The 72,089-nt window shown below is 33.4% G+C and overlaps 1 protein-coding gene and 2 long non-coding RNA genes across 3 annotated transcripts; all 3 read left to right on the plus strand.

Annotated features, from left to right (window-relative positions):
* Window positions 1-26,031: 26,031 nt before the first annotated feature.
* On the plus strand, window positions 26,032-32,707 carry LOC143043340 (uncharacterized). The gene is made up of 2 exons (XM_076215699.1): window positions 26,032-26,417; window positions 30,185-32,707. Exons 1-2 carry the CDS (start codon window positions 26,126-26,128, stop codon window positions 32,107-32,109), a joined length of 2,217 nt encoding a protein of 738 aa, XP_076071814.1. The 5' UTR covers window positions 26,032-26,125; the 3' UTR covers window positions 32,110-32,707.
* Window positions 32,708-35,430: 2,723 nt separating this feature from the next.
* On the plus strand, window positions 35,431-37,369 carry LOC143043341 (uncharacterized). The gene is made up of 2 exons (XR_012968323.1): window positions 35,431-35,680; window positions 36,952-37,369. It is a non-coding gene; the product is annotated as an uncharacterized LOC143043341 (long non-coding RNA).
* A 17,160-nt stretch (window positions 37,370-54,529) lies between these two features.
* Window positions 54,530-56,468, plus strand: LOC143043342 (uncharacterized). The gene is made up of 2 exons (XR_012968324.1): window positions 54,530-54,779; window positions 56,051-56,468. It is a non-coding gene; the product is annotated as an uncharacterized LOC143043342 (long non-coding RNA).
* Window positions 56,469-72,089: the final 15,621 nt, after the last annotated feature.

Below are 72,089 nucleotides of genomic sequence, written 5' to 3' on the forward strand. Positions count from 1 at the left end.
TGAAGTATGAAAACTACTGATATTTGTTTACGATTCAATACTTTGAATAAAAAGAGGACATGCTGGCACTATAAATTCATGCGAACAAAATTTTGAGGTCTTTGTTATCCAATATTGCTATAACTTGTATATATTACAGTCCCTCTTGACCTAGAATTATAACTGAATTACTGTACAGCTATATAGATTTGCAGAAAGAAAGAGCAAATAAGTTCAGTTTAGATTGATGCGGTCAAAAGATTTTATTACACGACTCAGTCTGAAGTATGAAAACTACTGATATTTGTTTATGATTCAATACTTTGAATAAAAAGAGGACATGCTGGCACTATAAATTCATGCGAACAAAATTTTGAGGTCATTGTTTTCCAATATTGCTGTAACTTGTATATTACAGTCCCTCTTGACCTAAAATTATAACTGAATTGCTGTACAGCTATATAGATTTGCAGAAAGAAAGAGCAAATAAGGTCAGTTTAGATTGATGCGGTCAAAAGATTTTATGACACGACTCAGTCTGAAGTTTAAAAACTAATGATATTTGTTTTCGATTCAATACTTTGAATAAAAAGAGGACAAGCTGGCACTATAAATTCATGCGTACAAAATTTTGAGGTCATTGTTTTCCAATATTGCTATAACTTGTATATATTACATTGAATTTCCCTCTTGACCTAAAATTATAACTGAATTGCTGTACAGCTATATAGATTTGCAGAAAGAAAGAGCAAATAAGGTCAGTTTAGATTGATGCGGTCAAAAGATTTTATGACACGACTCAGTCTGAAGTTTAAAAACTAATGATATTTGTTTACGATTCAATACTTTGAATAAAAAGAGGATATGCTGGCACTATAAATTCATGCGAACAAAATTTTGAGGTCATTGTTTTCCAATATTGCTATAACTTGTATATATTACAGTCCCTCTTGACCTAAAATTATAACTGAATTACTGTACAGCACCCTTTTTATGGAAGATCAATGCATTTGAATGAGGACAATAAATTTTAGTTGGACCCCCCCCCCCCCCCTTTTTTTTTAAATTGCTGGATCCGTCCCTGGTGGTTTGGGCCGGAATAACGTATTACATTAAGGTCAGATAATTTTGTTATGTAAAACGAGTCATCCTGACTCCCCGAATGACAAATGTAAAATAAATGAAATAATAATGCCCCCCCCCCCCCCCCCCCAATATTGACGGCTTAATTTATGTTCAAAAAATGAAAGAAAAACAAATAATTTATGTAACACATCAACAAAGAAAATCACTGAATAACAGGCTCCTGACTTGGAACAGGCACATACATGCAGAATATGGCGAGGTTAAACATGTTCTCTTGCCGATTATAAATCTGAAATAAAACCGGCAAAATAGCAAAACTCTATATAATATTAATCGCTATTTTGCCGAAGCCTTTATATTATGACAAATATTTCTTCAAACTTATAAATCAATTCTAGCCGTAGAATTTATAAATTAATTCTGGCCGTAGAATTTATAAATCAATTCTAGCCGTAGAATTTGAAATCAATTCTAACCGTAGAACTGTTCTAGAAGTCAAATATCTGGTCAGTTCTAGCTAGAACTGTCAGGATCAGTTCTAGGGAAGAACTGTCAGGATCAGTTCTAGCTAGAACTGTCCAAATCAGTTCTAGGTAGAACTGACCAAATCAGTTCTAGCTAGAACAGTTCTAACCTAGAACTGACTAAAAGGTGTCAGGCTGACAGTTCTACATACTGTTCTAGAACAGTTCTCCTGACAGATTCTGACAGAATTTATGAGAGGTTAGAACTGATCTCCACTGTAGCTTGTGAACTACTGTTGTTTGATATTATCATGCTAGATATTCTACTCCCTCTGTTCATAACAACGTGTCAACTTTATGATCAACGGGATGCTGATTTTGTTTTATATTTTTTGAAAAAAATTTACCAAACAGTTTGACTAAAATTAATTTTATATTTATCGTTGATAAGCTTTATATTTCCTTAACAATAGAATGCGTTCAAAACGTTCAGCTGATTATACAGAGTTATCTCCTTATAGTGTGTTGTACCACTTTAAACATTTACTATCTGCTTACGGTTTACGCAAAATATATTTTAAGAATTTGGTGGATTTTGAATCTGCCACTTTGACATTATTAAGTTTATCTCGCTTGTATGCTTAACCTTTTCGAATGAAATAACCTTGCACCGATATTTCAATTAATAAGAACTGTGACATTATTCACTTATAGTAATCGTTAGTTTTGTAAAAGAAACCATGAAATTGTTTATGCATTTTATTTTTTTATCATGTTTACAAACTGTGTTGGCTAACAATAAGGCTGAGCGTCTGTTACTGAATGACCCAGCGCTGATCATGGAGCGACTAACTCAACTAGAAAATACCGTCCAACAACAGGCAGCAACTATCCAGACTCAAGCGCGGGAAATCCTTCAACTTCAAACAGCAGTTAACAGTACTGGAGGTGAATATTGATATTTTAAATAATTTAGAATAAAAGTATTGTATATGAGTTAACAGTATTACACAAAAACATAATGTTAATATTTAGTACAGAAAATGATTAAATTGACACTTGATTACGTTATACTACATATGAGCTCATATGTAGTATAATACGTAATCAGAGATCAATATTTTAATTAGATTGGTAATTTTTATTCACTTTGATGGTGTTCAGTACAACTAATTTTTAGTTTTTAAGTGCCTGCGCCAACGTGACCCTGGACGTTTTTATACCCCCGCTTTAAAAAAAGGGGGGGGGGGTATACTGTTTTACCTCTGTCTGTCAGTCCGTCCGTCAGTCCGTCCATCAGTCCGTCCGTCCGTCCATCAGTCCGTCAGTCAGTCCGTCCCATGAAACTTTCGTCACATTTTTCTCAGGAACTACACATCCACCCTTTCTGTAATTTGGTATCAACATTTATATATGTCAGCCATACCGTGTGATGCGTTTTCAGATTCATCACTTGACAACTTCCTGTTTACCGAACACTTGTCTGATTTTACACATGATAGCCAAGTTGAAAATTTTCGTCACATTTTTCTCAGGAACTACAATACAAGGATTTCTGAAATTTGGTTTCAGGATTTATATAAGTCAGCTATACCGTGTGATGCGTTTTCAGATTCATCACTCGACAACTTCCTGTTTACCGAACACTTGTATGATTTTACACATGATAGCCAAGTTGAAAATTTTCGTCACATTTTTCTCAGGAACTACAATACAAGGATTTCTGAAATTTGGTTTCAGGATTTATATAAGTCAGCTATACCGTGTGATGCGTTTTCAGATTCATCACTCGACAACTACCTGTTTACTGAACACTTGCATAGTTTTACACTATAAATATTATCCACTTGCGGCGGGGGTATCATCAGTGAGCAGTAGCTCGCAGTTTCACTTGTTTATTCCAATGTCATGAGAACTGTTTTTGCTGTCTAAATCGCCATAATTTTCTCCGGGTCACGTAGGCGCACACTATCAAATTTTAAGTAACAATGGCCAAACATTGTAATTTTCCCTTTTTTTGACGCTTTTGATGCCATTTTACCCCCTAACCTCACCCATTTTCTGAAATTCATGGTTTTGAAGTTTATCCAAACAAACTTCAAACCTAAGGGAATATTTTAACGTGATACGTAGCTTTCCAAAACAAATTTTGAAAAATGAGAAAATAAGGGGACAAAAAACCTTGACCACGAAAACTTGGTGTTCTTTTCATTTAATAATGTTGATGTATGAAATCTACTTGCAAGTATAACGACTGATTTTTTAGTGTAAATAATATGCAAATGACTTTTCTAACCAGCAGAGCTAATTGTTGTTTTATAAACTGATTCATACTGGGTTTTTTTTAGGTGAATTATCGAGATAAAACTAGGAAAAGAGCCGGAAGATACCAAAGGGACAATCATTATTGTACTGTATATAAATGTCCTTGTTCAATTATTTCCATTAAAACAATATAAAACGCATTTGTTCATGTTGTTATGCATTTGATTCCGGATTTTGGAAAAAATAATGGGCTGTCCCGGGTAACATTTGACGACGAAAACTGAAGTATGAGCCTTCTTTTCAACTTTTTTTCGCCCATTTTCATTATTTTTTTTTGTTGCCGCGAATTGCCATGAAATGACAACCCACTATGATATATTTTTTTGACGGCTAATGGCGTCTTATTCTGTTACGCCATGCAAATCTGCAAAGTTTCATTATGTCCCATCTCCATTTTCGAAACTTCTTTAACGAAAACAGTTAAAAAATACGGATAAATGATGTCATCAGGTGAGAAAATGATATAGCTAGTATAATGTTGTTTATCTATAATTAATTAATTTCAAAGGCAAAATCGGTCAAACAGAAAAACAAAAAAGATCCTAAATTTTTAAATTTGGTGAATAAAATGTCATGCGTTCATTTTTTGAAAACGTTGCGTACAGTCGAAATAAACGAAAACGATGATTAGTTTTGCACTTGATTGTCGACAATCAAAGTCTTATATAGACATGTTATTTTTCTAATATTTTCAAAATATCTATATTGATTTCCATTGCATTCGTACTTTCCGAGAAAACAATGTTTGAAAATTGGTGACTAGATGTCGCACGCACTAAATTTCTTACGGCGACAACCTGACGTCGTTTTGAATAGCCAAAACAACTAAAAACGCAGTGCCATAAAAACACACAGAACAAGCGCACAACTTAGTCGATTGTCGGTGCACATATTGTTCAACTACATATATAGGGAGATACTTTTTAAACTACGATTTGATTTATCTATATGTTACTGATTTTTCCGATTCTTTTTATTATTCTATGATATTGATAAGTGTTGCCCTCAACCCGGAACAGATTGAATGTTTTATTTTTACTCGCAAATTTTAAATTAAGTGCAGCACTTGCAAGTTTAAACGAGTAAAACTTGGGTGCGTAATTGTACGAGCATTTTTTTTTTGCGTTTCTATCTTATAGCACTAAAGAGTCTTCTTTAAAATTTACGGACGAAGAATGTTTCGGATGATGCTTCCAATGTATCTTTGAAACGATACGAATATATTACTATGAAAACTAAGAAAAAACTTACACTTGTCACAAAATACACTAGACCGGGTAACATGTTGAATTACTTTAGAGAACTTTAAGACAAATTCGCTGGACTACAGTTCCGTGCGTAGTGGCAAAATACACAACTTAAATGTTTGAAAGAAAACTTATTATCTATACAATATAAGCACTGTAATATAATTCATGACTATTCCGAAAAGTACGGTTGCAAAGAAAAGTTTGAACTTCAACAAACTTATCTTCAGCGCAACGAAATATTTATCTATATGTCCGTTATTAATCGACAAAGAGGTAGACGGAGTAGAAAGTTTGCCGGATATTTCATGTATTATCACTTTATATTATCGGTTCAGTATAAGTCACGAAATTGTTTTTGAATGTTACTAAACCGACATGTGTTTCAAACACGGATATGAAATTTTTATTCGAAATTATACTTCGAAACTTCGTGAAAGGGACCTTAGAACGCAGCCGGGGGCTTTTTAAACAATCAAGTAGACATGGATTTTTTTCGCGGGAACGAAATAATACAATCTGCGGAAGATTTTTTTAAATATTGCGGAGAACATTTGAACGACACTAAGTTAGTGTATTGTAAGCGCCGAATCGGAAGTATAGATCGTGAAACAATATCTTTTAAATCGTTCCTAATATTGATAGTCTCTATCAAGTTTTTTTTCTTCTTTAAATGATGCTTATTTGACAGTTACGTACCTGTCATGTTATTCTTGTGAAAACTATTTGTTTGGTACTTACAAAGACTGCATAAATAATTCCATTTGAAGTATAAGGCCACCATACCGACAATTGTCGAGAACAACTGAAGCCGCAATTGGGGTCCCACAGAAGATGTGGTATGACTGCCAATGAGACAATTAACTCTCCACAAGAGACCAAAATAACACAGACATTAACAATTATAGGTCATCGTACGGCCTTCAACAATGAGTAAAACCCATGATCCATAGTCAGCTATAAAAGACCCCACAATGACAACGTAAAACAATTCAAACGGTAAAACTAAGAGCCGTATTTTATCTAAAATGAACGAAATACAAATATGTAACACATAAACAACCGACAACCACTGAATTACAGGCTCCTGACTTGGGACAGGCACATACATACATAGTGTGGCGAGGTTAAACATGTTAGCGGGATCCCAACCCTCCCCCTAACCAGAGAGATACATTAACTTTACTTATTCTAGAAGTATTTTTGTAGTGTCTAAACCATGAAAAACGTCCGAATTTAGCGATAACGTCTGTTACGATTATAAGCATGAACATCGCGCGTAACGTCAAAAGCAAAAAAAAACGATGACATACACGATTCTTAAAAAAAAACTTAGATAACGAAAGACTGAGCAAAAATAACCCCAATGGGATATGATCTTGTTTATTTTAGAAAGGTCAGCACATCCTGCTCCTCATGCAACATCCGTCGTGTTGCTCATGTTTAGTTCGTACAAATTCGGAGATAAGACTTATACGGTGGGGGCAATATCGAAGAAAAGAGGAAGGCATTGCGGCTACAATTTGAACACTCCTTGGTCATCTATGAGACAGATATTTCATAATGGTCAGCCAACTAAAGTCCGTAACACATTTCCACATGATGCCCTTTGGTTTATTGAATATCTTCCATGTAAGCAGTAATCATCTATCTATGAAATCATGGTACTAGGAAAATCAAAATATTGAGGCTTTGAATCATATACGTTGTTATGCATGCGCTGCTGAAATATGCCAAAGTACGAGGTCATTGAAACTTAAAATGTATTTGTGATATCCACTATTTCAAGTTCGATAAAGATCGATGCATTCGACATACTCATGAAACTTTGATTTATTTAGTAAGCGAAATAATCCATATGGCGATACGTCAAATTAAAGTATAAACATTCTACTGTAACATGTACATTGTAGCTTTTTTTCTTTCTGCCTGAGAAAACTTTAAGCTCTAATAAAACAGTGCAATATTGAAAGTTATAACAAAGTGTGACCCCTACATATTGATACATGTACATATGTATCTGCTTAAAGTCTGGTACTTATTGTTTTTGTATTTTGTGTTGAAGGAAGACCTGTGGTTAGCCTCGGTTTTATGCATCCACAACTACATGTAGCATACATGTACTAGATTCATTTTCGATTTGTACAGTGTGGTATTAACAATTTATAGTATTTATAGTTTTTAGACGTTGTCTGGTATTTCATTGTTAGGTTCATATTAATTGCATCTATATATTCTAACACATCTTAACATTGACAGTGAACAAAAAAATTGGTTTGGTATTTTTGTCAATTCATTTTAAAACTGTAATCACTGAAAAAATACACAATTCATACATTTTTCAGTTATGACTCCAGCTTTCTTTGCTATTCTGACGACAAGTACATCTATAGGGAATGCCGAAATCCTCAAATTTGACCATGTAAAAACGAACACCGGAGGCGGATATGACGTGGTTACTGGTGTGTTTATAGCTCCGAAACCTGGCACGTATCATTTCACGAGTGTTGTTTATACAAGTGGTAATGATGACGCCTTCGTGCAGTTGAATAAGACCCAAAATCTACTTTTAAGGGGATATTCCGTTGGTACGACCCACGCAGAGTCTCACACCATGAATGATATTGTTGCTCTACAAAAGGGTGATCATATTTATGTACAACATAGAGGTGGTTCTTCAGATGCAGTACTAGGTTACTTTCATTCATCCTTCTCCGGGTTTTTCATTTCCGAATAAAATTGACAATTGATTTAGTGTTAAATTTGAGCCAAAAATGAAATGACGATTGAACGTCAATTTGAACTTCAATTTGACGCAAATATACAGGTATCGTCTACAAATATTGCTTTTTAAAATAGTGTACACACTGCCTACATATATCGTTCATTAAATGTTTTATACACTTTTGTATGTTTTTATGCGCAGTCTATAACATCAAATATATTTAGGAATCTGAGCTATTTTTACAGAATTGTTTCAATGTACACAAGATCGGTTTTGCAGAGAAGACTTATGTCTCGAACAATGAACAAATTAACACTTTATTTATTTATTTATGAAATGCACATTAATACCCCGAGGATTAACTCTTCTAATGACTTCATACGCATGATAGTACTTGAGATTGTAAACAGAAAAAAATTAAGATATGAATTCAATTTTCCAATATTGTTGGGTGTATAACATATAAGTAATTTTGGAATGTATAAATACATTTCCCATAGATTCATGTTTATACAACTAAGGTACATGTATATATGAAGCCAAACATAATTAATATGTATAATTAAGTCCAGCGTTGAGATATATTTGTTTTATGATATTCACAATGTTATGTCTGTTTGTTTTGTTCCCACATCGATGTCAATATAATTGAATTTGATGCGACTGTCATACAAGTGAGAGATCTAGCTATAAAACAGGTTTAATCCACCATTTTCTACAAGGATGACTGTGTTTGAGCTTTTGATTTTGCTATTTGATTACGGACTTTCCGTTTTGAATTTTCCTCGGAGTTCAACATTTTTGTAGTTTTACTTTTTCATGATCATCACAAAAAAGCGGCTCCAGGGATGCGTTTATATCAATGGCGAATTCAAAGAGATAAAGGGTGGAAACAAATGCGAATTTTTCCAATTTTATTTTGGATAGAATACATAGCAACCTTTAAAAAAAATCTTGCTCCCGCAGGGACACATGAGAAGATAAATCTAGCCTGAACATTTTTTTTGACAAATTGAACATAAAAACTTATGGTCTTTATTTCATAAAAATTGGTCATATAATAATTCAGCAATATTTCTTTTTAGTATGATTTTAGTTGAAACGGTTTTTTTTATAGATTGAACTCACTTTTGTTCAATATCTGTATGTCTATGCGAATTTTCAGACTATTTCTCTATCTTTTTAGCACTGATGGTTTTATTTTACAAATACATATTTATAAAATTGTTTAAAATTTATAAGACCATTCGGATTCCATACCTCGGATTCTAATCGGTTTCTAATCTATAGAGGTGTTTTAGATTTGCGCGAAAGCATTTGTCCATAAGAAATTATCCCTCCGGCCTCGGCCTATCCCTCATCTCCCCATTGTCTATAAAGGGTTTATTCCATATGTGTGTGTGTTTTACTTATCTGAGTGTTATTTTGATTCAGCAGACCATATTGAATGAACATGTCCCGGCATCATTTTAACTGCCTAAACAGTTCGTAAAAAGTGTGTATTTGTATAAAAGACGCCAATGTGCAGAACGTCAAAATGACGCCCTTGGACATATTCGCTAGACATAGGGAATGCTTTCCGAAAAAAAATTCAAAGGTCATGATGTTTGTGAAAACACCCGACTCATTTAGCCATTTGTATGAACTTATAGTTTGTATCTTATAAATATGTTAGTTTTGCATTATAAATACGCATTTTGTATTTATACAACATGTTTCTCCTAAGGAATGGACAAAAATTACGTTTGGACATAGTGGCTAGACATTCGGTTTTTTTAAATTCTGCTTCAAGAAAAAAGTTTTTTTTACATATTTTAATAAACTTTCCTCATAACACATTAAGACAGGTTCCTCTCCTGAATATTTCGTTGAAGGTTTGCTTCAAATTTCAGCCAAAACAAAAAACGGGTATGATTTAATAATATAAATCTAGTAGGAAGCTGATATACTAAATTTCGCAGATTTTATGTGCAAAATTACAACGGAACGTAGAAAAATACACTTGAAATGTTACGCCGGACATGCAATTTTTAACGCAAAAGTAAGATTTGTGAGATCAATAAAATAAATGTATATGGTGCACAAATTTATAGAATTAACTTAAAATACGAAAAACATGTCCGGGCCTTTCTGTAGATATATGGATGTTGGTGATTTTATTTTGTATAGGCAAATGGTTGCTGTTCTAAAATTATATAATAACGTAATTTTAATCCGAACGCATTACCGTGCGTAACGTCTTTAAAAAGTCGTCAAAATTTTTTTTTTTTTTAAATTGACAATTTTCTTATCTCGAGGAAAGTGAAAATATGTATTGATTCAGCGAGATTCCGACAATATGTTAAGGAGAAGCAATTCGCATTGATCAATTGTCCTGAATTTGGAATGGAAAACGAACTCTGCATTCCAGCAAATGAGGTGAGGTTTAAGAGTAATCTTTATTTAGTATGCCTTACATATAATATTATCAACTTCTTGTGTTTTCTCCTATCATCCTAATATCAACTTTCGTTCAGTGGTGAAATGGTTACTTAGCGTGCCGAATATGAATCCGACCTATCAACCATCCATTATCACCAATAACCATCATAATCATTATCATTATCAGCATCATCATCATCACCATCCAATTTGGCACCGATATCTATCGTTTAAACTTGTTTTAATCAAAAGGGGGAACACACTACTATTCCTTTTTTTTGTTTTTTAAAACTTTATCTCTTTTGATATGAGTATCATAATACTTTTTTATATAATTTAAGATTTTCTTTTGTTTCCCTTTTAAAATTGAGTTTTTTTTCTGTAGGAATCTAGAAGAATGGGAATTCTTGCCAATTGGAAAAAAGTTGTTACAGTTGATAAGATATTTGAAGTACTTAAGTCTGTACACGAGGGAGCTAGGGCTCATACAGGATATTAGTACCATAAATTGTACAAGGACGTTGAACAAACGTATTATGGGATTCCCAGAAAAGCTTGCATGGAATTCATCAAAGGATGTGTTCAGTGTGCATGGAAAAAGCCACAAAGAAACGTTGCTCCACTGACGCCTATCACATCCAAATATTTTATGCACAGGGGGCAGTTAGACTTAGTTGACAAGCGTTCTGACCCAGACGGGCAATACTGTTGGATCGGTCACTACATTGACCATTATACAAAATTTAATTTCTTCTGGCCTCAGATGAATAAGTCTGCAGATGAAGTAGCACACAATTTATCAGTGCATGTGTTTTCTGTTGTTGGTCTTCCGTCTATTCTACAGCATGACAACGGGAGAGAGTTTTGCAACGCAGTAATAAGAGAAACTTTAAAACTGTGGCCCGGCGACGGAGATGTTAAGATAATAACAGGAAGACCTAGACATCCAAGAACACAGGGTTTAGTGGAACAGGTTCATGACTCACTTCATAAACTGTTGGCATCAAAACGAGCAGACAAACCTGGCTCAGGATGGCTTGAGTTTTTTTATGAGATACAGTATTCACTGAACACACAGTGTCATTCTAGTATTAAAATGACGCCTTTTGAAGCTGTATTTGGTCAAAAAGCTAATGATGGTATTTGTGTAGGTTCGCAAGAGACTGATGAGTTCATTGACGAAGAGAATATTGAGTACATGATTGAAGCAGAAGGAGACGTAATAACTGACGGACAGACGGAAAACGAGACTGACTCACAGACAGAAAACGAGACTGACTCACAGACGGAAAACAAGACTGACTCACAGACGGAAAATGAGACCGACTCACAGACTGAAGCTGAGACCGACTCACAGACAGATGATGAGACCGACTCACAGCCGGATGCTGAGACCGACTTACAGACAGAAACTGTTCAACCTGCCCGAAAACGACGACGAACTGAAACGTCAGAAATATCTACAGAGAAATACGATGGTACAGACTACAGACCAACACAGGACGAACTCATGGCAGTTGATGATTTTATGTTTTTGAATGACATTATAACTGACCCTCCTGAGGAAAACAACTGTACCGGCATAGCAACGGACGACGGAAAATTACTACTCACGACAGAATACGAAAGATACTTGACAAAAATTATAAAAAATCTGTCGAAAATACAATGAGAAAATATAATAAAAAAGTGTCAAAAACTAATGCAAAAATTGAAAAAGGTAGCTTTGTCACTGTGCGAATACCAGTTGTTGATAGGGCATCGGGAGATCTTCCCAGATTATTATGTAGGGTTGATGATATCATCGGTAAAGATGAAAGTTTGTACAAGCTATCATGTGAATTTGGTATACTGAACTCATGTTATGATATGGGTGATATTGAACTTTTGACAAGGAAAATTGAAACTGAACATTGGAGTACAAACGGAATTTCCTTGCATGCGGCCGCAAAACAAGCAAGTTTTTCTCTTGCAAGTAAGAGATGCAAATGTAAAGGAACATGCACGAACAAGACATGCAAATGTAAGAAATCAGACGTTCCTTGTGGTAGCAAGTGTCACCCGGGCCGAGAGTGCCAAAACAGGATTTCGATAGACAATTAATTTCAGAACTATTCAATTCAATTTAATGTTCACTTATTCACTTTATTTATCTAATTGTAATAAATTAATGTTAATTTGTAAAACTCAATTAAAGTTTTTTGATAAATGTTTGTCTAAAATAAACCGATACGGTCCAAATACCGGTATGGTCCAGCTCGTACTAGACCGTATGAGTATACTCGTACGGTCCGACCGTACGCGTATGGTCGGACCGTACGAGTATACGCATACGGTCCGGACCGTACGCGTACGGTCCAAATACTCGTATGGTCTGGAACATATATATATTATCAAAACAAAATAATAAATGACTAGTTCTGTGCCTCAGGCAGAGTTTCTAGCTGGTGACAGGACTATCGTGACAATGACGTTAAAATTGTTTGTTTGAAATTGCTTGACGATTAATCTATCTTAAACAACCATAAGACTTTGGGGCGGGGTTTGCTTTACGCAAACAACAAAATTGACAAAAACAAGAGTTTTGAGGAAACCATGTCTTAGGCAAAATGAATTCAATACATTAAGTTACGTTTTGATTCATATTTCAGTATTCATCGTGCAAATATTTAATAGCTCATTATAAAATATCTCAAAATGAGCCTAAAGAAATCGAACGATTTCCAAATAATTAAAAGATGACTTAAACTCATTAAATGTTAGTTGTAAACTAAAATGATAAATTAAAACGGATTCCTAATTATGGAAATTTCATTTCTTATGCATGGTTTTATTATTATTTAGGGAGATATCCCGGCGAACATATAATAAAATTGATAAAATTGAGAAAGGAAATGGGGAATGTGTCAAAGCGACAACAAACCGACCATAGAACAGACAACAGCCGAAGGCCACCGATGGGTCTTCAATGCAGCGAGGAACTCCTGCTCCCAGAGGCGTCCTTCAGCTGGCCCCTAAACAAATATGTATACTAGTTCAGTGATGATGGACGTCATACTAAACTACGAATTATACACAAGAAACTAAAATTAAAAATCATACAAGACTAGCAAAGGTCAGAGGCTCCTGACTTGGGACAGGCGCACAATTACGGCGGTGTTAAACATATTTTGTTAAGATCTCAACCCTCCCCCTATACATCTAGCCAATGTAGAAAAAACAAACACACAACAATACGCACAGTAAAACTCAATTTCTGAGAAATCCGAGTCCGATGTCAGAATATGAAACAAAAGTAAATGACAATAATACATAAACAACAACAGACTACTAGCTGACATGCAAGCTCAAGACCTCAATTAAACTGATTGACTTATTTATTATGTCTTCTTCATATGAATATCAGGCACAATCCCTCCTGATCTAATGATCAGCTTGCTGCATTCATCTTACCAAAATATATACAGTCTACCAAAAGTTAAGCACCACCGACATATAATTGGCAACTATTGCGAAAAAAATATTAATGTTTGGTGTTATAAATTACCTTTAACATACACTAAGAAAATTCATTACGACCAAAAAGATTAAACTCTGACAAAGCAGTCAAGCAACCTTTTATCAAAGGTCATCTGCGCGTTTACAAATACACTGTTTCTCCAGGTGGTCGTGTTAGTGTTCGTACATTGGTCCGTCGACTTCATAGAGGCAACCGAAGAGCAAGTCGTGGTGTATAGAGACCTGTACTTACAGGCAGGCACTCTACCGTCAGGTTTCAATGGGATAATGACTATCTATGCTTGAACATAAGAAGCTGACAAAATACTCATTGGTCAGATGGGAGTCAGTTTCTTTTACTGCCAGTAGACGCCATAATACGAATTTCGCGGAAAAAAAACGGCCTATGACCTAAACAATTTTTGCACAAGGACTTCATTCAGTGCTGGTGGTGTTCCAGTACGGGGTTGCTTCTTATACCGTTATAAGCTGGGTATGCATATTCTGCAGAGTAACATAAACGGGCAGACATACAGAAATTTGGTGCCTTAAAACAGTGTAGTCCCTCATTTTAATAATCCCCCCACTTGCATCAACATTGACGAGACCCTTGTACATGGACGACATCGCTAGACCACACAGAGCAAGGATTTTATCCGCATCCAAAGAGCAACAAGCCATTTGCACTATTTTTTGGCCTTCCATGTCTCAATACATAAACCCTACTAAACATGTCTGAGATGCCATTGGCGGAAATTTCAATCGCAGATATCCACCTTCACAATATTTTGTCGATTTAAAAGTGGCATTTGTTGTTTAATGCAACATATTTCCTCAACTAAAGTTTTGAAGGCTTGTACCGAGAATGATACGTCGTGTTATGAAACTGTACCGGAAGAGAGGTTGTTACACATGCTATTGACTCAAACATTGTCATTAAATTTGCCGAACATACCAAAGATTATGTGTAGAAACTTATAATGATATTGCTTGATCAATTGTTGTAAAAAAATAAAATCACAGTGAAACTTAAATTCCTTCTCTGAATTGTGTAATTTACACTACTTCTATGAACGAAAAACCTGCATGCATAGAACTTTCATAAGTGACAAAAATTATACTTGTGGTTTGTTTATGATATACATTAGCAAAATTGCATCGATTTTTTTTTCTCAAATATGAATATATAGGATTAGATCAAGGTGAAAATAACGCTGAACAAGGGAGATTTTTTTATGAAGATTAATTAATTAAAAGGAGTAGGTCCAGTAAGACCCCTTTTTGGCCCCAAAATATAGCAGTTTTACAAAATTGTTAAAATGTAAACTTTTATTTATTTATTGGACAGTAGAATGCTTCTGCTACATAAATATGGGCTGTTTTTGATAATACAATGCACATATATCGGGTACTAGCACCATTAAGTCATGCTAAATTACTGAAATCTTCACAATTCTAGCATTTTAGTTGAATTTTGGACGGTTTTCGTGTAAAACGAAAGTGGCCGCATTCGTGTTCATCCTTAATATTGAAATGTAAGTTGTACTTTATGATTATACATAACATATATAAAGGTTGAGGATGAACACGGATGCGGCCACTTTCATTTTTGACGAAAACCATCTGAAAAGTGACATTTTTTGGCATATTTGGTAGATTTTTCATATTTAGGCTTGAATCGGATTGTTTTTAATGACTAAATAAGTTAAAATCTTTCACATAACCTAATCGAATCAAATGAAATAGACACTTAAGTGTTTAAAAAGTGGTCAAAATCTTTCATCAGATGAACCTGAAATTTGAGGCCAAAATCGGTCCTTACCGGACCTACTCCTTTGCTAGGTGTTTTTGGTACTCTTTTTTTGTATAATCGCGTCAACTATGAACATACATTGAAGGTAAAAGTAGGTTTGATTGCCGTCAGTTTATTTTCAATCTATGAGTTTGACTTTCCCTCTGGTATCTTTCGTCCCTCTTTAATAAATGTTAAGTACGCCAAAATTAAAATGATTGAAATGCAAAAATTAAAAAGACATTATGCATATGGTAGTATAAATGAGAACCATACTACTCAGGATACTAATAAATCAAGTTTACCCTCCTTCATGCAAAGAAGTAAAATTGATGAAGTGTTATGTTATTATTGCGTTCATACATCTGCTGGTGGAATGTTAGTTCTCCAGGGGACCAGCCCAGTAAAAACTCATCAAAGATACCAGCTTATAATTTGGTAAACCAGACGCACGTTTCGTCACTCTATGCTCATTCATGACGCTCGAATCAAAACAGATCAAAGGCCATTTCAAATACGAAGTTGAAGATTATCACGGAAAATGTGCCGAATTCGACAAGATAAATACATGCCTGGGGAAGAACACAATAACATTTCAAAAACAGTGCATATAGAAAATCAACAGATCATTATATTTCATGTCAACGCAAAATTGCGAGCTATTGGAGTACCTCAACACCGAACTTGGATTTACTTGAATTTATACAATTATATATGCAAAGTTCTGATGCCTTTTCGGGTATGACGATACCTTTGGTAGTTTCAGTCTTAAAGGACACTAGCTACAGTCGAGATATATACAAAATTTGAAATATGATTGTGTTGTTATATTTAACTTTAAGCAGTCGGTATACTTCAATTTCGTCAAAATAAGCTAAGAAACATCGATGATGAATTATTCATTTGCAAGTGAATAATTCTACCTCATTGAAACCGTATTCATGTGACCCCCACCAAAAAGCAAAAAAAAAGGCGCTTAAAAGTGGCGTTTAACACCAACAACCAATCAATTTATATCTATTTTTCTGTTTATATCGCTTATAAATATGACCCTCGGCAGTCTTCGAAAGTCAACTCGATAGTTTATTAGATGGCATGTAGATTAAAGAACACTCGAAACGATGATACATATTATCGAGCCCTCGCCTTGTAAATTGTTTATTTCAGACTTTTTATATAATTTAGATATACGTTTTAGTATGTTATAAATCAGATATGAGAATTTAAGTAAAATCGGTGAACATGAATTTGACAGCCAATGTCGATTTAAACATCCAATATATTAGGGAAGGTGAGCAACTTTTACAGAAACGTGCGCACATTTAAAGAACAAAGCGCTCCCGCTCTTCATACAAAATTTACTTCGGTCAACGTTTTTACACCCCAATGAAATTACAAAAAGAAGTATTCAATTCTTAAATGAACTTACTTTTCAATTATTGAATAATTGGAACGCTTTCTATGACGTGCTGGTTAGCGCAATTGTCGTTTGTAAATGATTGCAAACATTGTGAATAATCTACTGACGTTTTTTTTTTCACAGAAAAAAGTAATTTTATCATTCAGAAACAAAATCTATAAACTTTAAGATAAGAAGATGACTTTTTGTAATAAGAGTGCCAATGAGACAACTCTCCATTCAAGTCACAATTTGTAAATTAAAGTAACCATTATAGGTCAAAGTACAGCCTTCAACACGGAACCTTGGCTCACAACGAACAGCAAGCTATAAAGGGCCTAAAAATTACTAGTGTAAAACTATTCAAACAGGAAAACCAACGGTTTAATCTATATACAAAACGAGAAATGAGAAACACTTATTATAAATCACATCAACAAATGAAACCACTGAATAACAGGTTCCTAACTTAGGACATGTGCAAACAAATTCAGCGGGTTTGAACGTTTTAACAGGCGCCAACCTTCACCTTAACCTGAAATAATAGTGTAACATCACAATATAGAAAGACACACTATAAAATATCTATTGAAATGGCTTAACTCGATCAAAATACCTATTAATAACAAAAACAAGTAAACATATACTGAACGAACAAGTTTGATCTATGACACAATGTAAATATGGCTGTATTCATTTTGCATGTTTTGTATAAAGTTGAAATGTTGATACACAACAGCTGTTACTAGTTTTGTACTTAAAACTTTAATTCTCTTAACTACTGGATTATTATGAGAACCATTAATCATAGATTTTTTTTTTCAATATATGTTCAAATTTTATAGTTCTATAATTTGAATTAATACCTACATTGTAAACGTCTTTTACGTATGATAAAAAATTACCTAAAAAAGAAGAAAAACCTGCACCATAAATTAAACAGGTACATCGTTTGACTTGATATATTCACATGAATGAGACGCGTGTCCTTGAAAGTATTTTATATATATATAAACAAGGTATATACGTTTTATTTACAAATATTTAAACTATTATTTAGTGACCGTCATGGTGAATATGTTCAATCATGACCTATTAATGATGAATGGAAAACTCAACACAAAAACTTATCAATGGTAAGTAAAGGAATGTATTTAAGATGCCTTTTCCCGTATAACGTCGAATGTGGGGTATGCTCCCGAATATAAACATTTTTTGGCAAATTGAAATTTATGAAAAATGTTCCATTTATTCGAACGTTTAGTTCAATATTTAAAAACAATATTCTGAATAATACTTATATCATTCATAATAAGTATATATTATGTATGTAAAATTGTTGATTGGTTGTTGGTTGTTTAGGACAAACAGACTAACAGAATAAAATTGGGGTGGATACAACCCACAAAAAAAGGTGGAAAATGAATGCAATAGGAAATATATAGAGACTGAGTAAGGACCATTCAGTTAATGCATAGTGGAGCGTGACATTTTAAATGTTTGGTGAATAAGTTACATAGCTTATGCAAGGATTACTTTTTAAACGCTTGTTGATCAAACCAGTATATTGAAATAGTTTGTGAATATCAAATTGCGACGGTTTTAGTACTCTTACGCTCTTTGAGTTTTTGATAAATTGACTCATTAATTTCATAGGACTTGTCTATACAGTTTTCTCTTGAGACCAGATTATGGTGCCTGGAATTATACACCCTAATTAATATCTCATTTGCTAAATATTTGTATAAAAGTCAAACCTGATCGAACAACAGTTATACGTTTCGCAATTAAAAAGAAAACACATTTAATAAACTTTAAAGTTTTAAAAGTTTTAAAGATTAGAAGTCACTGATGCGTTCAAATTAAAATTCCGAACAGGATACTGAGATGTTTACAAATAGACATTTTAAAAGAAAAACGTGCATATTAATCAACGTAGTTTTTTTTTACACATTTATTTGAAAATTCATGCATTTTTTATTATGTGAATTCATTATAATAATTTGAATACATTTTTTACCTGGTCCGAGAAAAACGTTTATTTCGTAGCCAAGAGCCTGTAATTTCGTGGTTGTCATTGGTTGGTGTACTTTTGTTCACGTTTATATTGTTCTGTCATGATACATCAGGCCGTTTTATTCGTCGTAAGACTTGTTTTACTGGGGGTTTTTATATAGCTGACTATACGATAGGGTGTTGATAAACGGCGGAAACGGAAAACGGAACGGAAACGGAAACGGAAAGATAAAAATTATTAACGAATATAGTAACGAAGTCACACAACAGTTATGTTGACAATAGGATAGGAGCTAGATATCAAAGAAAATAGCAATCATTTTTGGAAATACACAACAACAACTATACAAACAAAAAACAACGAGGCTATAAAGAGCACTAGCCTAGGTCTATGTGCATCTAAAACAATTAGATCTCTCCAACATTATAGACTTTCAGAATAGTTCATGACAAAACTCACTATCTTTTTTAGTTTTAACCCAAAACACAAGAGAGGATATCTAAGGGCAATCATTACTTTAAAAATTCTACTTACTATAACGGAAATTTTAACTTGTATCTGGGTCACCATTTTTGTTTTGAAAGATTCTATCTATCGCTTATAGTTTTCAAGATAATTGACAAAAGCACTGAAGATTGGTAAAATCATAAAGACCAAAAATTCCTAAGGGTTACTTTACCCATAGTCTCTACTTTTGCAGTTAATCGTAGACTCAACAAAAATGAGGAAAAAAATCAATAAAAATATTCCTCTCGATACTATCTTTTTATTGTAAGAAGCTTCTGTACAAGTTTGGCAAAAATCCAGGATAGTTTATGAATCTAATAAATGTTTTAAAAACATTAACTGCAGACTGTATGTAATCTTAACTGGAAGAAAAAACTAAGTCCATTTATAAGTAAAATAGAGATAAACAGGTACAAAATTTCCTTCAAGATACTATCTTTTGATTATAAACAAGCTTCTGTCCAAGTTTGGTACAAATCCAGGATAGTTTCAGAAAGTTATTAAAATTTTAAAAACTTTAACCACAGAGTGAATTTTATGTTTCCTGACAGAAAAAATAAGTCCATTTATAAGTAAAATACGGACAACATGGAATTTAATTTTAACAAAATTTATTTCTGGATACTATCTTGTGATCATAAACAAGCTACTGTTCAAGTGTGGTAGAAATCCAGGATAGTTTAAGAAAGTTATTTAAATTTCAAAAACTAGAACCACATCTATACTATTAAACGAGAAGACATCATTTTGTGTGTCGCTTCTCTTCCTTCCACAGTAAATCAATCATCATGCCTCTGTGTCCTATAGGTAACATGCATAGTCGCATTTGTCATCCATTCTTATGATTATTCAGATTGAGTTATTTTGGGAGAAAAACTACAAAAAAGGAGTCCGGATATGATTCCGTCATCGGACTGACTTTTAGTCATAGATAAGACTTCCGGTTTGAAACATGCACAAATACAACCAATGGTGGGATAGTTACAAAAATGAAAAAAAATTAATAAGCCAATCGGATCGTTCTTCATATCATGGTGTTTAGATCGCAAGAACAAAAACTATTATACCTCCTTATAGAGAACAATATTTTTTCGCGTCTATCTACATGTAAACTACGATTATACTACTTGAATATATAGAGACTCTCTGTATTCTTTCTACTGTTTTCTTTGAATATTTACTATTTAAGGGGTCATACCAGTTGCATATATATATATATATATATATATATATATATATATATATATATATATATATATATATATATATATTAAAAAAAGTAAAACGTGACACAAGTACAAGCAATCGTATGATGGATAACAAAAATGAAAAATAAATAAGCCATTCAGAGCGTTCTCCATATCATGTTGTTTAGATCGCAAGAATCACAACTATTATACCTCCTTCTAGAGGACAATTATTTTTCGCGTTTATCTATATGTAAACTACGATTATACTACTTTAATATATAGACTCTCTGTATTCTCTCTATTGCTTTCTTTGAATGTTTACTATTTAAGGGGTCATCATGAGCTCTTGCATATATATTAAAATAAGTAAAACATGCCCAACTTCATCTATAACTACCTCGACCAAAAACTTTAACCGGGAGCGGGACAGACGGACGGACGACCGAACGAACGAACGCATGGATGCACAGATTAGAAAACATAATGCCCATAAATGGGGCATAAAAATTTATTGTTGAAAGGGAAAATAGTGATTTGGCAAAAATTAAAGTAAGGTTGAGATTAGAGGCGGACAGGACCTTTTTCGAGGCGTCGGGACCGGTGTTTTTAAGCTCGGGATTTAGTGATTGATCCTTACGGGATCCGGGAATATATTTTTCGATTTCGGGATTTCGGGGGTGTCTTCTGGCTATTCCTACATTTTGTATTTTACTATTCTGGCTATTCCTACATGGGGGATTAGTGGAAGAACAATACATGTTGTTATTGAAAGAGATGTTGTTTTAGTCATTAGTGTCTAATTGGGTCAAAGGTAAATTTACCTGTTGAAATTAAATAAAAATTATATGTAAAATAATGGGATTTTTTTGTTTGAAAACATGCATTAAGTAATAAAATTAATTATTTTAATCTTATGGAATTTGTAGAAAATAAAACTATTTAGAAGAAAAGCAAGTAAAAGCACTGGAATAGAGAAGAAAAAGAAGTAAAACATTTAAAAGTCTGTAAAAAAACGTATTTAAAAAGAAAATTAATAGATACCCAAACTTTCAACTTCAGCCTCAAAGAAATTATTAATTTCATTATTTTAACAAAGTATGATTTTTAAAAATGAATATAATATCAAAAGTAATGCTTAACATGCTTAAAGTACTTAATCATTATAGATAAGTGTATATTGGCCTAATAGATTAAGTCAAGCCAATTAACTTTGAACTCTGATTACCTTTTATTTGAGAATTCAACATCCTACTGCAACCAGCCAAGATGTTCCTAGCCCCCAAGGGTGACTGGGGAATAGAAATATGGTCACTTGGTTTTCTTCCGACCGGCAGTAAAACGCTTGCCGAAGTGGGGCGTCCGTTTGGATGTATCAAGTTTGCAGTCACATCCGGTCAGATTGGGGACGTTAAATCTGATGCCTCGTGTAAAGAGAGCGCTTTGCACGTTAAGAACCCTAAGTAATTAGTAAAGGCACATCACCTAAACATCTTCAGTATGATCAGGTTGTTAAGACAAGAAGAAGCCTTCAGTGCTCTCACATTGATCCAGTACAGAGCTGGCGGGAAACGTATCCCAAGAAAGAGGAAGTACAGGGAAATAGATGACAGACTCCAAACACTCAAAAAATAAGGTTACAGAATGATGAACTTACCCCAGTTGAGTATGGAGATGCTGCTTCTCATCTCCTGCACATTGATTAAGAATTTGTATTCTCTTATATGTTCAATTTATGAATTATGTGCAATGTATTAATGTGTGAGTGCTATGAATAATGTCAATTCAGTGTACTTTTGGTGCTTTGTTTAGTGTAACTCAAAATTTAGTGCTTTGATTCAAAGAATGATTTAACATTTATATTTCAATTGATATTATTTACTTGTATACAATAATGTAAATAATTGCAATTGCTTGTGTATACCATTATGTCATTAAATTCATATTGTGCTTTTGAATATTATTTTCACCAAATATGCTATGAAATTATTATATAAAAGAATGTAATAAAAGATTGTGATATAAATTATTCTTACAGAAGAATTCCCTGGATTTACCTTGATTCATTAGATCTCATTAGTTTTAGTGTTGTTACAACATAATCCTACATAATCCCTTTGTTTACATACAAATTCTGGGAACTCCTACATAAAATTTTACTATTTTACCTATAAAATTCAAAATGTAGGAATAGCCAGAATGAACCATTTCGGGATCAGGGCCCCTCCGACCACCCCTCAAATAAGCCTTAGTCGGTCTTAGTCATTTATACATGATTCATATCCTATACCATTGGCATGTAAATAAGGCTCTCAAAAGAAAAAGCACTGATAGGATTGTCCTATAGAAGCATATTTTATTAGACTAATAATGGTCTATATATAAGCAGTTACATTTATTTCATGTTTGAAATGGTGCAATTTTTTTATTTGATTTTACTTTTACCAAAAGAAGCATTGTAGCCAAGAAGAAGAATAATTGTGGTCTGAGGCCAGACACACGAAAATAATTGAATTTAACAGAAAGGAAACAAAAATCGGACTTTGGAAAAAGGGAAAGAGCTTTTGATACCTTTTATGAAATTCTCCATACATAATATCTTTTACAAAAAATCATCCTACAACAATTCACAAGCACAGGGACTCGGTTAGCAGATTAAAATTTTGTAAATCAATGTTTTTAATATATTTTTTAGATATGGATAGTAAACTGCACATTGCCAGAAAACAAAGAAATAGTGATGGCAACGTTAAATACGTTAATAAAGTAATGGAAATAGAAAGCAAATAATAAAAAATATATTAAAAACATTGATTTACAAAATTTTAATCTGCTAACCGAGTCCCTGTGTTCACAAGCTGTATATGCCCGCGATTTCGCGGGTGTGTTCTAGTAGTGATATATTTGTCGACGTCGCCGACGAGGACGACGACGACGCCGACGGAATGAGGATCGCTATCTCTCGCTTAATCGACTTAAGTCGAAGGCTTGACAAAACACTAATGACGAGTCGATTAAAGATTTCGCTGGACATTTTGACCTCATTGTAGATCTTGTTTTGCTGGTAATTTTTGCTATTAAAAGTTTCCATCTATTTATTATATATTTTAATATAAAGGCAAACATGGAAAGTGGTAAAATTCCTTATATAAGGGCGATAACTCATATATTATGATAAGAAATCATTTGACCGTTTTGGCGTGAATGGACATTAGGTAGAGCTCAACACTCCAGTTCCAAACAAGTCTTTCACATCAGGTTTTTGCTATTCGTAGCGGTTTTCGAAAGGCAACACTTGCATTGTATTCCTATGTTTTAATTTTAGCAACGTCGGCGATCTTTACTGCCAAGCAGGGTTATCCACACACTTTACAAACTAGATACACTAATGATAACTGTTGCCAAGTTTAACTAAAACTGTCAGACGACTTCCTTTAAGGGCATGAGATACAGTTACAGGGGAGGTTATGACGTTGCTAACGTAAATTGTTATTTTCGCGACGTCAAACTATGACTTATCGGGAAAGATTCAGTTTTCGACTGATTTTTATCATTCAAACTTATTTAACAAGAAAACGAGTTCATGGACCCCTCTGTTTTAAAATGCCATTTGGTTTGATTACGCGAAAGATTATGTGTGCCAATTTTCATGAAAACGTAAATAGTGCAATTTTTTTTTTAATTTTATAAATATACAGCAAACATTGATGTTTTTTTCTACATATAGGAAGATGTGGTATGAGTGCCAATGTGACAACTTTCCATCCAAATAAAAATTTATAGAAGTAAAACATTATAGGTCAAGGTACGGCCTTCAACACGGAGCCTTGGCTCACACCGAACAACAAGCTATAAAGGGCCGCAAAATTTGATAAATATGAGTTATTTCTGAATAAAAAATGTATAAATTTTTAGGATACTTTTATAATACAGAAATTAAATTAAAAAAAAAAAAACACAATTTGTGTTTATCTTTTAAAACAAAAAAGAAAGGCCTTTCTTTCGAAAGGAAAATCCGAATTTTGAGCAAATTTACAAAATTTCGACCTCATTTTACTCAAAAAGTAGCACATGAAAGTATATTTTTTATAACATATTTGATTTAATCAGGTAAAAAATAGTCTATATGGAAATTTTTATCAGAATTTAAATACGGGATCAAAACTGTATCGTATGCCCTTAATAAAGGTAATTGTTCGGTAACATTTGGCCGTGTAATTTCAGAGAAGATTTTTGAAAAGTTAACTAAGACGAAAACGGACGACGGACGCCAAATGACGAGAAAAGCTCACTTGGTAGGACCAGGTCAGATCATGTAAAAGAACTCTCAAAGTATGCAACCATCAAAGATTAAAGCAGCTATACCAGCAGAAAACGACCACAACAGAGCAGAAACATTGAATGAACATTTCACTTCAATTGTATCAACTATGAAGACATCAACTAAATATGTACCACTAAATTAACCGATATATATATATCCAAAATGAAAAAAAAAAAAACAAACTAAATATATCAGTGACAGACGCTGTGGATAGTAAACTTGAAATTGATAGTAAATAGCAAATACTTAGTCTAGTAATTTGTACATTTTGTAGTTGTTCTATCAATACAGAAAAACGCAAAAATACTTGAAATTAATAAGAAACGAAAAAATAACGGATTTTGGAAAAAAAGGGGAGGGCAAAAAAAAAACTTGTCCTGTCCCCAAGTACCTATGGTTACAGATATATTTAGGTTATATTTTGAAAAAGCCCCATATACACTACTTAAATCGAATTTAAACAGTTACATGAAACCAGGTAAAACACAATGTTGGATTAATCTTAATCATTATAGTGCGTTGTCAGTTTTATTTTCCAGTTGTGTGATTGAATGTCCCTTTGGTATCTTTTGCCCCTCTTTTAATGTTTTCAACTTTAGTAAAACAGCATACTGATGCACGCCATTATTTTCAATTGTAATATTTTGAAATAAAATTCACGGCTACTTCGGTGGGATTGAATTTTCTGAGAATTAAATGGCATGATATTTAAAGCAGTGTAAGCAATTTGTGTTTGAAAACACTAGGACATGACACCGACAAACCGCGCTTGTATGGTCGGACCATATGAGTATATACCCATATGGTCATGATCATACGCGTATGGTCCAAAAACTCATATGGTCCGGAATAAATACATTAAAGAAGGGGCATCTTTTCTATGTATATAGTACATATATGTTGCAAAATTTCAAAGTTCTAAAGTAAAAAATTGTAGTAAAAAATGTACATCGACCATAACTTTGCAATCGCAATCCCCTGCCTATTTATTTAATCGTATATTTTGATGTGCATTGTGACTGTCTAAATGTTCTAATCATTTATGTCTTTTACAGTTAGATTATTGGGTATATCATAACACAACAATGGTAGCATAACCTGAGCGAGGCTGTCAGCATTCCGTCATTTTTTATATACATCAATCGTCACTGGCAATGGATCGCTTCGGAATAAGGAAATTGTCGTACTATGATAAATATGGTGTTAAAACTTTTCCTTATAAAGGAAATAGGAAATACAGTTCGTGCCTTCGTCAAACTTTTGAAGGCGACATTGTAGTTCAGAATGATGTTTTTGGCCTCACCATCCAGACATTTGAAAAGAAATTCCTTGAATGTCTTATGCGGAGGAAAAGAAATCGGCAAAAAATAACAAATATATTGCATCCCAAAAAGACAACCACTGCATATTTAGAATTCCTCGAACACAACAACTTAGGAATTGAAGGTAGTATTTTGTATTATTATACTTCACATTAAATTGACAGATTTTGATTGGCTTATACGAGGTAGACAATTAACGCTATCCCATTACTGAGCGGGAGACAATTTTTTTAATGCAACCCTCTCTTCCAGACCAATTAAATTCGATTATTTAAAGACTAATGAATTGAATTTACATCAAATAATTAATTGCAATGCTCAATTTCTATAAAATAAAAAATACCCATCTTGCTTCACTTCTATTACTTTTTTGTGATATCTGAAACTTTATTATGCACGTGACGTCATGGTGAAATACTTTAGATTTAAAATTCAACAGTAAATGGCTATAATGATACATTTTGTAGGACATTCAGTAAGATAAACCAAATAACACATAGCTGAGAGGTTGATGGGGCAGATTGGTACCCCTCGAAAAAAACATTGTCAACTTGGCTTCGCCTCAGATGACAATGAATTCTCGGGGTAACAAATCTGCTCTATGACCCTCTCAGCTATGTGTTATTTATATAATATGATTTAAATGATTCGTAACCATGCTATCCATTTTACATTAATTATTACTTGTACCAACTAATACATGTTAGTATAAGATAAATAGACATAAGAAACTGGTTTCAGAGGAGTTGCAATGACAAACTGTTGCAGTAGTATATTGAGGCAAATAAGTTCAAAGCGGCGTTACTCCTAGAAAAAATTTGAATCGTAATTTCCTGTCGATATGCACATCGACATAGTATGTCCTTATTATCTAAAAAGTTTCATGAAATTCTGTTATGCGGTTTCAGAGGAGTTGCGATGACAAGAACAGGACTGACGGACTGACGAAAGTCTGGAGCTTTGTTAGTAGTTGTTACTTATCATATTCTTATGTTGTTTTCGTTATTAGGGCGAATTGTGTGTTGATAGCGGCTATTTGATTGCTTCTTGAAAATGAACAATGAAATATATTTGTCGTCATATGCAGGTTACCCTCTTGTAATCGACTGCTCCATAGGCTTCCATGCAAAGCAGCTGATCTTTGATTCTTTTTTCATGTTCATATTATGTAAGACGTACTAATGTGAAATTGTGATTTGATCGAAAAACTAGAGGCTCTAAAGAGCCTGTGTCGCTCACCTTGGTCTATGTGAATATTAAACAAAGGAAGCAGATGGATTCATGCCAAAATTGTGTTTTGGTGATGGTGATATGTTTGTACATCTTACTTGACTGAACATTCTTGCTGCTTACAATTATCTCTATCTATAATGAACTAGGCCCAGTAGTTTCAGTGGAAAATGTTAGTAGAAATTTACAAATTTTATGAAAATTGTTAAAAATTGTCTATAAAAGACAATAACTCCTTAGGGGATCAATTGACCATTTCGGTCATTTTGACTTATTTGTAAATCTTACTTTTCTGAACATTATTGCTGTTTACAGTTTATCTTTATCTATAATAATATTCAAGATAATAACCAAAAACAGCAAAATTTCCTTAAAATTACCAATTCAGGGGCAGCAACCCAACAAAGGGTTGTCCGATTCATCTTCAAACTGCAGGGCAGATAGATCTTGACCTGATAAACAATTTTACCCCACGTCAGATTTGTTCTAAATGCTTTGGTTTTTGAGTTATAAGCCAAAAACTGCATTTTACCTCTATGTTCTATTTTTAGTCGTGGCGTCCATCTTGGTTAGATGGCGGGTTACCGGACACATTTTTTAAACTAGATACCCCAAAGATGATTGTGGCCAAGTTTGGATTAATTTGGCCCAGTAGTTTCAGGGGAGAAGATTTTTGTAACAGATTACTAAGATTTATGAAAAAGGGTTAGAAATTGACTATAAAGGGCAATAACTCCTAAAGGGGTCAACTAACCATTTCGGTCATGATGACTTATTTGTAAATCTTACTTTGCTGAACATTATTGCTGTTTACAGTTTATCTCTATCTATAATAATATTCAAGGTAACCAAAAACAGTAAAATTTCCTTAAAATTACCAATTCAGGGGCAGCAACCCGACAACGGAATGTCCGATTCGTCTGAAATTTTCAGGGCAGATAGATATTTACCTGATAAACAATTTTACCCCATGTCAGATTTCTCTTAATGATTTGGTTTTTGAGTTATAAGCCAACAACTGCATTTTACCCCTATGTTCTATTTTTAGCCATGGCAGCCATCTTGGTTGGTTGCCTGGGTCACCGGACACATTTTTAAAACTAGATACCCCAATGATGATTGTGGCCAAGTTTGGTTTACACGCAATTTGGCCCAGTAGTTTCAGAGGAGAAAATTTTTGTAAAAGTTAACGACGACGGACGACGGACGACAGACGACGGACGACGGACGCAAAGTGATGGGAAAAGCTCACTTGGCCCTTCGGGCCAGGTGAGCTAAAAAGTGGGTAATGCCACGAACAATAAAAAGTTACGTAACCCTGAAGTCAAAACATTTTTTTTTTCTACTTTCTGTTTGCTGTTTTTACTAGGCCATACCACTTCCAGTAAACATGATAGCATTCCACTTTCCTGGATTGTTATCATCAAAAAGATGCAAGATTTTTAAATCTCATAGTTCCATAGTTTATTAAAGAAAACTCAGCCGCAGAAGACTGCGTAACAGAAGCATATCATACACACTTTAGTCTACAACGTATAGTTCATAATAGAAACAGTATACATTTTTAAATTATACATCTTCAGAAATAAGTCTGTGTTTACTACAGTTTATAATTAGACAAGCATTTTTTCTACCTTTTGAATACAAATTGACAGCTTAGACAGCACATTACTATTACAATATTTTATATCAGAGAATAACCTTTGAATAAACTGGTTCTGGAGACGCTGCCTTACATTTATTTTGATATAATTAAAATCAACTTGCTCCGGAATATAATAGTTTACAAAAGCCACAGTAATTAAACACAGATTTTACATAGTTAAACCACTTGAAATTATAACCTTCATGCTTATGCATGTACCAAAGTAACTTATACAGTTTACCCGATAGTTTTTTTACCATTTGTTACTAGCTTGTGCCAAAACATACAATTTTTAACTTGATCTGCAGTTCAAGTGGAAATCTTCCAAGTTCCCCATGCACAATAAAATTTGGCGTAGATGATCGCACCCCAAACTGCGCTTACAAAACTGTAGATGTATTTGTTCAGTATTATTTTTATTTTTAAACCCCCATATTTCCGAGGAATAGGTCAAAATAGGAACAACCAATGCGTCAAATAATTTTAACTGTAAATCAAACGGAATCGAGATATTTTGTATCTTCTTGTAAAGAGCATATCGTGTTTTTGAGCTTGGTCTACCAATTTTTTTCGAGCTTGAAAGAAATTTCCGACTGCGCAAAAATAATTGTGTCATCAGCTTACAAAAGAATAAATAACTTGATATACAAATCAATATTCTCTGTAAATTTTTCATTCATAAATTTTAGACCATCCCATAGTTTTCATCCAGATATTTCTCCAAGTCATTAGAGAAAGGGTGACATTTTTTCTCTCTGTCTTTCACCTACATCACACGGGAAAAATCTGTTTTTTTAGTTCTCCATTTTTTACACTAGACTTAATATCTGTATGTATACATGCTCAATATAACTTTAAACATTTTCCCACCAATGTTATATTTTAATCTATATATTATGTTTCAATTCAGCATAAGCCTATAATCAAACAGAAAAAAATGAGTCCAGAAAAATTCAGAAAAAAGGACTATTTTATTTTCCCCCATATTTTGACATGCAAATATTATTTTTTGACAGAAATTTCCAGTCAAGAGAATGGGTATGTACATGATAGCAATGCTTGTGATGCACGTCAGTGTGTCTGTGCAGAGGAAAGATACCTACGCCTAAGACAGATGATGTTTCTGCTAAAAGATAAGATAAAAAAAGAAAGTGAGTCCACTATTACGCAGATAAGCAGCGGTAGTTTGGCAGAGGGGGTACATTTTCTGGATAGTGATGTTGATATAATGCATGTCATAAATAATGTTCATATTATACAAAACATGCAGGGTAAAGATTTAACATTGCGGGAAACCATCCTTAAAATGGAATATGATCATCATTATCCAGGATTTTCTAAACTTAAATTAATTGCTATTGGAAAAAAAGTAAACTATATTAAAGATGATGGTTTTGTTGTGTCTTCTGATAACGATGGCATTTTCCTGTCCAGTAGCCGTTTCCGACAAAATCTACTTCAGAGCATGTCTGCCTTAAACTTCACAAATCACGGCCCCTGTATTTCAGACCCAGATCAGGATTATGATTTTGCATTTTGTCTACGTTCAAGAAGATGGCCAAAACAGGCAGAAAAATGGATTTACCGCCATAGATATGGTGAATGGCCAACTGATACATTAATCCGTAATATAACCAAACGTGGCTGTTTGCTCGTACCTATTGGACCACGAAGACGTCAAGAGGATGACGAATTATTATGGCGCGTATCATTTTCCGAGGCAGAGAAAGAATTATGCCATTCTTTCAATTATACACAAATGATTTGTTATAGACTGCTTAAATGTAGTTTACAACTCATAAACTTACATGAAAAGGATTTACTATGTTCGTATTTCCTAAAAACAGCTGTGTTCTGGGTCTCTGAAGAAATTTCAATTGATTCATTCAAAATCACAAATATGAAACAATGTTTTTCCCTTTGCATTGAAAAACTAATCACTTGGGTTGATTGTTGTTATTGTCCAAACTATTTTATTCCGGAAAACAACATGTTTAGGGGAAAAGTGAACAAGTCAAATAATACATCACTTCTTGAACTAATGAGGAACATAAAACGTAATGGAACTCCTATAATGAATGACAAATTTCAATTATCACCTAGTATCTACACAGATACAAAATTAGAATGTTTATTTTTTCGAATTACAAATATTGGCACATCAATTGAAAGTCCACGTGCTGGTCTTAAAATAATATCGTTTCTTATTTCTTTTAGAGATTCTTGTCCCTCGGTATTTCTTAAAGAAGTATGCAAATATTATATCTCAAATATATGTCAATGTTTAGTGCAGATGCTTTCGATTTCAAAATGTAACAAACAAATTAATGTGAGAATGTTTCAAAAACTTCTACAAAAAAGTTTGAAAACCGACGCTGTTTCCGGCTGGTTATTATATGCATCGTTTTTTTATGTTCTGGGAAGATACAAAGTTACACTTTGTATTGTTGATTATATCCTGTCTCGATGTACACCGGATATGTTTCAATTAGGAAGTACCTATTGTGAGTGGGAGGAACACATGTACGAAAAGCTCGTCAGCAAACAACTTTATCTAGGAAAAAAGATGAAAATCGCAACAATCGACATAGTAGTATACACAAAAATGTCCATTCTCATTCCATATGAACTTCGGCAAGAGGTGATTAATAACGAGTTATTAGTACTTCCGGATGTTATGTCTTATTGTTTACGTTTTCTTTGTTATCATCACCTTAATGAAATAGACATGCGGAACGAGGCGTTATACGATTTAGAAATGACAGCCGAAGGTAATGTTTTCGACAATACGAAATCAACTTCCTTTACAATATCTGGAATTTGCAATGAAATTGCAGGGAGGAAAACAAATGCACTTCATTGGTATCAAAAATCTTTACAATGTCGAGGTACTTTATGCTCCAGTGCTATACAAAGACTGCGTAATTTAACATCTGATTAGATTGAGATGACTATTAGGCTTCTATTTCTCACCACACTGCAACTTATGACATAAAAACGAATTTCAAAAGTTACCTTTTACATGTTATATTTTTCATGTGTATAGATCCGAGTTACAAAGCAGACCCCTCAAGCTTAAGCTTGCATCAAATTTTGGCACCCAATTAAGTCAGCAGTCACTTGTTTTTTGTTATTTTAAAATGATATATGGCCATGGACATTTAATCCAGTTACCGTTGAAAATTCGTGAGGAGAACCAAAAGAGTATCGTGTTTAACAAAAATACGTTTAGTATTAATAACTTGAACCCCTGTGATGTCCAAACTTTACATATTGTTCATGTCAACATCATATTCGTTTGCCACGCCTTGTCAATTCAAACAGCAAAGTTCTTGACCAGACCAAGCGCTAGCTAGCTCGATGTCACTCATGAAACTTTATTTCAAAGGTACATGTCACATGCCAACTGAAATATCGTCCTGGGATCCGAATCCATCTGAGTTACACACAGGCTATTACAATAAAGTAAACAAACAGCGAGTGACTATGGAACAACTGATACTATATTGTAGTATTTCACCTGTCATTAAACTAGTTACATACATTTACGTGACTCGAATTCTATTTTGACCATTAAGTACGCAAATATTGCTACTGATTCTGAATATTTTTCATTTACATTCATATTTGTCCTGTTCTGAGTTCCTTTACAATTGTTCTGTAGGAAGGCTTAGTCTTTGTTTAAGACACAATTTTCCGATAACATCAATGCGAAGTCAAACTTGTGCTCCCTCAGTCCTAGTTGAACTTGGATGAATTCGGTAATTTTCTAGGCTCCTTGTGATCATATTGCATTTCAACTGAATAGGTTGATATACATCCCCTGGACTTTCAATTTTGTGAGTGTAACTATGCTCGGTCTTGATGAAGGTAAATTCATGAAAGCGCTCCGAACGCAAGTAGTTATAAAATGTATTTCTTCATTTTTACAAGGTTGGATGCTTTGTATGTCAGTTATCGTTTTCTTGTGTTACTCAAACTCCATATTGTTCTTGTCCCATTTTGCAATGTACACCATTTTCTAATTCGGCGTTCAAGGTATGAGAAATATCCCTTGAATCAACAAGGTAGTCGGCGTGTTGCTGTCAAATAATCTTTTCATAGTTCATTTCGAAAATGTTTCCACATGTTCAAACTTAAAGATAATCGCTTGTCATGATTTGAATTTTTGTCAGATTTTCTGAATGCTCTGGTTTTATCCATTTGAATGCCTTAAAACTATTTGCCCATTGTCCTAATTTTTCTTTTTATAAATCTTTTGCATGTATGATTATAAGCCATTTGTAAAAGTCTTTTAAAATCTTATTTATTTTTTAATTGTTTTTGAGAACTTTAACTAGTCAATGATAAAGTTATGAAAAATCAAGAGAGAACATTTCCCCGCAAAATTTTAGTGGTTAATATCTCGAAAACAAGCACATTGACCTCTTTATATTTTTTGCTTTGTTATTCCTTAATTAATCACCTATCAATATATACTAGTTTTATCAAAAGTCATTTATTTTGAAACTAAGTAGCGAACTTCCTTAATCAGATTTACCTTGCTCTGTAAAATTATTTTGGTGAAAATGGGTTGTAGATGTTAACACGAAAAGAGTTAGAAGTAGAATATTGATAGAAACCAAGATAATTGAAGCAATGGTATGATCAACACGAACACCATTACAATAAGAATGATCCGAAACTCAAATGTTCAAGACTTCGCGGCTTCGTGTAAACTTATGTAAATGTAAACACAATCTTATACAATTTAATTATTATGAATAAAAACATATGTGAAGATATACAAAGGGCATTTAAAACTGTTCCGATGACCACATGTCTGGACAATATATATCTAGCTTTTAAGCACTGTTGTTTATGGTGATTGAAATATTCAAGTTGGATGATATTTTATAATCTTGATATTCATATGTTACCCGTACATATTTCCAAAGATTTCTGTTCCTATGGGATAACAAAACAGTTTCAACTAGTTAGGTCAATTAGTTTAAAGCGAATCATTATCTATTTATTTAAGGATGCAAGGCTTTTACAATTATTTTAATTTCATCCATTAATGAACGGTTAAATAAAATCTGGACACGGTAGTGTAGAATGAGCTCATGACTTTGTGATGTCACTATGGCGTCATTGACATGTTGAAATGGATACAATTGACCAACAATGCACCGACAGTTTTTGCATGGACGACATAGTTCTTAGCAAATGCTCTTCAAACAATTATTTTACACGCATGATCATGTTTATAAAATACAGGCATTACGGCTTCCTCCAACAATAAAAACTGACCGCAAGATATCAAAATAGTGCTGAAAGTGGCGTTAAACATCAATTAATCAATCAATCAATCAATCAATTATAAAATGCATTCAGCAGTAAAACATATATCTGTATAAACCATTTGCTCAGTTTTGATGAATAATGACAAGTTCTCAAGTACGAATATTATAACAGCATTCTAATTTTTGCACTAAATCAAGAAGTTTAAGACTTTAGATGAATGTAAACTGAAAAAAAATCAAAACCTGTAAACACTGATATTTATCTGGCCATTGTTTTGTAAGTATTCCTAAGAAGCTACGCGTCTGTTTCCTCCAATGCTGATTTGCTGGTTACGAACGGTGTTGTCACATTGAAGACAAAATATCTGATTTCCCTTTAAAGTATCTGCGTCCTGTCTTATTATAAATAGTTTATGTATGACTAGACTGAATTCTCTATCAACAAATTATAAGTTAATGTGATATGGCAACTGTTGAGTGCATTCACGAGCTATTCTCTTACTTTGAATTTTGAATAAGAAAATGAAGCAACGTATTAAATTAAGGCAATAGTAGCATACTGCTGTTCAAAAGTCATTAACTGATTTAAATGAAACAAACCGAGTCACCACCACAACTGAGGTAAACACATCAATTAAAAGAGGAAAATAACGAAACAACAGAAACACTGAACTACTTCAAAAAACAAACGCCAACATACATAGAAAGCGACTATTAAATCGAAACAAGAACAACTAGCTGGAATTTGAACGTTACAGGAAATTGAAATCAACTGTTTGGTAATTGATGATCGGCCACCGTGATAAACCATATATCTATAAAAGCTACAAAGTCTAAATATTAGTAAATGAATTAAAAAAAAAAAACAGAAAACTTTGGCAATGAACTAATCAAAAAGTTCTTGTAAATATACAACAACGTGATTTCACAATTTAAATTAACATGACAAAAGCGTGTCTTATCTAACAAGGCGAGAATATAGAATGACAAATAAGAATAGATAATACGGATATTCAATGTCAAATTTGGAATAAATCGCCTCAATGGCAAAATTACACTGCTATTTGTTATTTCTGTGTTATTTGATAAACGTTGGTGCAACTGCAGTTGCCAGGAAACGTCTATTATTAGATGATCCTGCAGCCATTTTGAATCGTCTGGATCAGTTGGAGAAAACCGTACTAAACCAAACGAAAGAACTTGAACAACTGAAAAGAACACAGAATGGTTGGTATTTTTGTTATATCTTGTCAAAATATCTTATAGGGGATGTTTAGAAAGCATACAATTATCGGTACCAAGTTTACAGCAACGGATTAAAAAAATGGTAAATGTAACTGAATTACCTAATTTTCGTTGTGAAAAAAAAAAACATTTTTCATGTTTCAAATAAACTGTATTTACCTTAAGTTTACGAATTGTGACGTTGATGAGAGAGTTGTCTTATTGGCACTTATACCACATCTTCTTATATCTAAGAACGTATCGTCTCACAAAGGAACTAGTTTAACATATGTAATGATTGAGCAAAGCTCATATAAAAAAAATGTACAATGCAACCCATCTAAATCATGCCCTTTGGGACTCAAATATTGATCGAGTCATCTTAACGCGTAGTATACCGATGAACCATTAATTTCATAACGTTTTTTTATAGGCACATTTTTAAACAACCAAGTATTCTGTTTACCAAGACTTGCACATTTAGATATATGGAGCATATTAACAGTTCAATTTAAAAAAAAAGGTGTGCCCTTCATTTATAATGTTGCAAATGAACTGTACTCCGATTCGGTGGGGAAAACTTATATGAACTATACATTTTGATTACTGAATTATAATTACTGATTGTGTATGTGACTAGTGTCGATATTATGTATCCAGCCTTCAGCAAAGATTTTAACGGGTGTTTTTTTATATGGTGTGGTGTGTCAACACTGTCTTGGGAACGAATAGGGTTGGGCGCTCGTGTGCTAGTTTAATTCCGTCACAATCTGTATGTACCAGTTCGAAGTCAAAAGCCTATGGTTAAGTCATTGACGTTAGTAGCTGTCTGTCATATCTGTAATTCGTTTATTCTTATATTCATAATCATTCCGTTCGTTATTTTGTTAAAACTATAATACATTTCGTTGCCAATGATAGAATCTTCTTAATGTTTGCACTACTCTTGCACAAGGATGTAAAAGTGCAATATGAAGTCATCAATGCTAGCTCTAAATGTAAATCTAAATATGTGAAACAAAATTCAACTCAAACAATATCTGACTATTGTTTTATATCTGAAAAGTTTTATTTGGAGGATACTTTTTTTAATTTTCGTATTGATCGGGAACTTAAAATACATGTAGCAATATCACACCTGTTTCGAATCGTTGTTATTTATTTGCCATGTATAACACGTGCACGTGACGCGACAAGACTCAATACTTTATGACAATATTCACATTTTAAAAAGTAACAATTCAAATTAATGTTGTATTCATTTTTGTTTCCAGATACGAAACCAGCCTTTTTTGCAGTGTTATTAATTTCTGGTGAAAATTTCGGGAACGAACAAATACTGAAATTCGACAGTGTAAAAACCAATATCGGAGGAGGATATGATCCTATAACCGGAGTGTTCATAGCTCCAAAAGATGGAACATATCAATTTACAGGCGTCATTTATTCAAATGGACAGGGTGCAGATATTGAAGCACAGATGAATAAGAATCATGAACTATTGTTGAAAGGCTACTCGTCTGGTTCTTCACATGCTGAGTCACAGGTCATGAGTGGTGTTGTCACATTGAAGACAGGTGATCATATCTTCATTCAGCACAGAGGAGGAGCAGTAGACAATGCACGTGGGGATAGTCATTCGTCTTTTTCTGGATTCATGATATAGGTAATAAAAGAATGATATTACAATAACGACTTCTTGACTTCACGTTTTTTGTTTAATATATATAGAAAAGAAGAAAATGGTATGGTTGTGAATGAGACCAATTTCCGACAGAGACTTAGATGTCGTAGCAGTCAATACTCACATATCATTACACGGCCTTCGACAATGACCAAACCCATACTACAGAGCAAGCCACAAAAGCCGACATAACAAATGCAAATGATGAAACAGACAAAACCAACGATTAGATATAAATGATCTATGTAATACTATCTATTTTCATTTGCATATTTCTTAGCGGTAAAATTACACACAGAAGAGGGTGTCAGCTGGCCCTTATTTAATCATGTTTACTATTTCAACAAAGAAGAAATAAAAGGAAATAAAACGAATCATGTTAAAATAGTACACTAGTCTATAAAGAAGTTAATAGTTTTTAAGCGCTGGGCCTTTTCACTAAATTAATAAATTGACGTTTGTCACGGGACTTTCCGCAAACATTGGAAGGAACATCATATTGATTCATGCAATGTTTGTTGTTCTTGATTACAGAAAAAATTCTGCCAGTTACGATAAAACTAGTCAAAATAAATTCCTCTCATTTAAAATAAACCTGTCTGGACCTAGTTCAACATATGATTTTATAGTAAACAGAGTAAGTTCACTTGGTAAACTCATCTGACCAGTAAATCAAATTTCACTATCTCTTATTATAGATATGATTGTTAAATGTACCGGTATGAATATCAGTGATAAATAACAATTGTTAACTTTTGTCGTACTTCCGTACTGATGTTGTCGATATTATCTCTACCATGTATCCTATTACTATATGGCATCATTTCCCTTGTGGAATAAGTTACATTTCCTCTTTCGGAGAATGAGATTTTTTAACTTCCTTGATTTTTCAATTTGGTGTTCTCTTCTCCTAGAACTAGTATTGTGCTGCGTACAAAATTGGGCATAGAAAAATCCTGTATTCAGAATATTTTCATTCTTGAACTTTAGGTAAGTTTATTAATGAATGATCATTGTTTTAACATATTAAAGTGAAGAATTACCTTTTTTGTCTTTCTTAAAACGTATCTGCGAAATTAATAATAAGAAAAATAAATGTAATTTGATAAAAAAAAAAAACACTTTCTTTTTGTTTTTTAATGAATCTTTCATTTTTTATTTGTGACGTTGTTTTAACAAATCTTATGCTCATAGTTGAAGCTACTATTTTATTATACTTTTTTGGTTTGCATTATCGACTTGTAAGTCGGTCAAAGTTGTTGATTTCAGCATTTTACATGCTTTGATAATTGAACACCGCTTATTTAAAATGATTGTTGGTTTAGTTGTAATCATGGAATTATATTTTTCTCCGGATAAAATTAAAGTGTATACTGTTTTAGTACTATAGGGTTGTGTACGTGAATGAATAGCTTTAAGTGTCACATTTACCAGTATTGTCCATTTTTCTATACTAGGACGGACGCATAAAATATATAAAGTGCTGATTTCATTTTGTACTGAACTGCTGCTGTGGCTTGATGATTTACGATGGTATTATCAGATCAGTAATCAGTACTTTGGTACTGACATGAATTATAACAAACATTTCTTAGATTTTTTGTTTATAAATTTAACAAATGTTTCAACTCCTTAATGCAGAGTCGACGCTGGATGGATTTTGTTATTATTTTTTGGTACGTTTTAGTAATTTAACTATTACAATATTTCGGTTCTTATACAACCCTGTCTTTCAAATTTCGATGTTGAGCGTAATCGAGAATGCACTTCGGACGCAAGACAGTTTTCATATATCATTCTTCTGAAACGTACTTAATGTCAAAGTTAGATTTTGATTAAGTTTATATTTATTTCATATAAAAACAAGGTTATGTGGTATGATTGACAATCAGATCATAGATTTTTATAAATTTAGTAGTATAACCAGACTTTGAATGAAATGAATGGCCACTGTCAAGCTGTATGGCTTTCGACATTAAGTAAAGTCCATACAGCAAAACCAACGGTCTAAGCATTAATAAAACGAGAAACACTTATTAACTACATCAACAACCGACAAACACTTAACAACAGGGTCCAGACTTAGGACAGGTGAAAACGAATACAGCTGGTTTAAACAGGCACCAAACTTCATCCTAACTTGAACTACTAGTTTAACATTACTTCATATATATAGAAATCCCAACTATAAAACATCGATTTAAATATCATAACTCGACCAAAGAGACATATCATCAAAAACAAGCAAGCATACAATTAACAAACACATATGATACATGACACTACAAAATACAATTATAGTAATAAAAAAAGAGGGGGGGGGGGGTAAAACAATGTCAAAAAGACAACTTTAACTTGGGACCAAATGGTGTTAAATATAATAACGCCCACACGAAAAAGTAACAAAACTCCGAAAAAAGAATAATCGCAGTAACTGAAAGCTAGAACATTATATTACTTACAGTATCTTAGAAAGTCAAAGTCAGATAACCCTTGCTAGGCAGAACCCTTAAAGTGTACAACATTCAATCGATTATAATTTTTAAGTAGAACAAAAGGGTTTAAATTAAATATCTCACCAGACCCACAACAACGTCAAATATCACAATGTAAATCGTAAAAAAGTAAGATATATAATAGTATTGTGTTTCAGTTGGAAATTTTAAACTGAGGTCAATTGAATATCAAAATTTGATATAAAAAATAGGTAATAGCATAAGGGGAACAATAAAAAACAAAAGCTTTGATGCATCAATCAATCATGACACGAAACAGGACGTACACATAAAAAGACACACAAAAAGCAAAGGAACAGCGATCTTATTGAGACACGAAGTGACAATGCTGCCTTCAACAAGGAAAAATAAGCACATTACTTTTTGTAAAATTTCATTTATCTTAGCGATAAAAGGGTAATCTTTGCAAAATTGGTGATTCAAATTCCTTTAACAATTTCATAATAATTTAAGTTCATACAATTTACATTGTAGTATGGCGAGTATTATTGGTAGCACTGACGATCTGAAGGATAGATATTCCGATATATTTCTCAGTCACTCAGTCTTGATCGTTATTGGAGCTGTGATAGGGGTTCTTGGAAACGGTGCAACCGTTCTGTTTTATTCCTGTCGGATTAAGGAACGGGGAGAACGCTATTTCATTCCTCTATTGGCAATCGTTGATCTTATCGCGTGTTTAGATATTTCGACAAACTACGTTATGAATAATACATATTTTTATGATTACCCGAGTAACATCATTTGTTGTGTCACTACATTCCTGCAAGTTTTTACTTCCGGACTGTCGGCTCATATTCTCCTGATCATAGGTGTTCAAAGGTACCTGTTAGTATGTAAACCGTTCGGTCCAAAGATGACGTTGTTCTGGAAAAGAGTTTCGCTGGCTGTTGCGTGTTTATTTACATTAACATATTCGTGTCCCCTATTAGGATTATCTGGAACGGTTACAATCGAAGACGTTTTTAACAATCATACAATTAATACAACGACATGTAGATTGACTACAGTAGACGCGATGCCAGTAACTATTTATGTTGGACTTATTGGTTTGATACTAGTGTGTAATCTTGTTATGACCACCATATTGTGCATTCCAGTCATAAAAAGAATTAGAATGTCTATGAAAAAAAGATCCAGAAACAGTATTTTAAATTTTAAAAAGGAAGATAGCATATCCAATCATGAGGTAACGGAAACAAGTTTAAGCAAGACATCTGGTCCGGAGTTGGGATCTGATATCATAACACCAGGAAATACGCAATTATCCAAAAATAGTAAAACCCTGAACACAGATTTAGGCCAAGAACTCCCCAACGATACAAGTCAAAAAAGGAACGTCTCTTCGATTGCAGTGGAACAATCTTCTACGAACGAAAACTCGAGTAATGAAAAAAGAAATAAAGAAAACATCAACAAGTCCTCCAAATCAAAGACAAGTTCGGTAAAGAAAAGAATTAGTTCGATGTTTGTCGTTATAATAACGGCTTACGTCATTTCTTATATTCCTACGGTGGTCTGTGTAATACTTACTTACACGATCGGCAATTTTAACGATACAATTTTATCAAAAGGAGAAACAATTGCTTGGTTATATATAGCACGGCTGATTTTTGTTAATCACCTTGTTAATCCTTTTATTTATTGTTATTTTGATGTAAAATTGAAAAGGGAATTGAAAAAGTGCTGTAAACGTGAGTAAAAATTACAGACTTGAGTATCGGTGTAAATGTTTTGAGATGAAACGCTTATCGCAGTTTATCTTGTTGTCAATGAGATGATGATTATGATGCTAATGCTGAGAATGAGGATGAGAAAAAAGGAATGTGGCTGATGATTTTTTTTAACGGCAAGTGTCAGATATATATGAATATATATCAGAAAGAGGACACATGTGTTGAAATATGAACAAATGGAATTAACTTTGTTCTACACCAACACGCTGAGTTAAATGTTTAGCCTGTTAGTTCAAAGGATAATAGTCCGCCGGTAAAATTCCACCCGACACGGACACTTTACTTTGACCTTTAGCAGACACTTTTTACAAGATTTTCACCCACTGTCGCGCGTCATTACTGACACATCGAAGAAGGAGCAAATACCAAAAAGCAATTCTTTAAAACAATAACAAACTCAACTTGATTTAGATGTATTTCCATTACCATGATCATCATATTTATATGGAAATTATCCAATGTTTTGATGCAAAATGTTTTTTTTTTGTTTTGTTTGAAATTTCCTCTCCTTGCTTATCCATTGGACAGGTTTGTTAAATGTGTCTTCAGACCCATATATGTCTAATGATAAATCTAAACATGGATCCATATCTTATTTGATAACGGAAAAAAAGATATATCATGAAAAGTGAGTTCCAATCAAAATCAGAAGCCCTTTTGACACATATAAGATGCTATAATTTAACATTAAACCTGCATTTAAAGACAATCTTAATCATATATAAACAAAACTACCAAAAAACCTTGTTCTAGACCAACACGCCGAGCTAAACGTTTAGCGTGTTAGTTCAAAGGGTAATAGTCCACCGGTAAAATTCCACCCTACTCGGACACTTTACTTTGACCCTTAGCCGACACTTTTACAAGATGTTCGCCTACTGTCGTGCGTCATTACTGACACATCGAAGAAGGAGCAAATACCAAAAAGTACATACTGTTAGTTAGTCCAGGCCTCGAATCGAACCGTCAACATCCAGTAATCTTTACAACAATAACAAACTGAGTTTAATTTAGATGTATATCCATTACCATGATCATCATATTTATAACGAATTTATCCAGTGTTTTGATGCAAAAAGTTTTTTATCTTTTTGTTTGAAATTTCCTATCCTTGCCTATTCTTTGGACAGGTTTGTTAAATGTGTCTTCAGAACCATATGTCTTAGGATAAATCTAAACATTGATCCAAAGCTTATTTGATGACGAAATAAAAGATATATCATGAAAGCGAGTTCCAATCAAAATCAGAAGCCCTTTTGACACATATAAGATCCTATAATTTGACCCAAAAAAATAACATTAAACCTGCAGTTAAAGACAATCTTAATCATATATTAAACAAAACTACCAAAAAACCCTTGCTCTAGACCAACACGCCGATCTAAATGTTAAGTGTGTTAGTTCAAAGGGTAATAGTCCGCCGGTAAAATTCTACCCTACTCGGACACTTTACTTTGACCCTTAACCGACACTTTTTACAAGATTTTAGTATATTGTCGCGCGTCATTACTGACACATCGAAGAAGGAGCAAATACTAAAAAGTACATACTTTTGGTTAGTCCAGGCCTTGAATCGAACCGTCAACATCTAGTAATCTTTACAACAATAACAAACTGAGTTTAATTTAGATGTATATCCATTACTATGATCATCATATTTATATGGAATTTATCCAGTGTTTTGATGCAAGAAGCTGTTTTTTTTTTCTTTTTGTTTGAAATGTCCTTTTCTTAGCTTATCCCTTGGACAGATTTGATGATTGTGTCTTCAGACCGATATGTCTTATCATAAAAAGAGAGTTCCAATCAAAAGCCACGTGCACTTTGACACAAATAAGATCACACTCTTTACAAGATTTTCGCCTACTGTCTTGCGTTATCACTGACACATCGAAGAAGGAGCAAATACCAAACAGTACATACTCTTTGGTAAGTGTCGTGAGGGTTTATGTTGAGTTTCCAAGTGAATTGTCAATACCTAATTCGTTCATTAAGCAGTTAATGTAATGAGTTTTACAAACAAAAAGGATATTATTTGGGGCTTTATCTGCGGGGACAGCAACATATTTGTCATTCAGGTAGGATAAGTGTTTTGCAACATTTGGGTCTTTTAAGATTGACGTAGACATTGATAGAGCCATTCAGTTTCTTAATTCTGATTTGTATCAACGACCTCACTGCCTTAATCCGTTCGGAAAGAGTTCTACGTCTTCCTTCTCGCGCTTAGCCCATTGCCTGGCATTATCCTCGACTGGATCCATCAACATTTTGAAGTTGAATTTCCAATTGATGGATTTAGGCTCACGATATTTCTGACCTTTGATAACACATTTCACAGGGAAGTGTTATTGACAATGTTGAGGTCACCGGTAATAACGTGGCCAGTCGGATTATGTGTGAATTGGGAACTAGCACAAGTGTAATCAGGAGGTTTAGACTTGAAGTCGTCAATATTGAGATCCTGCAAAACGTGTTTGTAATTGAAAATTTTAGTTGCAATAGGTTTGGTATAGGTATAAGAAATGATAAATACAGACTGATCTTTGAAATAAGGAGATATATTCGATTTATTATAATTAATTTATGAAGAAGGATATTGCCTAAGTTGACGCCATGAAGACCTTTGTTGGCAATGGAAAGATTAAGAAAATATCTTTTCTCTTTTTCATATAAGTTTGTATTGGTTTGAACTAGGGTTTGTAACAGTGGTTTCCAAGCATAAATTGAACAGAGAATGAAGTTGTGAAAGTGGTAATGAATACAGTTTCGTGCGAATGTGATGCATACCTAACGGTTTTTGTATAAATTGCAGAAAGTCATTATTAGAGACATAATGTAGAGTAGGTGATGTATAATGACGATGACAATGACAACAGATACAGTTAAGTCTGCCACATATCTTGACCTACATCTAAAAGGGACAATAAAATGTCGGTTGAAAACCAAACATTACGACAAAAAAGATGATTTCAGCTTCCCAATAGTGAATATTTCGTTTATAAGTAGCAACATTCCAGCTGCGCATGCATACGGATTGCATATCTCCCAATTGATACGATATTCCCGTGCTCTTATTTCTTATAAACATTTCCTTGATAGAGGGTTGCTGCTCACAAGGAAGCTTTTAAACAAAGAGTTCTATATGTTTCAGCTGAAATCATCCCTTCAATAGTTTTACGGACTCAATCACTGGTTGATTGACCGTTATGGAAAATTCGTTTCACAGATCATATTGAATATGTTCCTTATGTCGTAACACAATCCCATTTCCTTTTCACAAATCCGAGCTACCCAATTAATTTAATTATTTACCGGGTTTAAATAACATGAGAAACACGACGGATGTCACATGTGGCGGAGGATCTGCTTACCCTTCCAGAGTAATTAAGATCATCCCCAGTTTTTATGGGTTTCTTGTGGCTAAGTCTTTAGTTTACTATGTAGTGTCTTGTGTACTATTATTTGTTTGTTTGTCTTTTGTCTTTTAAAGCCATGGTGTTGTCAATTTATTTTCGATCTATTGGTTTGAATATGCCTCTGGTATCTATATTTTACAGGTGAAGTTGTCATAATCAATATGAAATCGTCCTTTAAAAAATTTAAAATGTTTCATTTCGAGTTGATTTCCTATTATTATGACGGATATTTTTCACAATCGTTATTTCAAAATCACGCCCTCTTTTCACAGAATATGCCCAACCGAATAAAACTCATTACCTGATATAGTCTACCATGAGCAATATGACGGTTGCCACATGTAGCGCAGGATCTGTTTACCCTTCCGAAGCACTTGTTATCTAACCCGGTATGAGGTGGGGTTTTAGACTCGGATTTGTGTTCGCTTATCGATTTTTTGAACAGCGGTATACTACTGTTATTTTTATTGCTCAGTCTTTCTCCTATCATTTTGACACATTAATTTCCGATTGATTGACATAAAATAACCAAAGAGCCTCAGACTACATTTTTTATGGTTTAACCAGAGGACGATACTGTTTTTTTAATTATGTTTCACATAGAGAATTTTTTTTTAATGATGTACATTAAAAATGAAGTCGGCATATATAATATTATGATCTGCATGTATTCTATCCACATGAAATAATACAGTATGCACTGTATAACAAACCTAGATAAAGCCAACGAGGAAAAGCATGAGTTGATTATCGAAAGCTACATGTTTATATAGTTCAGTTGACGAACAAGTCTAAGCCTCCTAAATGTGATGTTTTAATGCCACACAACTGTGTGTATAATGTTCGCCTTATGAAAAACAAACATTTACTTGGTATAATGTTCGCCTTATGAAAAACAAACATTTACTTGGTATAATGTTCGCCTTATGAAAAACAAACATTTACTTGGTATAATGTTCGCCTTATGAAACACAAACATTTACTGGGTATAATGTTCGCCTTATGAAAAACAATCATTTACTTTGTAGCTTAATTAGTGAATGACTGAATTAAGAACGAAGTATATGTAGACTATTGTCTCAGTGGTAAGGTTTGTGGTTGTAATATGTACTTAGCCTAGACATAAGTAGGACATGTATTACTCAATTAACTCGATATGTTTATAGTGAGTTTCGGAGTGGTTTACAGTGCTTGACACAGTATACGTAATTCTTTCACATGGTGACAAAAATCATAATGAACAAAAAGGTAAAACGTGCTACACAGAGGAACAAATGATCAGTATGCTGGAGTTTCTTATTGTTAAATTTGGAGGTAGACTTTTTGAACAAAATTTTGTCGGTATCGTGCGCCTCTCCTTGACGACCTCTTCTTATTTTCATTTGAATTGGAGTTCCTTCAAACACTTGTCAGACTCATAGATTGATAATAAACTGACAACGTCATGGCTAAAAACAAAAAGACAAACAGACAAATAATAGTAAAGAAGACACAACATAGAAAACTAAAGACTAAGCAACACGAACCCCACCAAAACCTTGGGGTGATCTCATGTGCTCTAGAAAGGTAAGGAGATCCTGCTCTTAATGTGGCACAACTTATTTGTAATGCAAGAGCTAGATTGGAGCTCCTACTCAGACTTAGAAAACGTCACCAGCGTCTGAGTAGAAAGTTGATGATCCGTGGTATGTCATAGAACGTCCTTAGAGTTCAGTATGTTTTGATTTTACTTTTCACATCTATCTGAGAGTTCATTACAGATTTGATATCGTTTATTATCATATTTAAGATTGTTGTGTTTAATTTAAAACAAATGATATGTAAAAAGTATACTACCGAAATACTGAACTCCGCGGAAACTTCAAAAAGGAAAGTCAAAATCAAAAGGCAAAAGCAAAAGCTCAAACATACCAAACGAATGAATAACAACTGTCATATTCCAGATTTGATGCAAGCATTTTCTTATGTAGAAAATTGTAGACTAAATCTGTTTTTAAAGCTAGCTTAACCCCTCACTTGCATGACAGGCGCAACAAATTCCATTATATTGACGAATATGTGTGAACAAAACAAACCGGTATAAAATGTAAAAATGTCAAAAATAGGGATAAAGCATTCAACATAGTGTTATAATCTTAATCCCTATAAAAAATATATAACAAAGAAACACACAATGGCGTATAGACCAAGCATATTAACAAAAATTAAAAACAAGAATACACACATTTACCATAGTATACTTACACAATGACGGGATGTATAAGTAAAGAGACACAGTATATACGTATCAAAGAAATATAAAAAAGCATATATAGATAAAACACATTAGCAAAAATGAAATACAAGAATGCAGAAATGTTTTACAATTGCACAATAACGGGATTTACAGGTACAGAGGCATGTCATATGTGTATCAAAGAAACACCAGAAGGCATATAGAAAAAGCACATTAGTTAAAAAATAAAGACAGGCATACGAGAATTATCGTGAAATTGATAGTCTTATTCAGATTTTAGATGTTTCTTATCATTAATGGAAGCTGTGTATTGAGAAATACCACCATTGTCATGGTATATCTAACGTTTAATTTGTTGATTGTTAATTTTTCACTATGAACATACACAACTTGTAAATAAGTAGTATAGAGGCATAGTACATTAAATAGAAGTAGTTACTAGTAATTCATGACGTCATCCCATAGAATATATAACGGAACCAGAATTGCAGACGTCACGAGAATAAAGATATACCACGCATACTCAAATTTCTGTGTACCAATGAGGAACATAACATTTTTCGACTACAAATAAATTTCAAGTCATGTGAAAAAAATAATTGTGAACTATAAGACAATGAGACGTAAATCAAACGGCACAAATAGAAAACCCAGTTCATTATTGAGTTCCACGGAAAGTTATTCACACAAAACATGCAAAAGATCATAAACCGTGTATGGAAAAGAAGAGTTGTGGAGAAAATATTAGTATTTTTACTGAGGTTTGTAAAGTCAGTATCTTGAACTGGACAAAATCGAATGAGAAAACGAAACTCTACAATTCGCGCTATTTTCGAAATAGAAGTGAGCCGCAAGTTTCTCGCAGTCTACCGCTTATACACTCTCGGTTGGATGGGTAAGGTTAACGGTTCTTTGTATATTGAGTTAGGTTTAAATGGTAAAGCTCTGTTTAAAAAACGATGAAAAGTGGAAAGGGTGGTACAATTAAATGATTGATCAATTCGTTGGAAATTTTCACCCACGAGGAGGTACGTGACGAACAGTTAAAGCATATCCAAACTCTAACACATGATTTATATCGAGTTGAGAGGAAGGAAACAGATCGTCACATGATGACGACATTGTTATTTTTTTTTTTATGTTAGAATAATTTTCCTTGTTGGACTAATATGTTCCGTGTGAATTTGTTAACTTCTCTGAACTTTGGAACTATGCATGTACCAAAGTAACTTATACAGTTTACCCGATAGTTTTTTTACCATTTGTTACTAGCTTGTGCCAAAACATACAATTTTTAACTTGATCTGCAGTTCAAGTGGAAATCTTCCAAGTTCCCCATGCACAATAAAATTTGGCGTAGATGATCGCACCCCAAACTGCGCTTACAAAACTGTAGATGTATTTGTTCAGTATTATTTTTATTTTTAAACCCCCATATTTCCGAGGAATAGGTCAAAATAGGAACAACCAATGCGTCAAATAATTTTAACTGTAAATCAAACGGAATCGAGATATTTTGTATCTTCTTGTAAAGAGCATATCGTGTTTTTGAGCTTGGTCTACCAATTTTTTTCGAGCTTGAAAGAAATTTCCGACTGCGCAAAAATAATTGTGTCATCAGCTTACAAAAGAATAAATAACTTGATATACAAATCAATATTCTCTGTAAATTTTTCATTCATAAATTTTAGACCATCCCATAGTTTTCATCCAGATATTTCTCCAAGTCATTAGAGAAAGGGTGACATTTTTTCTCTCTGTCTTTCACCTACATCACACGGGAAAAATCTGTTTTTTTAGTTCTCCATTTTTTACACTAGACTTAATATCTGTATGTATACATGCTCAATATAACTTTAAACATTTTCCCACCAATGTTATATTTTAATCTATATATTATGTTTCAATTCAGCATAAGCCTATAATCAAACAGAAAAAAATGAGTCCAGAAAAATTCAGAAAAAAGGACTATTTTATTTTCCCCCATATTTTGACATGCAAATATTATTTTTTGACAGAAATTTCCAGTCAAGAGAATGGGTATGTACATGATAGCAATGCTTGTGATGCACGTCAGTGTGTCTGTGCAGAGGAAAGATACCTACGCCTAAGACAGATGATGTTTCTGCTAAAAGATAAGATAAAAAAAGAAAGTGAGTCCACTATTACGCAGATAAGCAGCGGTAGTTTGGCAGAGGGGGTACATTTTCTGGATAGTGATGTTGATATAATGCATGTCATAAATAATGTTCATATTATACAAAACATGCAGGGTAAAGATTTAACATTGCGGGAAACCATCCTTAAAATGGAATATGATCATCATTATCCAGGATTTTCTAAACTTAAATTAATTGCTATTGGAAAAAAAGTAAACTATATTAAAGATGATGGTTTTGTTGTGTCTTCTGATAACGATGGCATTTTCCTGTCCAGTAGCCGTTTCCGACAAAATCTACTTCAGAGCATGTCTGCCTTAAACTTCACAAATCACGGCCCCTGTATTTCAGACCCAGATCAGGATTATGATTTTGCATTTTGTCTACGTTCAAGAAGATGGCCAAAACAGGCAGAAAAATGGATTTACCGCCATAGATATGGTGAATGGCCAACTGATACATTAATCCGTAATATAACCAAACGTGGCTGTTTGCTCGTACCTATTGGACCACGAAGACGTCAAGAGGATGACGAATTATTATGGCGCGTATCATTTTCCGAGGCAGAGAAAGAATTATGCCATTCTTTCAATTATACACAAATGATTTGTTATAGACTGCTTAAATGTAGTTTACAACTCATAAACTTACATGAAAAGGATTTACTATGTTCGTATTTCCTAAAAACAGCTGTGTTCTGGGTCTCTGAAGAAATTTCAATTGATTCATTCAAAATCACAAATATGAAACAATGTTTTTCCCTTTGCATTGAAAAACTAATCACTTGGGTTGATTGTTGTTATTGTCCAAACTATTTTATTCCGGAAAACAACATGTTTAGGGGAAAAGTGAACAAGTCAAATAATACATCACTTCTTGAACTAATGAGGAACATAAAACGTAATGGAACTCCTATAATGAATGACAAATTTCAATTATCACCTAGTATCTACACAGATACAAAATTAGAATGTTTATTTTTTCGAATTACAAATATTGGCACATCAATTGAAAGTCCACGTGCTGGTCTTAAAATAATATCGTTTCTTATTTCTTTTAGAGATTCTTGTCCCTCGGTATTTCTTAAAGAAGTATGCAAATATTATATCTCAAATATATGTCAATGTTTAGTGCAGATGCTTTCGATTTCAAAATGTAACAAACAAATTAATGTGAGAATGTTTCAAAAACTTCTACAAAAAAGTTTGAAAACCGACGCTGTTTCCGGCTGGTTATTATATGCATCGTTTTTTTATGTTCTGGGAAGATACAAAGTTACACTTTGTATTGTTGATTATATCCTGTCTCGATGTACACCGGATATGTTTCAATTAGGAAGTACCTATTGTGAGTGGGAGGAACACATGTACGAAAAGCTCGTCAGCAAACAACTTTATCTAGGAAAAAAGATGAAAATCGCAACAATCGACATAGTAGTATACACAAAAATGTCCATTCTCATTCCATATGAACTTCGGCAAGAGGTGATTAATAACGAGTTATTAGTACTTCCGGATGTTATGTCTTATTGTTTACGTTTTCTTTGTTATCATCACCTTAATGAAATAGACATGCGGAACGAGGCGTTATACGATTTAGAAATGACAGCCGAAGGTAATGTTTTCGACAATACGAAATCAACTTCCTTTACAATATCTGGAATTTGCAATGAAATTGCAGGGAGGAAAACAAATGCACTTCATTGGTATCAAAAATCTTTACAATGTCGAGGTACTTTATGCTCCAGTGCTATACAAAGACTGCGTAATTTAACATCTGATTAGATTGAGATGACTATTAGGCTTCTATTTCTCACCACACTGCAACTTATGACATAAAAACGAATTTCAAAAGTTACCTTTTACATGTTATATTTTTCATGTGTATAGATCCGAGTTACAAAGCAGACCCCTCAAGCTTAAGCTTGCATCAAATTTTGGCACCCAATTAAGTCAGCAGTCACTTGTTTTTTGTTATTTTAAAATGATATATGGCCATGGACATTTAATCCAGTTACCGTTGAAAATTCGTGAGGAGAACCAAAAGAGTATCGTGTTTAACAAAAATACGTTTAGTATTAATAACTTGAACCCCTGTGATGTCCAAACTTTACATATTGTTCATGTCAACATCATATTCGTTTGCCACGCCTTGTCAATTCAAACAGCAAAGTTCTTGACCAGACCAAGCGCTAGCTAGCTCGATGTCACTCATGAAACTTTATTTCAAAGGTACATGTCACATGCCAACTGAAATATCGTCCTGGGATCCGAATCCATCTGAGTTACACACAGGCTATTACAATAAAGTAAACAAACAGCGAGTGACTATGGAACAACTGATACTATATTGTAGTATTTCACCTGTCATTAAACTAGTTACATACATTTACGTGACTCGAATTCTATTTTGACCATTAAGTACGCAAATATTGCTACTGATTCTGAATATTTTTCATTTACATTCATATTTTTCCTGTTCTGAGTTCCTTTACAATTGTTCTGTAGGAAGGCTTAGTCTTTGTTTAAGACACAATTTTCCGATAACATCAATGCGAAGTCAAACTTGTGCTCCCTCAGTCCTAGTTGAACTTGGATGAATTCGGTAATTTTCTAGGCTCCTTGTGATCATATTGCATTTCAACTGAATAGGTTGATATACATCCCCTGGACTTTCAATTTTGTGAGTGTAACTATGCTCGGTCTTGATGAAGGTAAATTCATGAAAGCGCTCCGAACGCAAGTAGTTATAAAATGTATTTCTTCATTTTTACAAGGTTGGATGCTTTGTATGTCAGTTATCGTTTTCTTGTGTTACTCAAACTCCATATTGTTCTTGTCCCATTTTGCAATGTACACCATTTTCTAATTCGGCGTTCAAGGTATGAGAAATATCCCTTGAATCAACAAGGTAGTCGGCGTGTTGCTGTCAAATAATCTTTTCATAGTTCATTTCGAAAATGTTTCCACATGTTCAAACTTAAAGATAATCGCTTGTCATGATTTGAATTTTTGTCAGATTTTCTGAATGCTCTGGTTTTATCCATTTGAATGCCTTAAAACTATTTGCCCATTGTCCTAATTTTTCTTTTTATAAATCTTTTGCATGTATGATTATAAGCCATTTGTAAAAGTCTTTTAAAATCTTATTTATTTTTTAATTGTTTTTGAGAACTTTAACTAGTCAATGATAAAGTTATGAAAAATCAAGAGAGAACATTTCCCCGCAAAATTTTAGTGGTTAATATCTCGAAAACAAGCACATTGACCTCTTTATATTTTTTGCTTTGTTATTCCTTAATTAATCACCTATCAATATATACTAGTTTTATCAAAAGTCATTTATTTTGAAACTAAGTAGCGAACTTCCTTAATCAGATTTACCTTGCTCTGTAAAATTATTTTGGTGAAAATGGGTTGTAGATGTTAACACGAAAAGAGTTAGAAGTAGAATATTGATAGAAACCAAGATAATTGAAGCAATGGTATGATCAACACGAACACCATTACAATAAGAATGATCCGAAACTCAAATGTTCAAGACTTCGCGGCTTCGTGTAAACTTATGTAAATGTAAACACAATCTTATACAATTTAATTATTATGAATAAAAACATATGTGAAGATATACAAAGGGCATTTAAAACTGTTCCGATGACCACATGTCTGGACAATATATATCTAGCTTTTAAGCACTGTTGTTTATGGTGATTGAAATATTCAAGTTGGATGATATTTTATAATCTTGATATTCATATGTTACCCGTACATATTTCCAAAGATTTCTGTTCCTATGGGATAACAAAACAGTTTCAACTAGTTAGGTCAATTAGTTTAAAGCGAATCATTATCTATTTATTTAAGGATGCAAGGCTTTTACAATTATTTTAATTTCATCCATTAATGAACGGTTAAATAAAATCTGGACACGGTAGTGTAGAATGAGCTCATGACTTTGTGATGTCACTATGGCGTCATTGACATGTTGAAATGGATACAATTGACCAACAATGCACCGACAGTTTTTGCATGGACGACATAGTTCTTAGCAAATGCTCTTCAAACAATTATTTTACACGCATGATCATGTTTATAAAATACAGGCATTACGGCTTCCTCCAACAATAAAAACTGACCGCAAGATATCAAAATAGTGCTGAAAGTGGCGTTAAACATCAATTAATCAATCAATCAATCAATCAATTATAAAATGCATTCAGCAGTAAAACATATATCTGTATAAACCATTTGCTCAGTTTTGATGAATAATGACAAGTTCTCAAGTACGAATATTATAACAGCATTCTAATTTTTGCACTAAATCAAGAAGTTTAAGACTTTAGATGAATGTAAACTGAAAAAAAATCAAAACCTGTAAACACTGATATTTATCTGGCCATTGTTTTGTAAGTATTCCTAAGAAGCTACGCGTCTGTTTCCTCCAATGCTGATTTGCTGGTTACGAACGGTGTTGTCACATTGAAGACAAAATATCTGATTTCCCTTTAAAGTATCTGCGTCCTGTCTTATTATAAATAGTTTATGTATGACTAGACTGAATTCTCTATCAACAAATTATAAGTTAATGTGATATGGCAACTGTTGAGTGCATTCACGAGCTATTCTCTTACTTTGAATTTTGAATAAGAAAATGAAGCAACGTATTAAATTAAGGCAATAGTAGCATACTGCTGTTCAAAAGTCATTAACTGATTTAAATGAAACAAACCGAGTCACCACCACAACTGAGGTAAACACATCAATTAAAAGAGGAAAATAACGAAACAACAGAAACACTGAACTACTTCAAAAAACAAACGCCAACATACATAGAAAGCGACTATTAAATCGAAACAAGAACAACTAGCTGGAATTTGAACGTTACAGGAAATTGAAATCAACTGTTTGGTAATTGATGATCGGCCACCGTGATAAACCATATATCTATAAAAGCTACAAAGTCTAAATATTAGTAAATGAATTAAAAAAAAAAAACAGAAAACTTTGGCAATGAACTAATCAAAAAGTTCTTGTAAATATACAACAACGTGATTTCACAATTTAAATTAACATGACAAAAGCGTGTCTTATCTAACAAGGCGAGAATATAGAATGACAAATAAGAATAGATAATACGGATATTCAATGTCAAATTTGGAATAAATCGCCTCAATGGCAAAATTACACTGCTATTTGTTATTTCTGTGTTATTTGATAAACGTTGGTGCAACTGCAGTTGCCAGGAAACGTCTATTATTAGATGATCCTGCAGCCATTTTGAATCGTCTGGATCAGTTGGAGAAAACCGTACTAAACCAAACGAAAGAACTTGAACAACTGAAAAGAACACAGAATGGTTGGTATTTTTGTTATATCTTGTCAAAATATCTTATAGGGGATGTTTAGAAAGCATACAATTATCGGTACCAAGTTTACAGCAACGGATTAAAAAAATGGTAAATGTAACTGAATTACCTAATTTTCGTTGTGAAAAAAAAAAACATTTTTCATGTTTCAAATAAACTGTATTTACCTTAAGTTTACGAATTGTGACGTTGATGAGAGAGTTGTCTTATTGGCACTTATACCACATCTTCTTATATCTAAGAACGTATCGTCTCACAAAGGAACTAGTTTAACATATGTAATGATTGAGCAAAGCTCATATAAAAAAAATGTACAATGCAACCCATCTAAATCATGCCCTTTGGGACTCAAATATTGATCGAGTCATCTTAACGCGTAGTATACCGATGAACCATTAATTTCATAACGTTTTTTTATAGGCACATTTTTAAACAACCAAGTATTCTGTTTACCAAGACTTGCACATTTAGATATATGGAGCATATTAACAGTTCAATTTAAAAAAAAAGGTGTGCCCTTCATTTATAATGTTGCAAATGAACTGTACTCCGATTCGGTGGGGAAAACTTATATGAACTATACATTTTGATTACTGAATTATAATTACTGATTGTGTATGTGACTAGTGTCGATATTATGTATCCAGCCTTCAGCAAAGATTTTAACGGGTGTTTTTTTATATGGTGTGGTGTGTCAACACTGTCTTGGGAACGAATAGGGTTGGGCGCTCGTGTGCTAGTTTAATTCCGTCACAATCTGTATGTACCAGTTCGAAGTCAAAAGCCTATGGTTAAGTCATTGACGTTAGTAGCTGTCTGTCATATCTGTAATTCGTTTATTCTTATATTCATAATCATTCCGTTCGTTATTTTGTTAAAACTATAATACATTTCGTTGCCAATGATAGAATCTTCTTAATGTTTGCACTACTCTTGCACAAGGATGTAAAAGTGCAATATGAAGTCATCAATGCTAGCTCTAAATGTAAATCTAAATATGTGAAACAAAATTCAACTCAAACAATATCTGACTATTGTTTTATATCTGAAAAGTTTTATTTGGAGGATACTTTTTTTAATTTTCGTATTGATCGGGAACTTAAAATACATGTAGCAATATCACACCTGTTTCGAATCGTTGTTATTTATTTGCCATGTATAACACGTGCACGTGACGCGACAAGACTCAATACTTTATGACAATATTCACATTTTAAAAAGTAACAATTCAAATTAATGTTGTATTCATTTTTGTTTCCAGATACGAAACCAGCCTTTTTTGCAGTGTTATTAATTTCTGGTGAAAATTTCGGGAACGAACAAATACTGAAATTCGACAGTGTAAAAACCAATATCGGAGGAGGATATGATCCTATAACCGGAGTGTTCATAGCTCCAAAAGATGGAACATATCAATTTACAGGCGTCATTTATTCAAATGGACAGGGTGCAGATATTGAAGCACAGATGAATAAGAATCATGAACTATTGTTGAAAGGCTACTCGTCTGGTTCTTCACATGCTGAGTCACAGGTCATGAGTGGTGTTGTCACATTGAAGACAGGTGATCATATCTTCATTCAGCACAGAGGAGGAGCAGTAGACAATGCACGTGGGGATAGTCATTCGTCTTTTTCTGGATTCATGATATAGGTAATAAAAGAATGATATTACAATAACGACTTCTTGACTTCACGTTTTTTGTTTAATATATATAGAAAAGAAGAAAATGGTATGGTTGTGAATGAGACCAATTTCCGACAGAGACTTAGATGTCGTAGCAGTCAATACTCACATATCATTACACGGCCTTCGACAATGACCAAACCCATACTACAGAGCAAGCCACAAAAGCCGACATAACAAATGCAAATGATGAAACAGACAAAACCAACGATTAGATATAAATGATCTATGTAATACTATCTATTTTCATTTGCATATTTCTTAGCGGTAAAATTACACACAGAAGAGGGTGTCAGCTGGCCCTTATTTAATCATGTTTACTATTTCAACAAAGAAGAAATAAAAGGAAATAAAACGAATCATGTTAAAATAGTACACTAGTCTATAAAGAAGTTAATAGTTTTTAAGCGCTGGGCCTTTTCACTAAATTAATAAATTGACGTTTGTCACGGGACTTTCCGCAAACATTGGAAGGAACATCATATTGATTCATGCAATGTTTGTTGTTCTTGATTACAGAAAAAATTCTGCCAGTTACGATAAAACTAGTCAAAATAAATTCCTCTCATTTAAAATAAACCTGTCTGGACCTAGTTCAACATATGATTTTATAGTAAACAGAGTAAGTTCACTTGGTAAACTCATCTGACCAGTAAATCAAATTTCACTATCTCTTATTATAGATATGATTGTTAAATGTACCGGTATGAATATCAGTGATAAATAACAATTGTTAACTTTTGTCGTACTTCCGTACTGATGTTGTCGATATTATCTCTACCATGTATCCTATTACTATATGGCATCATTTCCCTTGTGGAATAAGTTACATTTCCTCTTTCGGAGAATGAGATTTTTTAACTTCCTTGATTTTTCAATTTGGTGTTCTCTTCTCCTAGAACTAGTATTGTGCTGCGTACAAAATTGGGCATAGAAAAATCCTGTATTCAGAATATTTTCATTCTTGAACTTTAGGTAAGTTTATTAATGAATGATCATTGTTTTAACATATTAAAGTGAAGAATTACCTTTTTTGTCTTTCTTAAAACGTATCTGCGAAATTAATAATAAGAAAAATAAATGTAATTTGATAAAAAAAAAAAACACTTTCTTTTTGTTTTTTAATGAATCTTTCATTTTTTATTTGTGACGTTGTTTTAACAAATCTTATGCTCATAGTTGAAGCTACTATTTTATTATACTTTTTTGGTTTGCATTATCGACTTGTAAGTCGGTCAAAGTTGTTGATTTCAGCATTTTACATGCTTTGATAATTGAACACCGCTTATTTAAAATGATTGTTGGTTTAGTTGTAATCATGGAATTATATTTTTCTCCGGATAAAATTAAAGTGTATACTGTTTTAGTACTATAGGGTTGTGTACGTGAATGAATAGCTTTAAGTGTCACATTTACCAGTATTGTCCATTTTTCTATACTAGGACGGACGCATAAAATATATAAAGTGCTGATTTCATTTTGTACTGAACTGCTGCTGTGGCTTGATGATTTACGATGGTATTATCAGATCAGTAATCAGTACTTTGGTACTGACATGAATTATAACAAACATTTCTTAGATTTTTTGTTTATAAATTTAACAAATGTTTCAACTCCTTAATGCAGAGTCGACGCTGGATGGATTTTGTTATTATTTTTTGGTACGTTTTAGTAATTTAACTATTACAATATTTCGGTTCTTATACAACCCTGTCTTTCAAATTTCGATGTTGAGCGTAATCGAGAATGCACTTCGGACGCAAGACAGTTTTCATATATCATTCTTCTGAAACGTACTTAATGTCAAAGTTAGATTTTGATTAAGTTTATATTTATTTCATATAAAAACAAGGTTATGTGGTATGATTGACAATCAGATCATAGATTTTTATAAATTTAGTAGTATAACCAGACTTTGAATGAAATGAATGGCCACTGTCAAGCTGTATGGCTTTCGACATTAAGTAAAGTCCATACAGCAAAACCAACGGTCTAAGCATTAATAAAACGAGAAACACTTATTAACTACATCAACAACCGACAAACACTTAACAACAGGGTCCAGACTTAGGACAGGTGAAAACGAATACAGCTGGTTTAAACAGGCACCAAACTTCATCCTAACTTGAACTACTAGTTTAACATTACTTCATATATATAGAAATCCCAACTATAAAACATCGATTTAAATATCATAACTCGACCAAAGAGACATATCATCAAAAACAAGCAAGCATACAATTAACAAACACATATGATACATGACACTACAAAATACAATTATAGTAATAAAAAAAGAGGGGGGGGGGGGTAAAACAATGTCAAAAAGACAACTTTAACTTGGGACCAAATGGTGTTAAATATAATAACGCCCACACGAAAAAGTAACAAAACTCCGAAAAAAGAATAATCGCAGTAACTGAAAGCTAGAACATTATATTACTTACAGTATCTTAGAAAGTCAAAGTCAGATAACCCTTGCTAGGCAGAACCCTTAAAGTGTACAACATTCAATCGATTATAATTTTTAAGTAGAACAAAAGGGTTTAAATTAAATATCTCACCAGACCCACAACAACGTCAAATATCACAATGTAAATCGTAAAAAAGTAAGATATATAATAGTATTGTGTTTCAGTTGGAAATTTTAAACTGAGGTCAATTGAATATCAAAATTTGATATAAAAAATAGGTAATAGCATAAGGGGAACAATAAAAAACAAAAGCTTTGATGCATCAATCAATCATGACACGAAACAGGACGTACACATAAAAAGACACACAAAAAGCAAAGGAACAGCGATCTTATTGAGACACGAAGTGACAATGCTGCCTTCAACAAGGAAAAATAAGCACATTACTTTTTGTAAAATTTCATTTATCTTAGCGATAAAAGGGTAATCTTTGCAAAATTGGTGATTCAAATTCCTTTAACAATTTCATAATAATTTAAGTTCATACAATTTACATTGTAGTATGGCGAGTATTATTGGTAGCACTGACGATCTGAAGGATAGATATTCCGATATATTTCTCAGTCACTCAGTCTTGATCGTTATTGGAGCTGTGATAGGGGTTCTTGGAAACGGTGCAACCGTTCTGTTTTATTCCTGTCGGATTAAGGAACGGGGAGAACGCTATTTCATTCCTCTATTGGCAATCGTTGATCTTATCGCGTGTTTAGATATTTCGACAAACTACGTTATGAATAATACATATTTTTATGATTACCCGAGTAACATCATTTGTTGTGTCACTACATTCCTGCAAGTTTTTACTTCCGGACTGTCGGCTCATATTCTCCTGATCATAGGTGTTCAAAGGTACCTGTTAGTATGTAAACCGTTCGGTCCAAAGATGACGTTGTTCTGGAAAAGAGTTTCGCTGGCTGTTGCGTGTTTATTTACATTAACATATTCGTGTCCCCTATTAGGATTATCTGGAACGGTTACAATCGAAGACGTTTTTAACAATCATACAATTAATACAACGACATGTAGATTGACTACAGTAGACGCGATGCCAGTAACTATTTATGTTGGACTTATTGGTTTGATACTAGTGTGTAATCTTGTTATGACCACCATATTGTGCATTCCAGTCATAAAAAGAATTAGAATGTCTATGAAAAAAAGATCCAGAAACAGTATTTTAAATTTTAAAAAGGAAGATAGCATATCCAATCATGAGGTAACGGAAACAAGTTTAAGCAAGACATCTGGTCCGGAGTTGGGATCTGATATCATAACACCAGGAAATACGCAATTATCCAAAAATAGTAAAACCCTGAACACAGATTTAGGCCAAGAACTCCCCAACGATACAAGTCAAAAAAGGAACGTCTCTTCGATTGCAGTGGAACAATCTTCTACGAACGAAAACTCGAGTAATGAAAAAAGAAATAAAGAAAACATCAACAAGTCCTCCAAATCAAAGACAAGTTCGGTAAAGAAAAGAATTAGTTCGATGTTTGTCGTTATAATAACGGCTTACGTCATTTCTTATATTCCTACGGTGGTCTGTGTAATACTTACTTACACGATCGGCAATTTTAACGATACAATTTTATCAAAAGGAGAAACAATTGCTTGGTTATATATAGCACGGCTGATTTTTGTTAATCACCTTGTTAATCCTTTTATTTATTGTTATTTTGATGTAAAATTGAAAAGGGAATTGAAAAAGTGCTGTAAACGTGAGTAAAAATTACAGACTTGAGTATCGGTGTAAATGTTTTGAGATGAAACGCTTATCGCAGTTTATCTTGTTGTCAATGAGATGATGATTATGATGCTAATGCTGAGAATGAGGATGAGAAAAAAGGAATGTGGCTGATGATTTTTTTTAACGGCAAGTGTCAGATATATATGAATATATATCAGAAAGAGGACACATGTGTTGAAATATGAACAAATGGAATTAACTTTGTTCTACACCAACACGCTGAGTTAAATGTTTAGCCTGTTAGTTCAAAGGATAATAGTCCGCCGGTAAAATTCCACCCGACACGGACACTTTACTTTGACCTTTAGCAGACACTTTTTACAAGATTTTCACCCACTGTCGCGCGTCATTACTGACACATCGAAGAAGGAGCAAATACCAAAAAGCAATTCTTTAAAACAATAACAAACTCAACTTGATTTAGATGTATTTCCATTACCATGATCATCATATTTATATGGAAATTATCCAATGTTTTGATGCAAAATGTTTTTTTTTTGTTTTGTTTGAAATTTCCTCTCCTTGCTTATCCATTGGACAGGTTTGTTAAATGTGTCTTCAGACCCATATATGTCTAATGATAAATCTAAACATGGATCCATATCTTATTTGATAACGGAAAAAAAGATATATCATGAAAAGTGAGTTCCAATCAAAATCAGAAGCCCTTTTGACACATATAAGATGCTATAATTTAACATTAAACCTGCATTTAAAGACAATCTTAATCATATATAAACAAAACTACCAAAAAACCTTGTTCTAGACCAACACGCCGAGCTAAACGTTTAGCGTGTTAGTTCAAAGGGTAATAGTCCACCGGTAAAATTCCACCCTACTCGGACACTTTACTTTGACCCTTAGCCGACACTTTTACAAGATGTTCGCCTACTGTCGTGCGTCATTACTGACACATCGAAGAAGGAGCAAATACCAAAAAGTACATACTGTTAGTTAGTCCAGGCCTCGAATCGAACCGTCAACATCCAGTAATCTTTACAACAATAACAAACTGAGTTTAATTTAGATGTATATCCATTACCATGATCATCATATTTATAACGAATTTATCCAGTGTTTTGATGCAAAAAGTTTTTTATCTTTTTGTTTGAAATTTCCTATCCTTGCCTATTCTTTGGACAGGTTTGTTAAATGTGTCTTCAGAACCATATGTCTTAGGATAAATCTAAACATTGATCCAAAGCTTATTTGATGACGAAATAAAAGATATATCATGAAAGCGAGTTCCAATCAAAATCAGAAGCCCTTTTGACACATATAAGATCCTATAATTTGACCCAAAAAAATAACATTAAACCTGCAGTTAAAGACAATCTTAATCATATATTAAACAAAACTACCAAAAAACCCTTGCTCTAGACCAACACGCCGATCTAAATGTTAAGTGTGTTAGTTCAAAGGGTAATAGTCCGCCGGTAAAATTCTACCCTACTCGGACACTTTACTTTGACCCTTAACCGACACTTTTTACAAGATTTTAGTATATTGTCGCGCGTCATTACTGACACATCGAAGAAGGAGCAAATACTAAAAAGTACATACTTTTGGTTAGTCCAGGCCTTGAATCGAACCGTCAACATCTAGTAATCTTTACAACAATAACAAACTGAGTTTAATTTAGATGTATATCCATTACTATGATCATCATATTTATATGGAATTTATCCAGTGTTTTGATGCAAGAAGCTGTTTTTTTTTTCTTTTTGTTTGAAATGTCCTTTTCTTAGCTTATCCCTTGGACAGATTTGATGATTGTGTCTTCAGACCGATATGTCTTATCATAAAAAGAGAGTTCCAATCAAAAGCCACGTGCACTTTGACACAAATAAGATCACACTCTTTACAAGATTTTCGCCTACTGTCTTGCGTTATCACTGACACATCGAAGAAGGAGCAAATACCAAACAGTACATACTCTTTGGTAAGTGTCGTGAGGGTTTATGTTGAGTTTCCAAGTGAATTGTCAATACCTAATTCGTTCATTAAGCAGTTAATGTAATGAGTTTTACAAACAAAAAGGATATTATTTGGGGCTTTATCTGCGGGGACAGCAACATATTTGTCATTCAGGTAGGATAAGTGTTTTGCAACATTTGGGTCTTTTAAGATTGACGTAGACATTGATAGAGCCATTCAGTTTCTTAATTCTGATTTGTATCAACGACCTCACTGCCTTAATCCGTTCGGAAAGAGTTCTACGTCTTCCTTCTCGCGCTTAGCCCATTGCCTGGCATTATCCTCGACTGGATCCATCAACATTTTGAAGTTGAATTTCCAATTGATGGATTTAGGCTCACGATATTTCTGACCTTTGATAACACATTTCACAGGGAAGTGTTATTGACAATGTTGAGGTCACCGGTAATAACGTGGCCAGTCGGATTATGTGTGAATTGGGAACTAGCACAAGTGTAATCAGGAGGTTTAGACTTGAAGTCGTCAATATTGAGATCCTGCAAAACGTGTTTGTAATTGAAAATTTTAGTTGCAATAGGTTTGGTATAGGTATAAGAAATGATAAATACAGACTGATCTTTGAAATAAGGAGATATATTCGATTTATTATAATTAATTTATGAAGAAGGATATTGCCTAAGTTGACGCCATGAAGACCTTTGTTGGCAATGGAAAGATTAAGAAAATATCTTTTCTCTTTTTCATATAAGTTTGTATTGGTTTGAACTAGGGTTTGTAACAGTGGTTTCCAAGCATAAATTGAACAGAGAATGAAGTTGTGAAAGTGGTAATGAATACAGTTTCGTGCGAATGTGATGCATACCTAACGGTTTTTGTATAAATTGCAGAAAGTCATTATTAGAGACATAATGTAGAGTAGGTGATGTATAATGACGATGACAATGACAACAGATACAGTTAAGTCTGCCACATATCTTGACCTACATCTAAAAGGGACAATAAAATGTCGGTTGAAAACCAAACATTACGACAAAAAAGATGATTTCAGCTTCCCAATAGTGAATATTTCGTTTATAAGTAGCAACATTCCAGCTGCGCATGCATACGGATTGCATATCTCCCAATTGATACGATATTCCCGTGCTCTTATTTCTTATAAACATTTCCTTGATAGAGGGTTGCTGCTCACAAGGAAGCTTTTAAACAAAGAGTTCTATATGTTTCAGCTGAAATCATCCCTTCAATAGTTTTACGGACTCAATCACTGGTTGATTGACCGTTATGGAAAATTCGTTTCACAGATCATATTGAATATGTTCCTTATGTCGTAACACAATCCCATTTCCTTTTCACAAATCCGAGCTACCCAATTAATTTAATTATTTACCGGGTTTAAATAACATGAGAAACACGACGGATGTCACATGTGGCGGAGGATCTGCTTACCCTTCCAGAGTAATTAAGATCATCCCCAGTTTTTATGGGTTTCTTGTGGCTAAGTCTTTAGTTTACTATGTAGTGTCTTGTGTACTATTATTTGTTTGTTTGTCTTTTGTCTTTTAAAGCCATGGTGTTGTCAATTTATTTTCGATCTATTGGTTTGAATATGCCTCTGGTATCTATATTTTACAGGTGAAGTTGTCATAATCAATATGAAATCGTCCTTTAAAAAATTTAAAATGTTTCATTTCGAGTTGATTTCCTATTATTATGACGGATATTTTTCACAATCGTTATTTCAAAATCACGCCCTCTTTTCACAGAATATGCCCAACCGAATAAAACTCATTACCTGATATAGTCTACCATGAGCAATATGACGGTTGCCACATGTAGCGCAGGATCTGTTTACCCTTCCGAAGCACTTGTTATCTAACCCGGTATGAGGTGGGGTTTTAGACTCGGATTTGTGTTCGCTTATCGATTTTTTGAACAGCGGTATACTACTGTTATTTTTATTGCTCAGTCTTTCTCCTATCATTTTGACACATTAATTTCCGATTGATTGACATAAAATAACCAAAGAGCCTCAGACTACATTTTTTATGGTTTAACCAGAGGACGATACTGTTTTTTTAATTATGTTTCACATAGAGAATTTTTTTTTAATGATGTACATTAAAAATGAAGTCGGCATATATAATATTATGATCTGCATGTATTCTATCCACATGAAATAATACAGTATGCACTGTATAACAAACCTAGATAAAGCCAACGAGGAAAAGCATGAGTTGATTATCGAAAGCTACATGTTTATATAGTTCAGTTGACGAACAAGTCTAAGCCTCCTAAATGTGATGTTTTAATGCCACACAACTGTGTGTATAATGTTCGCCTTATGAAAAACAAACATTTACTTGGTATAATGTTCGCCTTATGAAAAACAAACATTTACTTGGTATAATGTTCGCCTTATGAAAAACAAACATTTACTTGGTATAATGTTCGCCTTATGAAACACAAACATTTACTGGGTATAATGTTCGCCTTATGAAAAACAATCATTTACTTTGTAGCTTAATTAGTGAATGACTGAATTAAGAACGAAGTATATGTAGACTATTGTCTCAGTGGTAAGGTTTGTGGTTGTAATATGTACTTAGCCTAGACATAAGTAGGACATGTATTACTCAATTAACTCGATATGTTTATAGTGAGTTTCGGAGTGGTTTACAGTGCTTGACACAGTATACGTAATTCTTTCACATGGTGACAAAAATCATAATGAACAAAAAGGTAAAACGTGCTACACAGAGGAACAAATGATCAGTATGCTGGAGTTTCTTATTGTTAAATTTGGAGGTAGACTTTTTGAACAAAATTTTGTCGGTATCGTGCGCCTCTCCTTGACGACCTCTTCTTATTTTCATTTGAATTGGAGTTCCTTCAAACACTTGTCAGACTCATAGATTGATAATAAACTGACAACGTCATGGCTAAAAACAAAAAGACAAACAGACAAATAATAGTAAAGAAGACACAACATAGAAAACTAAAGACTAAGCAACACGAACCCCACCAAAACCTTGGGGTGATCTCATGTGCTCTAGAAAGGTAAGGAGATCCTGCTCTTAATGTGGCACAACTTATTTGTAATGCAAGAGCTAGATTGGAGCTCCTACTCAGACTTAGAAAACGTCACCAGCGTCTGAGTAGAAAGTTGATGATCCGTGGTATGTCATAGAACGTCCTTAGAGTTCAGTATGTTTTGATTTTACTTTTCACATCTATCTGAGAGTTCATTACAGATTTGATATCGTTTATTATCATATTTAAGATTGTTGTGTTTAATTTAAAACAAATGATATGTAAAAAGTATACTACCGAAATACTGAACTCCGCGGAAACTTCAAAAAGGAAAGTCAAAATCAAAAGGCAAAAGCAAAAGCTCAAACATACCAAACGAATGAATAACAACTGTCATATTCCAGATTTGATGCAAGCATTTTCTTATGTAGAAAATTGTAGACTAAATCTGTTTTTAAAGCTAGCTTAACCCCTCACTTGCATGACAGGCGCAACAAATTCCATTATATTGACGAATATGTGTGAACAAAACAAACCGGTATAAAATGTAAAAATGTCAAAAATAGGGATAAAGCATTCAACATAGTGTTATAATCTTAATCCCTATAAAAAATATATAACAAAGAAACACACAATGGCGTATAGACCAAGCATATTAACAAAAATTAAAAACAAGAATACACACATTTACCATAGTATACTTACACAATGACGGGATGTATAAGTAAAGAGACACAGTATATACGTATCAAAGAAATATAAAAAAGCATATATAGATAAAACACATTAGCAAAAATGAAATACAAGAATGCAGAAATGTTTTACAATTGCACAATAACGGGATTTACAGGTACAGAGGCATGTCATATGTGTATCAAAGAAACACCAGAAGGCATATAGAAAAAGCACATTAGTTAAAAAATAAAGACAGGCATACGAGAATTATCGTGAAATTGATAGTCTTATTCAGATTTTAGATGTTTCTTATCATTAATGGAAGCTGTGTATTGAGAAATACCACCATTGTCATGGTATATCTAACGTTTAATTTGTTGATTGTTAATTTTTCACTATGAACATACACAACTTGTAAATAAGTAGTATAGAGGCATAGTACATTAAATAGAAGTAGTTACTAGTAATTCATGACGTCATCCCATAGAATATATAACGGAACCAGAATTGCAGACGTCACGAGAATAAAGATATACCACGCATACTCAAATTTCTGTGTACCAATGAGGAACATAACATTTTTCGACTACAAATAAATTTCAAGTCATGTGAAAAAAATAATTGTGAACTATAAGACAATGAGACGTAAATCAAACGGCACAAATAGAAAACCCAGTTCATTATTGAGTTCCACGGAAAGTTATTCACACAAAACATGCAAAAGATCATAAACCGTGTATGGAAAAGAAGAGTTGTGGAGAAAATATTAGTATTTTTACTGAGGTTTGTAAAGTCAGTATCTTGAACTGGACAAAATCGAATGAGAAAACGAAACTCTACAATTCGCGCTATTTTCGAAATAGAAGTGAGCCGCAAGTTTCTCGCAGTCTACCGCTTATACACTCTCGGTTGGATGGGTAAGGTTAACGGTTCTTTGTATATTGAGTTAGGTTTAAATGGTAAAGCTCTGTTTAAAAAACGATGAAAAGTGGAAAGGGTGGTACAATTAAATGATTGATCAATTCGTTGGAAATTTTCACCCACGAGGAGGTACGTGACGAACAGTTAAAGCATATCCAAACTCTAACACATGATTTATATCGAGTTGAGAGGAAGGAAACAGATCGTCACATGATGACGACATTGTTATTTTTTTTTTTATGTTAGAATAATTTTCCTTGTTGGACTAATATGTTCCGTGTGAATTTGTTAACTTCTCTGAACTTTGGAACTTTGTGTCAATTCTTCCTTGTGTTTCATGACATGAAAGTGTATGGAACTGTGAAGGAAACTATAGCATTGGGATAGTATATGTAAAAGATAAAGGAAAACATCTAATTGTTCAAACGTTAACTACTAGTAAGTTTATATAAAATATCACTGTATTAACATATTAGATTTTTAAGTTGAGGACGTGTCGTTTTCTTCTAGATTTTGCATTTAGTATCTGCTAATGTAATTTGATACGGCATTGCATTATTATTTTGTGCCATTATTAAAAACTTTTCTCTTAACAAATTTGCTACCCGATATTTTCGAACTTATTTTTTCGTACTTTAAACTTTGATAACTTTGATGATCTCGCGTAAGCGCCATTGGGAACGAGGAGACGTGACTGTGTTCATCTACGGTTTATGTTTCGTTTAGTTTTCGTCTCATTTAAGTATAGTTCATTTGTTTTTCTTTGGCACGAATTTATATTCATTGATAGACGACATATGTAAGTTGGTTTCTTAGTACACATACTTTGGGTACGGATGCACAGCATAATAATCATTGCAATATAACCAGGCAGTATCAGGTAACTGCAACAACAGTAAGTCAAACATGTCAAAGCGGGGCAAAGGATACCAAATGGACATTTAAACTATGTCAAAAATAAACATACAACGCCAACGTCATCGGTTCATATGATAAAATGTTTTAGGAAAATAGTTACACAACTGGTATAACATAAGCGAAGGGAGGGGCGAAACTTACCAGAGGTACAGCCAAACTCATAGATCGAAAAAAAAACAATCAATTTTTTGTCAAACAAGCAATTCAAGGAGAAATAACTATTTTCGTAAAAAATACATACTGAGATGATAGGGAAAATTTCAACTTTAAAAAATTATTTGTAGCAAGAAACAAAAACGTTGACACGATTTTTCTTTTTATTCTTCGTAAAACATATTATAATTTAAAAACCAATCTTCCCTCAATTTATTTCAAATTTATATTTCATGATTTTTTTTATGCACGCAAATGTGTTTTTTCATGAACAATTAAACCAAATTAAGGCAATTTTCAACGACTCATAGCTTGGATATACAGATATGATTTCACGTCCCCTCATCCATTCACGATGTCCTCAATCAGAACCGATCCCCTCAAGCATGAAATAACGAAAATATTAGGGTTGAAGATTTATTAAGACGTCTATCAACACCGGACAGCGTACACGTCGCCCAAAAAGCCATTCATACCCATTGACCGAAAAAAACAGTAAATTTGAACTTGTAGGTCTGTTAATAGAACCATTTAAAAATTCAAATGTCACTTTTTTAGGCAATTTCTCGTTTGGCAACTGATTTTGTAGGAGTTCAACTCCACGAACAACAGTAAATGAAACGTGTATATTTTCGTTATCGTATTTACCACAATATAGCATTCTCCGATTTTCAATATTTTGATCAGTTGAATAAGAAAATTGCGAAATGTACATACCGTTTGAAGCGGTGACAATTACTCCACTCAAACACAACCGGAAAATCCTCTCACGGTTTTCATTGCAGAACCAAATGTTCTGCGTGTGTAGATTACCAGCCGTGATACCTGCATATTTTTTTTAGGATTTATTTTTGAAATTATCAATATCCATCACCTTAGCTATAGCAGCAAAATACCAAATTTCCTTGCATATGAGATATACATTTCCAAATTCAATTTGTATTCAACATTTAACAGCTGTTACCAACACTTAATACAACGTTGTCAGTGTCCAATCAACAAGTTGATGAATAAGGGTTATGTCCTTTTTCTAAAAAGGGTTCTTTGTGTGATATCTTTACAAATAATACAAGATGGGCTTGAAGTTTGGATTCCAGATACTGACGTTGTTTATCATCATAATATCGCTATTATGGTGATCATTTATTTGTCTTTGTTAATCACAAACCTTACTTTAAAATTCATGTTTGGTAATATCCTTTTGGCGTGGATAGGTTTTTGTACATTCCGCCATTGTGTTATTGTGCTAGTGTCATTATTCATGGTATTGTAGTCTTTGACTTTTGCTGGATATGTTGTGTGTTTGTCCAAATGCCATTTTGTTTTTCGATGTTTACATATTTTTTTCTTTTATCATTTTATAGTGATTACGATTGTATTGAAATATTGACTGCTGTGCCCAATTTTTGACTTTTTAACTTTTTATGTACTATGTTTTTTTTGTTCTCAAAGTACTGTCAATGTTATGGAATTTTATGCGACTGTTATACAAGTAAGAGGTTTAGCTAGCTTTGAAACCGGTTTTAATCCACCATTTGTTACATAATGAAACGACTATACCAGTACATGACATTCACTGCTGTTTTCAATTCGGTTGATGAGCTTTTGATTATGCCATTTGATCAGGGGACTATGTAAACTAAGAGGACAGATTATTCATTTTCTGCACTATTGAAGCAAGATTTTTCATTTTCATTAAAGCAAGGGACTGATTATTACGGAAGCGTATTAGCGCCACACATTTGTTTTTTTTTTTTTTTTAATTTTTTTTCCCTATCTTTGCGTAATAATGCAAACCTTTGCGTTATAACGCAAACCTTTTGCGTTATAGCGCAAACATTTTTTTAAAGGGTTTTGGAGCCACTGAAGGCCCAATAAGCTATAGAACAAATGATGCAAAATCGTGCTTTCTGGGTGTTCCAAAGACCCTTTCATAATCTGAAAATGCAAGGTTTTTTTTAATAATGTTTTGACAATATTTTGGTCTCAAAGCAAAATGTATAAATTCAGTGTAAGACTTAAGTTTATAGGGACAACATCAAGAGACCAATGTACATGATAAAGCAAAATGGAATTCACATAGTTAAGTCTGTGGCTGGTGTTTTTGAAAAAATTTAAACTCATGATCAAGCTCATAACAAAATTACTAGATTACAAAAGGAATGCAACACTAACAGAATACAGAAGGGCAACCAATGAACCAAAGACAAAGAAAAAAGAAACAGTGATCCCGAAAAATCAGAGCTACGTCTGAGGGAAAACAGAACTTGCTTCTTGCAAGGCACTCGCCGTGAACACAATTTGATATGGAGACAAGCGTTTGGTTTTGAAATTTCCTACATAAGGCATTTGCCTCAATGTACTGAGTTATTTTTACGACCCTGTTAAAATAAAAGTGACAATAATATACCTCAAGTTTAATGAAACCAATTTCAAGTATATTTAAATAATATTTATACTTTTATCATTAAAAAAATTGTGTTTCCCGACTTTTTTTGAGAAAAAAGATGAATTTATGAAGAATCTGGTGCCATCTCATACTTTGGATTAGACCTGCTGAGTTATTTATTTTCAAAACATTGCAAGTCAGGTAATTTATTTCCCAACTACCACAGAACAAACCATTTATTTTTGTGATTAACAAGGCTGAGTTATTTATTTTCAAAATCCTCCTGCCCCCCTCACCCCCCCGAAAAACAAATGGTCGTCCCCTAACCATGAAAACATTACACTGACCAATAAAAATATGAAAAGGTAGATATCAGATGCAGTTACGGCGGAAAAGGATGTAATTTTAGGTAGTTGCTGAACCATGAAAATTATTTTAGGAACAAAATATATAAGACAGACAGAAATGTCGTAACAAAACCCATCTGTAGACAAGGAATGAAGCATTAATGTCGTCGCTACTGACAAGTTACAAGTTACAATCCTATCTCGCATTCTTCGACTATTATTGCAATAGAAAGTTACGTTTTACGTGAATCCTTGTTGTGAACATGGAAGTACTGTGCGTACATCTGTCCATCTGTATATCCACCCGTTTGTCCGTCTGTCCGTTCTGTCATGCTCTCAAATGTACAATTTTTATAAGATTTTTATCAAATTATAGCACAGGGTTATATCAGCAATGTCTTGGACTAGTTAAAAAAAATCGAGAATATATTGAGGTGGTCATTAATCACTTTACCTTTTTTATGAGTTTGAACGGCGGTATACTACTGTTGCCTTTATTTAAAGTAATATTCTCTTTGCTATTGACAGATACTTTTTTTGCAACGTTAGTAATTAAAATTTCTTGAAGACTTTTCCGATTAACATGCATATGAATTTATTTTTCGAATTACAATTTACATTGCAGGATGGCTAATAATGATATTGATATGAATGAATTTCTAAAGAATAGATATGCTGATATCTTCCTCAGTCATACATGTACAGTTTTAATTATTATTGGAACAGTAATAGGGATGCTAGGAAATGGTGTCACAATTTTTATGTACTCCTGTCGGATAAAGGAAAGAGGAGAACGTTATTTTATTCCTTTATTAGCAATTGTGGATCTTACTGCTTGTTTTACTATTTTCACAAATTATGCTATAAATAGTTATTCACATTTTTATGCTTATTCAAGTAAAACCGTGTGTTGTGTCACTACATTCTTGCAGGTGTTTGCATCCGGACTGTCGGCTCATATCCTCCTTATCATAAGTATTCAAAAGTACTTTTTAGTATGTAAACCTTTCGTTCCAAAG

This window comes from Mytilus galloprovincialis, chromosome 8 (genome assembly GCF_965363235.1).
Source record: "Mytilus galloprovincialis chromosome 8, xbMytGall1.hap1.1, whole genome shotgun sequence".
NCBI lineage: Eukaryota > Metazoa > Mollusca > Bivalvia > Mytilida > Mytilidae > Mytilus > Mytilus galloprovincialis.

What these genes read in the sequence shown, in the direction of transcription:
- LOC143043340 (XM_076215699.1), top strand. Translation starts at nt 26,126, where the DNA reads ATGGATCGCTTCGGAATAAGGAAATTGTCGTACTATGATAAATATGGT. An exon ending in CAACAACTTAGGAATTGAAG is followed by an intron (nt 26,418 to 30,184) that starts GTAGTATTTTGT and finishes ATTTTTTGACAG; the next exon opens with AAATTTCCAGTCAAGAGAAT.